Below are 72,089 nucleotides of genomic sequence, written 5' to 3' on the forward strand. Positions count from 1 at the left end.
TCAAAGAGGAAAGTCTTAAGTCTAGTCTTAAATGTGGAGACGGTGTCTGCCTCCCGGACCGTAACAGGAAGATGATTCCACAGGAGAGGAGCCTGATAGCTAAAGGCTCTGGCTCCTGATCTACTTTTGGAGACTTTAGGGACCACGAGTAACCCTGCGTTCTCAGAGCGCAGTGTTCTGGTGGGATAATATGGCACTATGATCTCTCTAAGATATGACAGAGCTTGACCATTTAGAGCTTTATAAGTTAACAGTAGGATTTTAAATTCAATTCTGGATTTTACAGGGAGCCAGTGCAGAGAAGCTAAAACAGGAGAAATATGATCTTGTTTCTTAGTTCCTGTTAGTACACGTGCTGCTGCATTCTGAATTAGCTGGAGAGTTTTTAAGGACTTACTAGAGCTACCTGATAATAGAGAGTTACAGTAATCCAGCCTTGAGGGAACAAAACCCTACGTATCTCAGCAAGTGTGTTTTTTCGTGTACTCACCAAGATGGATCATGTGCTGCAAGTCAACCCATCCGGGTCCGACTCTGATGACTTGTACGACTCCCTGTTCGAGCCAGGTGATCCTCTGACTCTGTCTCAGCAGTCTGCCGGTAGCCGACACTCCCAGGGGAGCTGGCTGCGCTCTGTAGTCCACATCCCTCTGTCTCGCCCTGGTTCTCCGTTGGGCTCCATCAACAAGATCGCCCCAACTCCTAGTGGATCTCAGGCCTCTTCTCCTCCATTCTCGCAGGTGGGAAATCGAGACCGCGTCCACAACCATGGGAGCCAGCGGCGGTCTTCTCCTCCTCCTTCCCGAAGCGGTGCAGCGTCCAGTCGACCTCGCCGCTCCCGCGGCGCTCCGTCACGCTCCACTTGGCCATCTCCACCATCTCCACATCCACAACAAGAGCCCGACACCAGGGATTGGATCATCGCCCGGCTCCAGCGGTTCCTGAGGGCAAAAAACATCCCCTTCCACTGCAGCGATCGTATCACCCGTGGTGCCTGCTCCCTCTGATGCAGATATGTCACGAGCAATATCTGCCTTCTTCTCCTCCCTGTCTCGCAGGCCTCCACTCTCACCCCGTGCACACACATCCTCCATCCCCACATCCCTTTCCTCTACCCTCCCTTCCACCTATCCTGTCTCGGCTGGCATCGCAGCCCAGAAACCCCGTCCTGCAGCACAAGGAGCTCCTCCAGCGGGTGTTTCACTGCCTTCCACTCTCTTTCCGACGTGTCTCTCCTTACCCCTTCCCTACCCCCACCCTACCCCCTCCCTTCCCCAACACCCTAATGTTTTTTCCTCTGCTGCCGTCTACACTTTTGTCACAGCCACACCACCAGCTCCGCCAGCCTCTGCCATTCACCGCCCCTCACCCATCTCGCACTCACTGCGCCAGCAAATATTGTCCGGTTATTATGTAGACCTAGCCCAGCTCATTTAGCCATCCTTTCTCGACAATAGTCAACCCAGGGAACTGCAGACTGTCCTCGGTCCAGCTCCATTAAAGCAGTCACTGCCAGCCAGGTCTAAAGACTTGACTCCTGTCGAGTTTGCTCTTGCTTTCTCCCTCTTTCGCGACGTCATCTGCTCTGCTTTTCCTTACCGTCGATCAGAGCTGGACGACTATCTGTCCATCGTGTTGGACATGGCTTTGCGTTTTGGAGGGGCGGGATTTTACACCTACCACGTCCACTTCACTGCACAAGCAGCCAGCCAGTTGCAGCAGCAAAATCAGGGGACGTACTTGGGGGTCCTCGATTCTGAAATATACTGCTGCATTTTCGCAGCTCGTTCCTCCCTCTCCTGCGACTTATGCGGCGCCCCCTCTCACCCTGCCTCTGCATGCACTATCATGGCTCCTCCACCGCACTCCCGCCCCACCACTCCACGCAATGCCCCGATCTTCGACTGTCTGTCTTCCTCTGCACCTCTTCCTCCTGTCATCCCCAGAGCCAAGGACACACGTCCCACTGTCAACGTGCCGGTGTCAAAGGGCGTCGACAAGCGAGGATGGCCGATCCTCTATCAGGGCGGCAGGATGGTGTGCAATAATTTCAATCAGTGGGGTTGTAACTCGTCCAGCTGCTGCCTCCTGCACGTCTGCTCCTTCTGTGGGGGCGCTCACACCAGGACCACCTGCCCCCACAGTCCCACCAACACAGCAGCATGACTAGAATGTCACCTCGGCACGCCCATTAAGGTACATGCACTCGCTGCTGCTCTCAGTGATCACCCTGATAAGCAGTTTGTCGATTTTCTCATCTCTGGCTTCACTCACGGTTTTCACCCTGGCATGGAGGTGCTTCCCGTTTCTTCCCACACGTGTCACAATCTTCAATCCGCTCTCACTGAGCCCGACACTGTCGACACGTTACTGGCAAAAGAGGTCACTGAGGGATTTATGATAGGCCCTTTCGACCATCCTCCTTTCTCTGTATTAGTCCCATCGGTGTCACTACACGCAAATACTCGGGGAAAAAGAGGCTGATCATAGACCTGTCTTCTCCACACGGCTCTGACATCCCGAGCATCAACAGCCTTATTCCCAGCCCGGATTTCTCTATGCAGTACGCCACCATTGACCATGGCACTGATCCGTCTGGTGGGACATGGGGCATGGCTGTCTAAGGCCGATATAACCAGCGCATTCAAGGTCTTGCCCATTCACCCTGACTTCTGGTGCTACTTTGGTGTCTGCTGGAAGGGGGCTTACTACTTCTCCGTGCGTCTCACTTTCGGCTGCACGAGCAGTCCCAAAATCTTTGACTCTTTATCCGAGGCTCTATGCTGGATCCTCTCCAACAATTCCAGGCTCCCCTACGCGCTTCATCTCCTTGACGATTTTGTTGTCATGACTCCTCCGTCCTCACCTCCTCGCCACAGTCTTACTACACTTACATCCACATTTTCCGACCTCGGCGTCCCTCTGTCTGAAGAAAAAACTTCAGGACCTGGCACGTCCATCGAGTTTCTGGGCATCACTCTGGACTCACTGTCATTCCAGGCTTCACTGCCCTTGGAGAAAGTGCAACGCATCTCGCTGCTCTTGTCTAATTATCTCCTGACAGACAGGTGCACCAAACGCCAGCTGCGCACTCTCCTTGGGCACCTCAATTATGCCATCCGCATAATTCCACAGGCAAAGTCTTTTCTTTCTCAACTGCTGACCAAAGCTGCATCCATTCCCTCTCTCCACGACCGCATGGTTCTGGACGACACTTGTAAAAGTCTGGTCTTCATAAGCATATCAAACCTACATCCACAATAACCTCTATGATCTCCGTCTAGCACACGACAGACTAAGCCTCACTTAATCAGACTCTTTTGGGGGCTTCCTAACAGCACAGGCTCATCAGAACATGAGACGGAACCCCCACACTGAGTCTCTCCGCCCCCATCTACACCTCACCCAGTCCGACCCTCCGATGACGTCATCTCCATCCCGTTCATTCACCTGCAAATCTGCACTCCCCCATTCATTACCACCCCATTCATAACCATTTCTCTGACGATCACATCTTTATTAAATCTTTAAACTGCATATCGTTGTGGCGTGGTCCTCGCTAGTGAAAATATAATATTAATGTTTTTATTAGTTTATGATTACCTCAAAATAAGAATCATGGTGGTTCAGTTACCTTAAAATGAACTGTTTATATCCACATACAGAGTGGGTCCTCTTCCACAGAGTCCGCTTTGTTGTTTCTACAGTAGCCTAGAACAGACAAATCAAACATGCTAAACAGGGTCATTTGTGTATTAGTGTGGTCATCATAGTTTTCCTACATGCTTGGCACATGGAAGAAATTCCACTTGATTGCAAACTGTAACCTCACCGCTGGATGTCATTAAATCCTACACCCATTCATGAAATGTTCGTAAATCTGTGAGTAGATTTGCACATAAAAAATGTTGCTACTAAAAACCTACACAACATTCAGGAATGCTGCAGAAAACTTGGATTTGATCGAAGGCAGGTGTGTATGTTCGTGAATGCCAATCAATCATAAATTGACAGCATGCTCCCACTAGTCAGCCATTAGCATACATCCCCTCCCATGAATAGCCACTGACCACCGTATACAGAGGTGATAATTACTATGGACAGGTGCATCCTGTTGAGCTGTGAACATGGAGAAAACAAAGAGAGACAGAGCAAGAAAAACGTTTCCAGCGCTTAGATTGAAGTTATTTTTGGTGAAGTGGGCTGAAGACAATCATTTTATTTTCTTCTGTTAGTTGTGGTATGACAGGGGCAGGTAAATCAAAGGCCTGGAAGGAGGTAACGGGTACCATTGTTAACTCCAAGTCCTCTGTTGTGAGAAAACGAGACGTTAAACAAAAATGGTTCAATATGAAACTTGATGCAAAAAATGTATAAGTACACACAAAAAACACAACAGTCCCCCTAGTCACAGCTGCAGATGAGCGCATTGCTTGCAACATCAGAGAGACCTCTTTGTTAGGAGAGACAACAACATGCGTCCACTGGCATAGTCAACAGCAAACTCAGAAGGCACGATGATTGATATATTAAGTGTTAAAAAAAAAAAACAACTACATTCTAACAGCCATCAATGATAGCTCAGTGTTTGGGTAGTGACTTGGGTCTCACAGTCTCGCCACTCAAACAGAAGATACTTGTGGTGGATACTTGTGTTTTCTCTCCTGATTGGATCAGATGGAAACAGGATGGCAGAAATGTAGAAATGCGTCAAGTCAATTTAGATAACTCATTCACAATTTTAAGAAACCTAATCCGAAGCTTAAATCTACTAACTGCCAATTTAGTCAGCTAAATGTGTTATATTGCTAATCTCTTGTCATCTTTTTACTTACATGATTCAAAGGCATCTGCATATTGGGAAGACAGAGCACAATACAGATTATAATTGTAGTTTCTAATACTGACAAACATTATTTATGTGCATTCCTTATTTACACAAGCACTATGAGCAGTCAGAAGCAGGTGTAGACCTTGATAGAGCCTAAAAAAAGATGGGAGCTACTAACACACTGATGAATGCCAAAATACATGTAAATTTCCTGCTGCCAACTGTTTACACCCAAATTCATCCTGCTCACATTTCATGAATGAGACCATAGACCTTTAAAGGGAAACTTAAGTATTATTTTAATCTTTGACCCACTGATGGAAACAACAATTTTTGAAACTGGTCCAGTACTGAGAGAGCGCTGTAGCTGGCAGCCAGGAAAGGGCTGCAATGTAGACGTCTGAGCAATATAGCACCATCAGTGTATGTCTACTAAACGTGCTTATTTTGTTGTTTTTGTTATTATAGGCAACATTATGAAAATGACACTACTTAGGATTTTTTTTTCTGTCCCTTTCACTTGAGCCAGTTTATAGTGTGTGGAACCAAGTCTCACTCAATGAAACTCATTCTGAAATCAAACTTTTTCACATTATTGAAGTCAGGTAAATATTCAGCCATGACATTGAAAATAATTTAGATAACACTAAGCTATGCTTTCTGTACTCAAAAACAACAAATTCCTCCTGACTCTCACTAATGTTTCCGCCATTATCTTCCTACAACAAGTCACATCTCTCAAGATTTCAGAACGAGACAGCGAGAGAGCAAGTTTTACATACGTTTTGTGACTGCTGATGCATGCACTAAAACGTGCATTGAAAGAAATGCAATCCAGTCAGCACAGCGTTCCTCACAAAATGTATTTGCTGCTGCAAATTAGTAGCAAACAAACATGATTTCTTGGAGAGAAGGATTTCTTTGTCTTATGTAATAGTAACCTGAATATATTTTGGTCTTGGTTGTCTGACAATTTATGGACCAGTCAGCAGATTGAAGATCCAGTGTGTAGGATTTAGTGGCAAATAGCAGCAAAGTTGCAGAACTGAAACCGTGTGCAGGAGGAGAACTAGGAAGGCAGACATAAAAACACGAAAACATAAAAGCAACATGGCGGACTCCATGGAAGAGGACCTGCTCTGTGTGTTTATATAAATGGTTATGGAAACATGATGATTATTTATATTTAAGGGATTATAAACAGATGAATAGAATATTAAGGAATATATAATTTCTGCCAATAGATGCTCTTAAATCCTACACAATCCTTAAAGTGATAAAGAAAATTATTGTTAGCTGCAGCCCTAATGCTGTGTATGTATGTACATATATGTATGTATGTGAGTATTGAATCATTGCTATGATTATAAGTGAAATACCTTCTGTTCTTTAGTGGAGAACACAAATGGGTGCACCCACCTTGACATCAGCATGCATGAATGCTGGTCAGTGAGCCACTTAGCAGACAGAAAACAATCACAGCAGCCATCTCCAGACCAGATGAGTTGGGGAAAGTGTTGTTTCCCAGTAACTACCCGACAGTTGTAGAGCCATATGAGCCTGATTTACTGCTGTAAAGACTTGCTGGTCTTAAACAGGAAGATATCCACAACATAGAAATATACATGGAATTTAACAGATGTATAAATATGGTCACTTTTCTTCTTATGATTAGCAGATGAGGTTAAATACAGATGGAGAGGCTGTGTCTCTCTTTTCACCATCTACAGTGTTTCAGCTGTTTAAACTTAGAACTATGGATATGTCTGACATTTTCAAGCAGTCAAGTCATTAGTTAACACAACTACATGTATAATCAAATCTATTACATAGTTCTATTACTATTCTATTACATAGTTCAGCTATGTAATAGCTGAACTATGTAATAGATTATGTAATCAAATCTATTACATAATAGATTTGATTACATAGTTCAGCTATACCAGGCAGGTAAAGCATCAAAACAGCAAACAACAGCCTGTATTCTACAGGCAGAGATGTCAGTGAGAAACAAGGCAGCAGTGTGCATGTGTTCATACATTTGTGTATAGGTTGCATTTGGGATTACTATTTGCTCTGATAACTGTGCGAGTTGACAAAAAATAATTATTTGAATAACGAATGTGTATAAAATAATAGAAAATGTTAAAATATTAGTGTGTCAAGGTGTCACTTTGCTGCTCTAATTATGTCATTGAAACATGTTGAAACAGCAGTGGATCAACAAGATGGAATAAGTTGATTATTTTGGGAGATGTGTTTATGAAGTTACAATAACATTGATACAAATCTCATTCTTTGCATCAACTTAAATGAGACTGAAAATCCCTCTCTGTTTCATAGAAGCCTTATTCCAGCAATGTAATGGTGGGGGAAATTATGTTGTATTATGTGTCATTATAAGTTATAATTATGAGAAACTTCCTCTAAATAATGACTTAGTATCTCAAAATAATGTCTGAGTATTACATATCCTCCTCTCTCCTCTGCTCACTTTATTTTCCAATAATTTCCTTTGTTCCCATCTTCTCACTTTGTTCTTCTTCTCTCCTCATTCTCTTCTCCTCCTTTCTGTCTGAAATATTCATGCTTATTCTTCTTCTAAATAAGCTTTGAATATTGTTTAAGAACCCCAGAGAACAGAAATGTGCTGACTCACACTTCTCCTCTTCTCCTCTGTGCTATTTACGAAGCCCAGCCCCAAACTGCTGTCATTCTGCTTAAATTAATTATCAGAGACGCAATGTGGGAGACATAACATTTATTCAAGACTGAGTTTTGGTTTAAAAAGACGCAAGAGTTGGAGGGTGATGGTGTGGTTTTACGCCAGACTTGTTTTCAATGGTGGGTTATTGCCTAAATTGGACTGGCTGTATTGAGATGTTTTAATAGAGGTTTAATTTCACAACAGTGATTAACAGTGCTGAGGCTTTGGGCAAACACTGTCGTTACCTGGCTGTCCATGACAGCAGATGAGGGAGACTGCATGTGGCTGACACAAGAGAAGCTGGGGAAGGGGCAGAGGCTTGGATTCAAATGCAGTTGTCAAGCATACAACACATTTTTCACTAAGAATTGATGCCATAGGCCAGATTTGAAAACTCAAATATAAAATTATTTTTTTCAAAAAAATAGAAGAAATTATGCCTTGCACTTATCAAGGTGTTTGAGCATTACCTGACCCTTGTCTGTCTGTGCATGTGCCTGGCTAGCGCTGTGTGTTCAGACACCAACATTATCAGCTCCTCCATCTTGTTGTGTTTCTGGTTGAGTTTTAATAAAATGTAAACAGGTGAGTTCAATAGAAATGTATTCCTTGTACAGTTGTCATGAACAGGGAAGCTATGGAGACCAAAACTGTTTTTTGTACCAGACTGTAAACATGTTTTCTTCTGCTGTAAAGTTGACCATTTTAACATGGGGGTCTACGGGGGCTGACTTGCTTGGAGCCAGCCTCCAGTGGCCATTAGAGGAACTGCAGTTTTCGGCATTATGCATTGGCTTCAGCCCTGGATGTTGCCGCTTGGTTACAGCATGTCATATAATTGGCTGTTGGCTCATCTGGGGTAATGACTTGAAGTGTGCCAAATACCATGTGTGTAATCCTAACAGAGATCAACTGTCTTGTCCCTTCTCCAGTGTAAACATACTTGCTCTGGGTTTGCTGACTACCAAAACACAGTGGAGCCAGACATTAGCACGTCCTGAGCACACTGCCGGCCTCGCCTCCTCGCCTCGTAAAGATGCAGCCCACAGTCCAGGAGGGGCTTTTCATCCTCCTTCTGCCTTTAGCCTGGCTTTGATGAGGGGAATCAGAGATAAAGCTGTCTTTGCCTGGCAAAAACAGAGACACACATGCAGCCGGGAGGAGGAGAAGGGAAGGTGTTCTGTTTCAGGATTCACAGGAATTAGTGGTGAAAGGTTGTGAAAATAACACCGAGGCACAAGCTGTGCGTGAAATTGTGAACAGAGGGATTAATGGGACTGTAAAAAGAGCATTAAAGTCCACCCCCACCCTCAAACCACTTCACAAAGGTTTGTCTGAGTGCGAGACAACACGCTGCTCTACAAGGTCTCTGCTGTGTGTGTGTGTGTGTGTGTGTGTGTGTGTGTGTGTGTGTGTGTGTGTGTGTGTGTGTGAATAAGATGGATAAAAACCATCTCCTCTTTCTCCATGATGGTGTTAATGAGAAAAAAAATCAAAGGGTATGGTAACCCTTTTTTTAAGCACTGACAGATAAAAAGTGATACAACCTTTAACCACTTCATAAAAGCTTTTACAGTTGGTGTTTTATTTAGTGTCTACTAGAAAAGATCTTCTGGTAGATGTTTTGGAATTCTATGTGTTTCAAGGTTTTGAGACACCAAAAAATTATGAAATGTGCGACAGGATGAAACCACAGGTGTGGCTGTGTAAATCTATTCAAGTGTACATAGTTAAACTTAATTATCTCATGACAATGTAGTTGTGATTCAACTTCTTAAGATTTGAGAGCGAACTGCTGCTGTTTAAGAACTATATCCAAGAGCAGGGCCGTCAATAGGGGGGGAAAGGGGAAAGCTTTCTGGGGCCCAGCTGCTGGGGGATTATGGAGGCTAAAATGTTAATTTCAAACACAGATAAAAAATAGTCACAATTACTTATTCTAAGAAAAAAAAGAATAAAGAAAACATTGCATTTAGTGTATCTTTAGTAAAATATAGCCTGTTTCATAATGAAATCATTGTCTCCTGAAAACAGAATGACATTTTTTTTGGTACACAACTGTTATGAGAAAAAAACCTGAGAAATTAACCAAACAAGGAGAGAGAGAGAGAGAGAGAGAGAGAGAGAGAGAGAAAGAGCACATGCATGCGTTGATATGAGTACAACAGATTTGGGGAGGCCACATTCATTTTCAGGGGTCTGGTCATTTCTGTAGCCCACCCTGTCTAAGAAACACACAATAAGTAAACAAGGATTTTGTGAAAGTTACCATGTCATTTGGGTTAAAATGTTGCTTCTCAGTGGCTGAATCTGAAATTAAACGTGTTGCAACGGTCCTCGAAAACACCAGTAAGTTGACTTAAAAAAGAGAGTCACTGTTCCCAGCCTCATAACGAATTATTACCACAGCTCCATTATGTTTTGTTCAGTGTTGGGCTAGTTACCCTAAAAATGTAATATATTACTCATTACTCTTTTCAAAAGTAATAATATTACTTAACTTATTACTCCCTGTCAACAGTTATTCATTACACTACTCATTATATTACTTTTCCAATACATAACATAAAATCGGTAATTGCATATCTCATATCCCAAAATTCAGATGTGTGCCTTCCATTGCCTGTGACTGTTTTTTCCGAAGGCTCTGCCCGAAATACAGAGAATCACTCGTGGGCAACATTTCATCCACAACATATCCAGCTACAAACTTCATTACTTCTTTGTATCCCGCAGCTGTCTACGAGTAAAAATCCAGTTTTGGTTGTTTAGCCAGTGTAGGGCTACACCCGATGTCCACGGCCGAGGAGGGCTCACATTTGGTGGGGTGTATTTCCTGGAACTTCACATTTTTATGCTGGGGTTGTAGTTGGTGTTTCAGACCGGAGGTTTTGGGATGTGTTTTTCACAGTGGAAAGTTTTAGTGCCACTTCCTTTAGCAGCAATGTTCTTATCATCTTTGCTCCTGACAAAATCAAAGTAATGGGAATATTTCCAGCTGCTAACGTAAGCATTTCTATCCTCCAAATTAGCTTGCTGCTTTGTAACATGCCTGTGCAGTACGATGATTATGAAAATGAATCTGCTGATGTGGTTGTTGTAGGCTATTTGAAGTCAGCAGTGACGTGATAACAAAGGTAAAGTTGTAACAAGTTGTTTGGTTTGAAGGTAACTATAATATTATTAGTGAAATTTTATTAGTAATTAGTTGCACTACTCATCACTGGAAAAAGTAATATTATTACTGTAACACGTTACTAGAAACGTGATACTGCCTTACACTGGTTTTGTTGTGCTTTATGTACAAGAGAAACCACATGTCCTCATAACAAAACAAAGGTTTCTCAATGAAAAGCACCAGAATGAAGGAAAACTGTGATCTGGGACAGTAGCCACAAGATAATGATGGTTCATCCCTTGTTACCGTCCACCTATGACTCAAAAAAAAGTAGCAAACTAACAAAGCAACGATAAACCCCGTAGGAATGTCATGCTATTCACAACAGAGATGGCAAGTTATTGTTTTGCAAGTCACAAGTAAGTCTCAGGTCCCAAGTCCTGAACTTTGAGTTTCAAGTCCTAAACAAGCCATAATGCATTCTTCACCAAACGCAATACCATTTTAAACATGCAGTAATAATAGATTAACTCTATGGGCAGTAGGCGTTTTTGGGGTATTTTTACTGCCTTTATTTTTAAGCTCATATCACAGTCATTATAAAGGCTACATACACATGCTATATCTTGGGGTTTTTTTCAGGACAATCTGGGCTAACCAGATTTGCCATCATTTCATGTCCTTCAATGTGCCTGTATTTTATATTAATTTTTATATCAATGAAAAAAACAAATCCTTGTTACTAAATTCTTACATTTTTACATGTATCTCACCATAGCAAGTTGGAACTTGACATATTCTGCCATATATGAAGAGGGGAGACTCTCTAGAATCTGGCAATATAAGAACCATGATGGTGGGACATTCTGTCACTTCACAGCTGTCCAAAACATGTGGTTTGTGCCAGGCGGACATGATTGCCAGTATTTTTTCATTATTGCAAGAAATTCCATTGACTCATTCACAAGTCAAAAACGTGTTTTATCTGAAAGAAACATGCAATATTTACATCTAAGATCATAGAAAAATAGTCAACCCAGTGCAATGATGTCCTCCAAGATAATATTTGCCACTTTGTTTGCAGTAAACAAAGTTTGTTGTTGTTTTTCAGTTTCCGTGTATATGGTGACTATGGCCCTGTCAGGCATGCATAATTAGGCCTCAGTTGTTTGGGTGCACAAAGGTGAAGTGGCTGGTCTTGTCATACAAAGTTTGATGGAGTGTCAACTGGACAATATGGAGATATTTGCATCTTGAAAGCTGGACTACAAATGTGGATAGACAGGGAGAAACACGCAAGCCTAAGATGTGATAAGATACGATATTCCTCACTATATGAAGTGACTGATAACAAGATCTGTATAATGGGTTGTAAAGAAATTCGTCAGGTTTTTATTTTGTAGACAATTGATCTGTATTTATTGCATGATGGGATGACAGTACAATGATGTGTGAGGTATCATTGGAAAGCTCTGCTCCTGCGCTTTCATGTGATATGCGTGGCATTTCTGTGCGAGCCTGCGTTCGCGAGTAAACCATCCAAGAGTAATGTGTGTGCAAAGCTGTATGAAAGCTCTGTTATACATCATTTTAGTGTAACTTTATCATTTTTTTCGCTATGAAAACATTGGACTATCGACAAGTGCTTGGTCTTGACGGAAAGCTACAATTTCGCTGTTTCACGTGATATGCGTGGCTTCTCTATGACACACGGTCGCGGAGAAAATCCACAGAGAAGAACAGGTGTGAATTGGACGCACTATGCGTTGTTTGGGCCCATAGGGTTCAATCAAATCTACAAAAATAATCAACTTTTTTCAATAGTTCCTATTTATTGTTATGGTGCATCTGAACTTTACATTAGCTTGCTAAAAATTAGCCTTTTCTTACCATTCTTTGTCCAACTTCAAATAATAAACGAAGTTTAATTATAATTTTCGACCCACGCATTTTGCACACTTCAATTTATTTTTTGTTGACCATAGTTTTTGTACATCAACAAAATAATTTTTTGTAACATTTTTTCCAACTGGCTCTCAGTATCGTACCGTTCCTCATGCATAATTCTCTCCTGCAACTTAATTGGATGCTGTTGGATTGGTTCAGACAAAATGGATATTGGGAATTAAAGGTCCAGTGTGTAGGATGTAGTGTAATGAAACTTCTCCCGTGTACCAAGCGTATAGGATAACTATGAACTATGAACTATGAATACATGAATGTTTTGTTTGCCCGTACTGGGCAAGTAGTAGCCTCCAAAGCTGGAAAATGAAGCCACTGCATAAATACCAAAAACTGCAGTTCCTCTAATGGCCACTTGATGCTGGCTCCAAAAGCAAGTCAATCCCCACAGACCTCCAGGTTAAAATGCCCAACTTTACAGCAGAAATGAACATGTTTACAGTCTGGTACAGCATTCTTATTTCAGCATTCTTGAAAACTGTAGGATGGTATGACAAGTTACCATATTAAATGGTGAGGTCACTTGAGCAACAGGCTCTCTGCAAAATCCACCCCTCACTCATCCACAGCTCCACCTTCTTGTCCAAATATGGTCACTTCTGGCTACAAAACTCCAAGATGGTGATGGCCAAAATGTTGAACTTGAGGGTTGAAGATGGGAGTCCATAAACCAATGGGTGATGTAACCGTAGCTGCTTCCATTATTTCACACAGTCTGTGGTTCTTGGCGACTGTAGAACAACATGGAGGTTTCTGTGGATATAGATATGAACAGCTCACTTCAAGGTAACGAAAACACAACAGTTCTTAGTTTCAGTCAGTAGATGCCCCTAAATCCTATACACTGGACCTTTAAGTGTCAACTTGCTGTGAATGAATAGCGTTGAAGTTAGTTGATTGAGGAAATAAGGAAAGGAAATAAATTGATTCGAGGCACTCTTTTTAAATAACATATTTTTGGCTTGGGAGAAGTATTTTCATGTCAAAGGGCTCAAGTCCAAGTGGAGTCATAAGTCATTGGTGTTAAGGTCAAAGTCAAGTCTTTTTTATTTTGGCAAGTTCAGTGTAAAGTAATCAAATTTGTGACTGGAGTCTAAATCAAATCCAAGTCATGTGACTTGAGTCCACACTTCTGAATCACAAGAACCCCAAAGATCGTTTGCAAAAACAATACGTCTTCAGCTTTTGGTGTTGTTTGAAATACGTCCACAAGGCAGAAGTAATAATAATAATAATAATAATAAAAAAGAAAAAGTTCTGAAGGATAAATGGGGAATATTTAAGCTTTAGAAAAATATTTGCTAAAGGATTGAAGGCTGAACACTGAAAAACATGATCAACACAATACGCTTGTATTCCCTGCGCGTAACTCTCACACAGTACCTGCAGATACAGTATGTGTTCTGCATCCTCGGAGGCACCGCAGTCTGGTCAACAATGCACTGTTTGTGTTGTTTAACCTTTTTTCTTTTCAGCAGGCGCATGAAGCGCTTCTGTGTTGATTGCAGTGACATTTTCTGACATTTGAACATATGGACACACATCTCAAATGGGATGGGAATACCTAGCGTGGAACGAGAATTGAGATAATCCCAAAAACTAACACTGAAGTCTGTTGTCTGCTTTTCGGGGATCAATACCACAGACACGCTGCTCTTTCCACAGCTGAGCTCCAGGTATACGCACACAAAGAAGGTTTTAATGTCGACGGAACAGAAATGCAGAAATCTAACTCAGAGTCAGGCTGCTCAGACATGTTTTTCTCCCCCTGCGTTGTGTAGTTCGGCTGTGGTCAACGCTTCGCAAAAAGTCATTTGTTCTGTGTATTTATCAAATCAAATCTGTTTCATAAATTGCTGCTATATTAATATCATATGTGTGTCTATTTTTCTGTCTATTTAGATGGAATAGTGTGTATGTTGTTACATTAAACTAGGAACAGGGCATTGTACAAATTCCTGTAATATCCTACATTAATTAAGCAGAGCCTTTTACTTTTAAGGATTAGCTTCTTTTTTCTTCTTTTCTTATACTGGTAAGTGTTTTTAGTTTATAGAAATGAAAGTGGCATGCAAAAGTTTGGGCACCCCTGGTCATTATTTTGTTTACTGTGAATATTTATGAACTAGTCTCCAAAAAGCATGAAGTTAAAAGATGACACATGCTTTTTCAACACTTGAAGCAAGATTAGCATATTATTTTTGTTTTCTACAAATTTAGAGTGAAAAAATGAAAGGAGCACCATGCAAAAGTTTGAGCACCCCAAGACATCTGAGCTCTCAGACAACTTTCACAGGGTCTCTAGTCTGAGTGGGTGGAAGTTCGCTGCAAAGATCAGCCTCTCATTGGGCGGAACGAGCCACCTGCTGAAAGTCCCGCCCTACCACCTCCGGTTGCAGTTTTCAACACATCCTTTACTAACTTTTGCGGTGTTTGATCTTGCGGGGATGTAGCCATTTTTCTGCCATGGTTCGCGTCCTGTAGGCGATATTTTTGTGAGTGTGTTACACCAAAACCTGTTTCCCCCCGGCAATATTTTTGCAAGTGCACTGTTGCTGTGGCAACGCCAAGAACGATTGTGATTGGTTGAAAGAAATACAAGCAGCCGGGGCGTTTTTTTTCTCCAATCTTAGAGTGAGAGTCGGCCCAGCCAGACCTTTCTTTTCTTGAGAAAGGTCTGGTGATCGAGACTACAGGGTCTCAGACCTTTATTAGCTTGTTAGGGCTATGCCTTGTTCACAGTCATTATTTGTAAAGGCCAGGTAATGCAAATTTCAAAGCTTTAAAAATAGTCTGACTCCTGAAACCTTGTCCCAACAATTAGCACCCATGGGCTCCTCTAAACAGCTGCCTAGCACTCCGAAAACTAAAATAACTGATGCCCACAAAGCAGGAGAAGACTATAAGAAGATAGCAAAGTATTTTCAGGGAGCTGTTTCCTCAGTTTGTAATGTAATTAAGAAATGGCATCTAACAGGAACTGTGGAGGTCAAGTTGAGGTCTGGAAGACCAAGAACATTTTCAGAGAGAGCTGCTTGTATGATTGATAAAAAGGCAAATCAAAACCCACCTTTGACTGCAAAAGACCTGCAGGAAGATTTATCAGATCTGAAGTGGTGATGCACTGTTCTACTGTGCAGTGACACTTGTACAAATACGACCTTCATGGAAGAGTCATCACCACAAAATGCAGCATCAGAAGTTTGCAAAGGAACATCTAAACAAGCCTGATGCCTTCTGGAAACAAGTCCTGTGGACTGATAAAGTTTAAATAGAAGTTTTTGGATGCAATGAGCAAAGGTATGTTTGGAGAAAAAAAGAGCGCAGCATTTCATGAAAACAACACCTGTCCATCTGTTAAACACGGGGGTGGATTGATCATGTTTTGGGCTTGTGTTGCAGCCAGTGGTACAGGGAACATTTCACAGGTAGAGGGAAGAATGGATTCAGTTAAACTCCAGCAAATTCTTGAAGCAAAGATCACAGCATCTGTAAAACAGCTGAAGATGAAGACAGGATGACTTCTACAACCAGACAATGATCCTAAACACACCTCAGAATCCACAATGGACTACCTCAAGAGGCGCAAGCTGAAGGTTTTGTCATAGTCCTCACAGTCCCCCGACCTAAACATCATTAAAAATCTGTGGATAGACCTCAAAAGAGCAGGAAAGAATCTCACAGAGCAAGAAGGGTTTTGCAGGAAGAATGGGTGTGATACTGTGATATTTGCCAAAGGGGGGTGCTACTACAGACTGACCATGCGGGGTGCCCAAACTTCTGATTCAGGCCCTTTTCCTTTTTTGTTATTTTGAAACCTTAAAAGATTTAAATTAAAAATTAATATTGCTTAAGATATTGAAGAAATCTTTTACTTACTTAACTACTCACAGTAAAATTTGACCATGGGTTCCCAAACTTTTGCATGCGACTGCATGGGGTAAATATAGTTTTATGTAATATTTGCACAATTCTTTATAAAATTGAATGTTTTGTTTTATCAGGAAGTATAGCAATTGTTTTATTTAACAAACTGTGTTCTCTGTCAGATGTCTTCCCGTCCTAGACTTTCTAGACCTTTCCTCTGTAAGGTGTGTGTTCTTCACTCTGTCTACTTTCAGCACTTTAACTTAATCAAATAAATATGTTATTATCATCAGGTTTTGCAGTTGAAGAACAGCAGACATTGTATTTGTCCAACAATGATGTAACCAGTAACAATCGGCAGTTATCAGCTGGAGCCATCATTGTTGTTATTAGTTCCACTGATGATTTTTCTTCTGTGACAAGTCAAATTGTCTGCTGTGTAATAGGTCTGTTATTTATGTGGAAAAATAAAGAAACAAAAGTGTACTGATGCTGCCAGGCTGTTAAATCCAGGGTAGCACAATTGTTTTACAGAGTGAAACAGCATGTGCATTGGCTCATCAAGCAAACAAACTCAAAATATCTTCCTCTTCAGGTTTCTATGAAACAGCAGTGTCTTTCTGAGTAAAAGCATTGGAAGGTTGGGCAGAGTTTAAATTCCTTACTTGCAAAAGAGGGACACATGAAAATAAACATACAGGTCATGTTTCTGATGATGGGAATCTGAAAAAAAATTCAACTTGGCTCCCTTTGATCAATGTATCCTCATACAACAGTTTGCACAATATTCTATAAAAAGGCACACACAACAGTTCATTTGATATTCGACAGATTAATACCCCAAAATGACATTACGTCCTCAATGTAAAGTTGCTTTTGTTAGGTTTAGAAAAAGAAACTTAAGGGGCGTATTTAGGTCTAGGCAAGTAGAGTTACTGTGGTTAGGTTTAGGCAATGGGAACATGGTGAGAACGTATCTTAAAATGACTCAAAGTTCACACAGTTTTAAACCCATATCTCCTGGGGAAAGTTCCGCGGGGAAAGTCCTGTGTTTTGTGACATATCCACCAACCCAATCTGCCTCCTTACAAGACCGCTTGGGAGCACTTCCTTGTTTAATCTCTTCAGCCTTCCAAAATACATGGGTTTATGCCAACACATTCTCACTCCGACCTCGTCACATATTGACGTTTGGTCATGGACTTTCCACATCAAGATATGACGTGAAAGGTTCCCTGGGTGCATTTGTTGATGATATTCTGGGACGACGTATCACCTTCAGTTTGCTATATGCTGGTCTGTTTTCAAAACACTCTTCCGTTTTCACAGGAAATGTACAGTTTGCATACAGTCTCTTTAAAAATAAACGCACTATGCTGCTACAACATCGTGAATTTTTTCCTTCAACAGCAAACACACATGGTTACGTTTTGCCAACACATGCAGGTGGTTGGGTTTAGGAAAAAAAGAACTGGGTTTGGCTTTGAAATCTTTCGGGAAGCAAACACTGGCCTCCTGGGTGAAAGTCGGTGGTTGTTGGTTCTTGTTGTCCTGCTGCATTACCCCCTGATGCTGCCAGGCACTGTTAAACAAAAACAGCTACTGGCCACATTACATGCCTATGTGAAAGGACAGCTTTTTCCATCAGTGTCTGAAGCCAGAAGTCACTGACCAAGCGCTGGTTTTCGAAGACTTCGGAGTGAGACCATGTTGATTTTACACAAATTACTGGCTCATGATTACATGGGAAGTATACAAATTTGGGTGCATTACTTTTTGTAGGATAACATATGAACAGTTTATGAGAACAGCCTGCTTTGGTTTGAGTCTGCAGTATTGTTGATAAAGATACAATCAATTATTCACTTTTTACGCATGCCACTTACTGTCAGTGTAAATAAGAAGTCTCTTTCACATCCTCAGCAGGAGCAAGGCAGATGAATTTTGTGTTTAGTGCAGTGATTTTAGAAAGCCAGGCGTCTTTCAGTTTGTGTTGTGAAGTCCAGACTAACAGCCACAATTATTACCTTCTTTATTTGATGAGGCCATTTTCATATATGGCACCATCAATTAATGAACAAAGTTTTTGAAGAGACTGGCTGTAGATACTGATTTTATAAAAATGCACTTTGTGTATGCATCAAGGATACAGAGGGAGACTGTGTAAGATTACGCATGTGTTTGTGTTCGTGTGTGTACATCCTACCAGAACATTCTTACAACCAACAGCAGGCTGCTCACCTGTCTGGGCTCGGCTACAATGACGGGCTCAGGTTTCCTCAGTGGGCGTGCTCCAAAGCTCAGTCGTTAACAGTACAAGATTAGCCAATCTGCATTTGTGCTTCCTGTTGTTCCTGCACGAGGGGACACCACCAAAATGTCCAACTTCAGTTTGCTGTTCCTGTTGCTTTCAGCAGCTGTACAATCTAAAGCTGACAATATTTCAGGCAGAATGTATTAGAATTAGCAGGAGAACAATTAATACAGGGATTCAGGGTGGAAGTTTCTTTTATTTCACTTTAAATGCAGATATGTAAAGTGGTACACTTGTGTTTGAGTTTAGGTTTAAACTTCAGTTGAATGTTTTGGTCATGCTTAAATGGAAAAAATGTTTTCTGAAAACGATTACTCAAAGTCTCTGCCTTCAGTTGGGGGTTGAACTCTGGTCACCAGAGTTCAAGGCAGAAGTTTCTGTCCATCACTCCTCCAGACTTCCACACTCTCACTTTCCACCGTGTTATTTGGAAGTCAAACTACTGGCTGACTCTGTCTAATCCAGTCCTGCTGGGGAAACCTATTTCACAGAGTGTTTGCATTTGAAGACATCATGCTCATTTCACCAAGTTTCCTGAGCCCAGGCTGCTGTTACATGCTTGTTAGGTGGGTGTGCTGAGCTGAAAAGCATCTGTAAATGATTTGTCAGTGAGATGTCCTGGATGTACGGACATGAATAAGGAGCCACGGAGGAAGGCTTGCAAAACAAATGAGTGCAGAAGTTAACCTCATGGAGCGTCCATTAGACATGCACTGCTACTTCCAACTGCAGAGAAGCTGGAGGGAGGGGGCGGGGCAGGGGGGGTGGACTTCTATCAGGAAACCACTCAGACGAGGTAATCCAATTAGAACAACCAATCGTTGTTACCAAACATTGTTATAAATGCAGACTAAAAGTGAGCAACAGCCCTCAGGCTCAAGAGTTTCTGTTCTTTAACAGAGTCAGAGATCTTCTGTTTATTGTGTTACTGCAGGCCTTACAAGACATAAACACCTGTTTTAAAGCATCAGCCCTGCAAATACTTTTTATTTGTTTTTTAATGTCTTTAAAGGTATGCCATGCAGGATTTTCCTAAAACACAGTGTATAGACTTATAAAAAAAAAAAAAAACGATCACTTTTCGTGGCAGTGTCGTCTTGGTAAGAAAACAATCACTTTTCATTTCACTTTCCTTGCTGGAAAAGCACCAATGTCTTGGTAAAATACAATCCCCTTTACTGGGACTATCCCTGCTGGAAAAGCAGTGATGTCATAGTAAAAAATATTCACATTTCGTGGCACTATCCCTGCTGAAAAAACAGTGGTCTCAGTAAAAAGCAATTGCTTTTCATGTCACACTTTGCTAAAAAAAACACCCTTGTCTGGGGGCTAGACAGCCGCAGAAAACACAGTGACACGTCTCTAAAAAGCACCTACATGTGGAGGCTGAAAAGCTGCTGGAAAAAGAGCCACAGGTTGCTAAGAAAACCCATATTTGGTGCCCAAAAAGCCTCTGGAAACACAGCAATGACACATTAAACAACTGTTTTTGTTGTTTGTTGGTCTAGATCAGTGGTCTGCAGCTTGGCAGGCATCTAGCTGAGGTATCACGCCATCCACATCACCTCCACTTCCCAGTGACAACATCAGCTTAAATACAATGTCACTTCAGAAATGTTGATATGATACATATAAAACAAGCAAATGTATACTGTATGTGGTTTGCAGATTCATACAACATATTCTGCGTCAGACTGGGCTGCAGAGGCTCTACCCTCTGTCTGTATTGTGTTAATATTTTTCTTTTTTTGCTGTGGTTGGGGCATTCCTGGCCACAGCATCCACATCCAGCAGACCATAGGCAGGACGCATCCAAGAGGAAGCTTACAATACTGTATAATCAATCAGTTGAATGGCTGTTGCCCTTGCTCAGTGCAGCGCTGAGGGGGCGTCGCGGTTAGCTGTTAGCTCTGCCAGGTGAGCACAAGCTAACACAGCACACCGTGCTCTCGTTCCTACTCATCATATTTTGTTGCTTGAGCAGGAGCACAGTAGCAGTGATTAACAGCCAACACAGATGGAGAATGCTGACATTTTAAAATAGCACTACACTTTTTGAAGAATATATTTTGGCTTGTTTAAGAATTAAGAGATGAAGATGAATAGGCTTCTATTCGTTCTAGGATACCATACCATCCCATCCTGAATTAAACACACTTCTTAACAATCCACGACTGTACATTTAGTGCATACATTTAATTCACAAACCTTATTGATATGCAGTGACCTGGGACATTTGGGGCCCCTGGGGGTCTGAGGCCCTGGGCAGTTGCCTGCTTCACTGAGCTAGTTATCCAGCCTTGGTTGAAGGGCAATTAAATTAAATGTGGAAATTGTATGTCTGTATTGTCTCTGTGCTGTCCTCTGTTCATCTGTATTTTAGGTTTCTTTGTTTTTTAGATTGTGGTCTGTGTATATTGTAAATTATATGATGGGACTACAGATGGAAATTAGCAGTTATTGCTAAATCTGGTGCAACCATTTCCTCATCTCTTGTAAATGATTAATGCTATTGCACACCGTCCCTTGATAAACTAAATAAACTAAACTAAACTTCAGCAGCTCCTGATAGTATAGCATACAGATGGGACTTGCATACTGTTGGACTCATGGATAGTCTGCATCTGAAACTTTACTTTAAAATATGTGACTGTATTTATAGCTAAACATACATGTATATTTGTGTCATATGTGTGTTCATAAGAGTGCAGCAAGCCAGCTACACAAGTGTTTCACAGTGAGGACATTCATGCACTGTGACAAGTGCTGATCTTAGCTGAAGAGCAGAACAAGAACCTGCCCTCAGAAAATAAAGCCCTGAAGCTGAGGTCTGAGAGATTCAACAACAGCATGAGGATCAGTTGGGATAGTGTGAAGAGGAAACTGATCTATTAGAATACAAGAGGCCACTGGGTTGAAAGCAGGAAGTCAACAGGTTGGAGAGAGCTTTGAAGAATTCAGACAGAAGGAGGTTGACGTCCAGCTCAGGAAGTACAAGGAGATTATATTATGGATATTGATAAGAGTGAACTGCCTTCATGAAAGTCTCCTTTTGCAGGGGGAAGAGACAGAGACAGTCTGAGCTTGGTGGTGGGAAGAAAACAAAAGGGCAGAAGCTGCCTTGCTGTTGACAATACATCTTACCTTCTTGCTGATTTCTTTTTGCAAGGTGTCTGTACCTAATGGGCAGAGTTATATGATGTGACGTGAGTGAATTGGAGAGGACAGAAGCTGCTTTAAGAGAGGTGTAAGTGAGGAATAACTACCAGGATAAGAGGCTTTTAGTGTGAAGGTAATAGGCAAGGCAGAGGCCTGGGAGAGTCCAGCAGCAGAGCAGACTGAGCTGACTAAAGCAAACAGTAAATGTCCATCAGGCCTGAGAGAAGGCTGGCCCTCATCTCTGACCTCCACACACCCACAAATCTACAGGCTTAATTGGAGATTCTGCCGTATCGCTTTCCATCAGTGTTCTTTATTTGCCAGTGCAGCCACACGTAACCTGTGCAAATTTTAGTGTGCTTACAACAGAAAAATAAAAAGATATCTAAAATTCAACAAATTGAATCGCAACCAGGCTGCTGAAATGGAAATTCATACAGATACCCTGTCCCAAAAAAATCTTTGGATTTCATGGTGATGAATGTGATATGTTTTTTATAAGGTAAGTTAATATCTATTACAAAATGCACATGTGAAATACCAACGTGATGTGTGTAACAGTGTATTTTGCTTATTAATCTCTTGACAACCAAATGTTGCTCTGAAATTTGACTCCTCATCATGTGTAAAATGTCCAAAAACCACATCTGTATGCTTTCTCCACGTGCCTATTAGGGATGTACCCTGTATTCTGTAAGGCATGGATGTGGCTCAGGAGGTAGAGCGGGCTGTCCACTAATCGGAAGATCGGCAGTTCGATCTCTGGCTCCTCCAGTCCGCATGTCGAAGTATCCTTGGGCAAGATACTGAGCCCCATATTGCTCCTGATGGCTGTTCCGTCGGAGTGTGAGTGTGTGTGAATGGTTACTGAGTAGGAGGTGGCACCTTGTATGGTAGCCTCGGCCACCAGTGTGTCAATGTGACGTGTAAAAAACCCTTTGAGTGGTAAAAAGACTAGGAAAGACCTATACAAGCGCAGGTCCATTTACAAATAATGCAGTGAAAACAAACATGTATTCTACCCTAAGTTGCTCGTTAATCTTCAGGGGAAAAAGCCATTATTGTGCATGTTTTTTTTTTCAGTTTGATTAATATCATTGTGACTGACCACAAGATAAAGATTCACATTCTGTTTGTCACATAGGACTTTGATTTCACTAACTCATCATTTCATTTACTGCACATTATTAAAAAGTCACATTCTGTAGTCGCCCCCAAGGAGCAGTGGGCTGAGAGCTGACCCGTGTCATTTTGAAACGCTGCCGAATAACAACGTAATTTAAGGAGGTGGAAAGTCCCTATAGAGCGGGCAGGAGAGGTAGTGGATGGGCGCAACAAATTGTACTTTCACCCAAGAGCCTGGTGTTCTCTTCCCCTATGAATGATAAACCAACCCATAATGGGTTTTTTTCTAAATCTAACAATGTGCTTTTGTTCCGTAAAGTGGACTGCCTGTTTTTGTTGCCTAAAAATTTACTACATGTTTTTGTTGAATAAGAAAATAAACGTAAATATGATATTCTAAGTGTATTGTGAAAAAGACTGTTTTCTGTGAAAATGGAAGTGTATTTTGAAAAGACACAGTGCATGTAACAAGTGTAAACTGATTCATCGTCCCAGAATGCCAACAACAGACACACCAGGATACCTAGCTCCTCATACATAGATGTGAAAGTCCGCTGACCAAATGCCGATATTTGACGAAGTGGGAGTGAGAACATGTGGGCATAACTATATGTGGATTTACCACACTAGAAACAATGATTTTGTATATTTTTTCCCACATTCCTCATGTGAAATGTGTTTTTCATACTATATATGGTCTTTGTAAGGAATTCTTGGACTTCCTGTTCAGTAAAAATGTGATTTTGTCATGTGTGTGTGTACAGCCATGTTTGAATGCTCTACACTGAATGTTTAAAACACACATTACCCATCTCTGCAAAATGACTTTATTTTGTCCTCTTTTAGAATTTGCTTCAGTCAAAAACACACCCAATATACAAGCAGTTAGACTGGATTCGATTGCAGCTATATTTCAAAATCATAAAGAAACATTTACTCAATAAATACAGTTTTTGCCTATGTGCTTAGATGTGGTGGGAGTTCTTTTCTGAGCATATTTACAGTACACCATAAATAACTTTAAGAGATGGAGCACATTTCAGGCTTTAACAAAATGAAAAAAATCCAAACTTGTATAAATATAGGTTCATCTAAGGTCTGAGGAGGACATGAAGGAAAAATAATCCAAGAGAAAGCTTGAACCCTGTTGTACAAACATGCCCACATAACAATAATTGACACTTGCTTCAGGGATCTGTCATAATGAATGCAATTAAGCTGCCTTGCCTGGCATTTTCAATGGGTCAAATTGCATATTATGGTCTGTCGGTCTTCCTACAGTCACCCAGAAATGTTACCACACATATCAGGATGGAAATCAATACAATGTGTCCCATATCTTGTGTCAATTTTCTTCATGACATGAAAGTTTCTGGTAAAGAAAAAAAAAGAAAGCTGCAGAATATATATCAGATCATTTTATTGTCTTGCCAATCAAATACTATATCAAAGATCCACGCAGCAGACGTGTCACCCATAAAAATATGTCCAAAAATCCACATGGATCTCACTGTACAATCATATTCATCATGTACCCATGAGAGTGATCAATGTATCTGCCTTTCTTTACTCCATTTACTTCCCTGCAAGATACCGCAACTGAGAGAAAAGAAACATGTAGAGAATGGCTTTGCATATTAGTCTGTGAGCTTTCAAATGACATGTGTATTATTTCAGGGCCAACCTGTTCTGTAAGTTTCATCTGTATCAGTGCAAAGTGCACCATACCCAACCCTGTCACTTCTCCTCATCCAAATGCATTGAAGAACAAGGAGACCCTTTTTACACAAACTCCATCTTTTCTAGTGCAAAAGGTTACACACACTGGGATGAATGTTGAAGTACAACTCCAGCCATTATCTACCCAGCCCTGTTTTCCATCATACTGATTGATTTTTATCAAAGTATTGTTTGTTTATTAACACACTGTAATGAGACACTGGCAGGAAAAGAATGTACTGTGGGGTAGAGTTTTGCTGTGCTATCCATTCTCTGTTTGTCTGACAGCTGTGACAGCAGTCTGGTCAAATAAACAGCTGTCTCATTAAAGATGTGGCATTATTGAGTCTTCTTCCATTCATAGGTTTTTATGTATATTTTGGAGTCCTCTGAGGAGCAGCAGCATCAGTTGTTTCAGAAAGTGTCCCAAAACAACTTATGTTTACGTTCAAGTGACAAAGCTCTGTAGCAGCTGTAATAATGTTTAACAACAATTATGACGGAAACAAAGAAGGAAGTCATGTTAAATTACATGGTGGCAACACAGTTGGGTTTGGGCATCAAAACTACTTGGTTAAGGTCAGAGAAAGATTGTGCTTACTGTAAAAGTAACTACATTTGCTATGTAAAGGACATAAATACATTGTAAAGTCATGAACATCAAGGACATAAGTATCTTCAGTTAAAAGAAGTCATTGCTTTGGGTTTTACATGGGATGTGAACAACAGTATCCTGGGTGAAAGTCCTGTGTTTGTTTAACCAATCAACCACTCAAACCTTCCTCCCTACACAGACTTTCTTGCTCTGTACATATACAGTCGTAACATTAACCACTGCCCATTGCTTGACATCACTGAACCAGGGAATTCTGGAGCCAGTGTGTGATTTTAACACATTACATGCAACTACCACTTAATGCGGTGTTATCAGGTCATGGTCATTTCACATACACTGTTAAAAGAAACTATTTATTTTAACTTAAAAAAAAATTATGTCTGGGCTGCCTTAAAATTTTCAAGTTGACTCAATTTGAGAGGACAAGTTGAGGTAACTGGGCGGCACGGTGGTGTGGTGGTTAGCACTCTCGCCTCACAGCAAGAGGGCACGGTGGTGTGGTGGTTAGCACTCTCGCCTCACAGCAAGAGGGTTGCCGGTTCGATCCTGGGCGTGGGAGCCCTTCTGTGCGGAGTTTGCATGTTCTAGGTTAATAGACTACACTAGGTTAATTGGTAACTCTAAATTGTCCGTAGGTGTGAATGTGAGCGTGAATGGTTGTCTGTCTCTATGTGTCAGCCCTGCGATAGTCTGGCGACCTGTCCAGGGTGTACCCTGCCTCTCACCCGATGTAGCTGGGATAGGCTCCAGCCCCCCCGCAACCCTCAAGAGGATGAAGATGAAGTTGAGGTAACTGTGTAATTATTCAATATGTCTTCTCAGATATAGTGAACTAAAAAAAAATTATGGCAACATGGTCACAAATTGAAACAGCTTCTTTTTACAGTGTATATCTGTGAGACCAGGTTTACCAGGATTGTTCTCTAATCTTAACCACCTTCTTATTAGCCTACTGTATTGTAACCATGACGATGAAGGTCCCTAACCCTAATCAATAAGTTATTTGAACCCTAACCAGGAAGGTCACCTAACTTTAATGAAGTATTTATTGTAATCCAAACAATGATCTTTCCCAAACTCGATTTGGTTGGCACAGACAAATAATAATGACTGCCCTGTTGACTGGGGCATCAGGTTAGAAAATTCTTCCTTGTGTTGTTACTCTAGAGGACATGAACAAACAACACATTTTGTCCTTTAATGAGGAAGACTTGTTGATATTTTGAGTTTGTACATAAAAACATTAATATTGTGTTAAAAATGTTAATGATTAAACATTGATTGTTTTGTATCTTGACATCTTGGTGGATGGGGTCTTGATTCTTGTTGGGATTGAGGGGTAGGGTTAAGTGTTAGGGAATCATGGTCCTCCAAATGGGGGTTTTCAGAGGCAGACTCCAAACTGAGTATTATCAGAAATTATCTTAGTTTAATGCTGTTTCAATGTATTATGGTCCTTTACTTTATAACAAGCAAAACAAAATAAAAGTATGCTAATATCTTGGTAGCTAACTAGCTAATGTTATATTGTTATTGCTGATTTATGCATGACACACATTTTGACATATTTCCATGTTGCTCCCCCCCCCGTTGGCATATGACACCTGTAATTTAACTCAAGTCAAGCAGCGATGTTGCTACACCTGTTATCGCTCCTCTAATATTAGTGCAGAATGGTGCCAGTTGTGGCTGATCGTCAGTGTTCTTTTTTATTTGATGATTTGTTTGATTGATTGTTAGCATGAAACTTAAGTTGTGAACAAATCGTGAGCATCCTGACAACCACAAAGGCAGCCTGTGGCCCATGCAGAAGAAATCACCACTGCAGAATAAGGGCATATTAGCAATGTCTGGCAACACTCACATGCAAACAAACTCACTATTAGAAAACCCTTTACCCTATATGTGACACTGGCTGCTCATTTACTGGTGAAGCATTTTGCTGCTGTTAGTGTTGGTGTTCTCTCTTTATTTGGGTCTGTTTGGGTAAACTAAGCAACAGGTCTAACTCTCTTTGGGTCACTTCAGGTCCAGGTCTGTTTTGGACTGGGTCTCACTTCTTTGAAAATTAACCTATGCATACATTCATTCATTCAGTCATTCATTCATTCATTTCCGTAAACCGCTTAAATTCTCTCAAGGGTCGCAGGGGGGCTGGAGCCTATCCCGGCTGACATTGGGCAGGCAGGGTACACCCTGGACAGGACGCTAGACTATCGGAGGGCTAACACATAGAGACAGACAACCATTCACACCTATGGACAATTTAGAGTTACCAATTAACCTGTCCCCAACCTGCATGTCTTTAGACTGTGGGAGGAAGCCGCAGTACCAAGAGAAAACCCACGCTGACACGGGGAGAACATGCAAACTCCGCACAGAGGGGCTCCCTCCTGGGTTCGTACTAGGAACCTGTGAGGCAGCAGTGTTAACCACTACATCACCATGCCGCCCCCTATGCATGCAGAGAGGCCAAAATCTTGTCTGGTCTATGGGCCAAGGGAAGCAAACAAATGACTCAAAGTAACAATCTTAGATGAAAAGCTGCAATAAAAAAAGCATGATTTACCAGAATTATAGGCACTGATATAATGATGTTATCTTGTTGTTCCCTCTTGAAGCAACCATTTGAAGAAACTGATCAGTATGATGGAAAAACAGGTTAACAGGATTAAGAATATCGATGGCTTAATGTTGTACCAATGTTGTAACCAGCTCAGGCTGTGTGACCGCAGTTCCACTGCGTGTGATCGATGACTGTTAGCTGCCATTGCTGATAATGACAGAGGTGCCTTTATGTCCGGGGGTCTGTTCTGCCTGTATGCGGAGGTGAGGGGTCATATCGTAGTGGGTGGGGCCCGTGCTGGCTGAGGTGCAGTAGCCCCGAAGGCTCTCTGGGTCATACAGGTGCTCCAGAGTGTAGCCTGTCAGGGAGTAGGCTTTATGCTTGTCCGAGTAGGGCCGTGGGTGAGTGTGGGAGGGGTAAAGGGCTGGCGCTGAGGTGGGGGAAGCCGAGCATGGACCCGGCCGACCAAATGGATGGTGCAATGGCAAAGAAAGGGGGGACAGGTCTGTTTGGAGGTAGTCTTTGGCCTTGTGAAGGCGTTCAGAACCTGGACTGCTGAGCCTGGACAGGGGGGCAGGACTAGGTGCAGGGCTGATAACATGACTCAAACCTCGACACACCACAGTCTGTATCGGCAGGGGCCCTTGAGGATACTCAGAAGTAAAGCAAGGACCAGCACCCTTTGGCAGCCCATTGGCGGGCCCCAGTGGGGCATCTGGAGGGCCTTTACGCAGCTGAAGTCGACTTTCTTCTTCTTTGATCATCTGCTGTGTGGCTCGGATCAGTGTCTCAATCTTGCTGGGTTCCTGTGGGCTGCAGCGGTAGTGGTCAGCCTGGTATCGATCCCCTGAGTCACTGGCTGAGCCCCCATCTGGGGAGCTAACCACACTGTCCTCTTCCCACTGGCCCCGGCCTGCAAAAGGATACAATGAAAACAGTCAGGGCAGAGGACACAAGACTCAATACTTTATTACCATTACAACATAGTTGATAGGGATCTGGTTTAGTGGGCACACAATAAAGTAGAAAAGCCACCTCATGGTTATATGCCAGTGTGAACCAGTCTCGGTACAGTTGCAGTTTACATCTCTTCTTTTCCAGACTCATATGTAGCAATGACACTTGGCAATGCTGCAAATATGAATTTTGCTTCAAAGAAGCTACAAATTCTAAAACATGGATGCTTCGCACTTATCTTCAACCCAGCAGCACAGACGACCTATGTAATCAGCACAGTTTTAAGATGGACACAGGATTAGAGTCACCAATTCAGTATCTGACCAAATGTCTCCCCTTCTGATCCTGAGATATGATGTTGAGTAAAAAAGAGCGTTTTTACAGAGCATTATGATGTCACAGTGAAATTCAGCTTTGACCTTTTACATATAAAATGTCATCATTTCATACTTTTATTCTATTAGACATTTGTGTAAAATAATATACTGTATATCATATTAATTCTTGAGTTATGGCCAAAAACATGTTTTGCAAAGGCTCTTGGCTTCGACAGGTTCCCCTGACTGTAATTCTGCATAGTGCTCTTGCATGAACAAATGAGAACATGCTAGTTACATGGCACAACAGCAGCACATAATGCATTAAGAGACTTAGTGTTTACAGTATTGACTGCCATGGATTGAGACAACACAACACTCAACAGCTTGTCTCTAATCTATCTATCAGGGGCTCTGGATACTGTGTAGGTGGCTGTTGGCTGGTTTAGTCTAAAACTACCAAGGCTTAACAGCTCATATTTTTCAGTCTTTACAGTGGACATGGCTCATGTTTGAGTCCCCACTCACCATGGTAGCTGTGGATGGCTGTGATGTGTGGCATGCTGCTGTCACATCCCTCACGGTTCTCCAAGGAGCTCTTGCTCAACGGTAGGACAGACCGGGTGGTGCTCCACCACGTGTCTCTGCCAGGCGGAGGTGCTCCTAGAAAATAACGCCCCGCCTCACATCGACCTCGCTCACAACTTTGACCTTGACCATGTGCGTGGAGGTGTGTGTAACCGTCGCTGGTGGGGTGATGGTGCTCTTCAGACAAGCTGTAGCAGAGCGTGCGGGGATCAGTGGTGAACTGCCTGTACACGCAGGAGGCATCCAGGCCTTCACCGTGCTCCAGCAGCTGAGGGGAGGCTGAGTCAGTGAGAGGGCTGCTGCCCCAGGGACTGTCCTGGTCAGACTCTGAGCGCTCTGTCTGGAAACTAGGATACTGCAGTGAGACATTTGAGGAGAGCGACAAGAAGAGAGATTATGGAAAGCTTTCAGATGAGGTTGCATACCACTGAGAAGACACATGAATGCTCAGCTTAACAGTGACTGTGAATGGTCACGAAGGAGGTGTGCTTGGACGGAAATGGGACACAGATGTGCCATGGGAATTTCAAAATAAAGGTATAACAATATGTAATGATGTTTCCACTTTGCACTGATTATATTAGATCGCTGATCACTAAACTGATATATCAATCCAGATTGATGTATTCCTACACCACTAATTACTACAATACAATACTTGTTTTAATATTAGCACTGTTGCTTCTTTTATTGGCTCCCCAGGCACAGTTAGTCATCCTATAAAAAAATAATTTGGGTCCAAGTATACTGGTTAGCTCTATTAAAGCTCTCAGGAACAATGCCAAGCTGAGTGGCAATCATGTCATTGTGTCCACAGTTGAAACTGCAGGTCACATGATACACTTGGGCTCAGAGATACCTTTTCCCATACATGACCATTACAAAAGAAACAGCTGTACAACAACTGAGCATCCCAAGCACCCTGAAACTAATTTGTTCAAGGTTCAAGGTTTCTTTACTGCAGAAACTGCAGAGAACAGTGCTCCTATCAACAGTTCCATCTGGGTGTCTTATAAATGTAAATGTTCCATTCACAGGGTCAAGCATTGTCATCCTGTCTGCCTCCATCATGTGAAAAAGCCACTGTGACCTTCAATAATGCACTGGGTCAGAGGGCACCACAGAACACAATTAATCACCATTAATTTTTTTTATCACTTTTTTTTCTGTGATTAATTAATTGAAAGTAACGCATTATTTTGACAGCTCTAGTTTTACATTAACCACATGTTATAATGTGTATCAGTTGTGTGTCACTTAAAGAAGCTACAGAATGCCCTGTCTGTTGCTATGAGATACCAGGGGCTTGACAAAGTATTTGATGATGAGAACAGGTTAGAATTGTCCTTTAAATAATCCATGACGGTGCCTCACCAAAGGAAACTCTGTATGCTCCCTTCAAATTAGCCAATACAAAAGTGTCATACCTCAATAGTAAGTGCTACAATACAAAGTTTTTAACCTTCTACCAGAAAATGCCACCTAAATATGAAGTCTGAGTACACTGTTCATGTCAGTATCACATCATGTGCGTGGTTTGAAGCTAAATGACCATGCAGTAAGACATTAAATCCTCACCTGTGTGTATGGCGAGAGTCTAGCTTTGGTCTTGGGCCGTGATACTCTGCTCTTCGGAGTTCTGCAGTTCTCCGTAAGGCTGCTGGCGGTGCTGCTGCTGTAGGGGAAAGAGGCCTTGGACGTGGCCTGGTCCAGAGAAAGCTGAAGGCCTTTATACTCTGTCTCCCTAAAGACAAAAACATAAATTCCATAAGCATTCACAGTAATATTGTTTATATTTTGCATTTGCATGTCATAGATTTAATACGGTCTATAATTACACAAGCAGAGATCCCAGTCCCATGGAAAGGCTGTTTATTAAAGAACACAAACAGCCTGTGTGTACCTGCATGTTTGGTTTTTCTCTAGGTGCAAAAACCCATTAACATCTGTTTAGCAATTAGAGCCTCATCATGGTGCTGAGAGGGCCACGCATGCGGAGAGCTGTGTGTTTGTGTTTCTGCGTGTGAGTGAGTGTATGTGTATGGGTGTGTGTGTGTGTGTGTGTGTGTAAGAGGTGGGGGTGTGCTAAGAGGGCTGGAACGGCTGTTGGGATGCTTGTTTTACCAGAAGGATTGCAGCAAGGCCTTCAACAAACACTCTACAGAGGGAAAGCTGTCCAATCAAATACACTGGGAGATTAAAGGCTATGTCTGGCTAAATCAGGCCCATAGGAGAAGCTTGGATGTCTCACTACTGGGAAATGGGAATTGATTTCTCGCTAAAGTGTTCTACAGATCTCGCCATGGATGATGAATCGAGTTTGGGAACAGAAAACCTGGACAGGGTTTACTTGAGACAAACAGTGATCCATCATCCACGCACATCTCCCCTCTGTCTCAATCTCTCTCCACACAAACACAAATTCATACACACATGCAGACACACTTCATAGGATTTGCATCAGTTTCATTCGGAGAGTCAAAAAAATACCACATTCATTAAGTACTGTCACTCTAACTATGATGCCCTTAAATTGCAGTGGTTATCTCTGTAAGAATTTTGTTGCTTTTAGGAAAATCACTTTGTGCAGTTTTAAGAGGAATACATGAGTGTAGACGCAAACAAATCAAAAAGTTTCCATACAACAGCAGGATTCATTGTAAGGTTTGATGAGTAAGAAAATGATGTGAATTATATGCTTATGTTCTTCACAGTCACAAGATCTCAACCCAAATAAACGCAGATGAAGAAATTTGGAGTGATGTATTAAACAGTGCTCTCCCCCACCACCATCATAATCATCAAAACACCACATGAGGGAATATGTTCTGGAAAAACACTCAGTATGTTTACATGACATTAGAGGAAATGGATTTATTATGTTAGTCCAACTGAAACCAGACTTTTAAAATGTATGTAAACATCTTTGGCCACACTGCCCGCGGAAGCGCAGCGCACCGAAATTCTCGCGCGCGCCGGAGCACCTCCGTTCACATCAGACGCGCATTTCTCCACGCCCTCGACAAGCGATTCTGCTCCCAGCTCTTGTTTTTCACTGCCTGGCTTGTCAGATTCGCTCGCGGCTTGCGCAGAAAACAGACCAGACGCCGAACTGATCGCTGCAAATCGTGAGCCTGCCGCGGAGCTTCCCGGCGCGGCGCGGCCAGTGTGGACGACACAGTCGGTTAACATGGGCGCCGAAAGGAAACTGCCTTCCCTTCTCGGCGCTTCGAGGCTATTCGCGGCGCTTCCGCGGGCGGTGTGGCCCGACTTCTCAAAGTCAGACTAACACACCAAGATAATGTGACTGGAAGCTGTGAGGGTCCAAAGGACAGAGGGATGTCGTATGCTGTAAAGCCCTGTGGCAAATTGTGATTTGTGATATTGGGCTTTATAAATAAAACTGATTGATTGATTGACTGATTGATTGATTGATTGAAATACTCCTGCATGTATACAGTCAATCGGACCCAAACTGGCAAAGGTGCTGGGCACATGCTCCACAGTTTCCACCCTGGGCTTTGACCCAGAAGTTAAATAGTATTAAATGTGTAATAGAAGAAGAAGCTGGTAACAACATGGCAAAATCTACATCCAGAGCAGTACATTTTGGGATGGACAAGAAGACACAGTTCGTGCGTTTTTCAGCTGAAATAATTAGATATTTTAAAATACATAAGTTGCAGTAAAACACAAAATGGTGATTGTCTGGTCTGTGACGTAAGAGGTCAACCAGAAAACATCCGATACTAATAAACTGAAATGGGGCATATTGCCATCTATTGTAGCGGAGTTGGACATACCTTAGTCAATAAATTAATTTGTCTCCTGTGATTGTGTGCTGGGACAAGGACAATAATCCAACTAAATGGCCTAGGTGAGCTATAACCGTTGCCCCACTTAACTGTGCATGTAAATGTACTGACTGCTCATCCCTCTCGTAGAGTTCCACACACTTGGAGAAACTATCATAATGCTGTTCTACACCTTACTCTTAGTCTTAATAAAGCAATTTAGTAGCCTCTTAAATTCACACTCAAAAAAGAGGACAAGGTTATGGTAATTGTTTTAGCTGCTAAAACCCAAAAATTTTAGCAGCCTGAGGAGGTAAAATTAACAAGTTTGTCACAAGAAAAGGGACAGGAGAAAAATCAAATCATGCTCTTCTTTCTAATCCTGTTAATTATCTCCGGATCCTTCAGATTTATTCTGTGATACCTTGAGGCCCCCCAACTCCCAGGTTTGGAGCCAGTGCTCTAAATGACTGTTAATATAAAGGCAACAAGTAGAGCCTTGTCCTTTTCTTTATCTTGCTCATGTATACATACAGTGTTAAACTATGTAACAAAATGTAGATATTTCAATTAAAGTGTTAGTATTTGGTACTGATGTTGTGTTCATTTAGACAAAGAGGGATGGAGTGCGTGCATAAGACAGCAGAGTGACAAGTTTGTGCCGAACCAGAATAGAAGGAGAAAGCACTGATAAAACAGACAGCGTAACTGTTGTGAGAGTCAGACAAGTAAAAAGTGGTTACGTGCTTTTGCTGCAGACATGCCTTTATTCAAACGATTGCTAAATCACTGTCAGGTTGTGGTAGCAGGGGCAGGTCCACAGACCCGGGACGGGGGTGTAGAGGTTATCAGAACTGAACACACAGTGGGAGTTCACATGCAGGTGAAGTGGCCTTATCAGCTGTGTTATCTGCGGCTGTATACACTAAAGCTACTGGGCAAACAAACTCTGCTCCTGACGACAACGCTCTACAAAAGCATACCTCCTACCCACATCCAGCTGTCTGGCTTTAGCCCTGTGTATTACAGAAAAAAAGGAAGCACACTGCCTCATTTCCAACATCACTGTGCCTCAATCCTTACAGTACCTCAGAAAGATTTACAAAAGCAGAACAAGGAGGGAAATAAGGCTTCATTCCCTTCACAGCAAGCTGGAGCCCATAAACGCTCATCAACTTTACAGCCTATCAATTAAAAGGCCATAAACACAAAGCTGTTATAGATTTGATGTAGGAGGTAGAGGAAATGTGTGTCAAGCTGTTCTCTGCCTCTGAAGGCAGCCGGCCGAGCTGCTTAATGGAGGCTTTTATGGGCCTTATTCATTTACGCGCTCACTTGTACATCTGTGAAAAACGCACATCAGGGGTCATAAAATAATGGGATAATAGGCAAGTAAACGGTATCCCTCACTTACTAATAAGAGTGTAGCTCATGATCTGCCATGATTACAGTTTGATTCTGTTGGACAGAAATGAAAGCAGCAGTTTGTAAAGAAGGTTTTAGTGGCAACACAGTGCTGTTGGTCTGTTTGTGCAGGATAAAGGCCCAGCATACACAACCCCAGCCCAGTCAGATATGCTTCAGCGCCTGCCTCTGTTTATATACTCAGCCTGTCAGCCTTAGATTAACTCTACCAGGTGACTGACGCCACCGCAGGGAGGCCGCCACAGGTAACAGCCAACACATGAGCACATTTAGCAAACTTAGAAACTAAGGACTGAGACGTTCTGACATAACTGTCGCACAAGCGAGCAGACACACTGATAGAGCACGAATCTCGACAACCATCAAAGGTAGAAAGAGCTGGAAAGTTCTGCTTTTCCTCAAAGAAATCCTCATCACATTTCCTTTGTTTCTAAGTCAGCCCACAACAATAAAGACTAAAAAAACAGAATATGGCTTGACAAACTTAATTCATCCGCAAACCAGGCTTCAACAAACACATGTCATATTTCCAATTAACCTCCAGTTAATTGCTTCACAGCAACTGTTTGCGTAAATCTCCAGTACCAACACTCATTATCTTATCAAAGCAGAGGATGACAGTACAACAGAGATCCAATCCTCTCTGCCCTGGAGCTGCCACGCATTTCTGTCATTTCACAAAAAAAATCCAGCTGAGTAAAAGGGTCAGGTGTCCTCCCCTTCATTTATACCACTACATCTTGATAACATTTTCATATAAAGAAATGTTCTGTATCTGTTTTCTGTATCAATAAGTAAAATACAATAAAGATTCAACCTATAGAGAGTTTGTGTCAGAGGGCTTTACTTGTGTTTTCAGAGAGAACGCTCTAGAAATGTGTCTACAAGTTGCTGCTGGGTCAGAATGGCTGGATGATCAGTAGTGGGCGTTAGTAGTAAACATCCATCCATCCATCCATCAATTCTCTGAACCACTCAGGGTACATCAGTCATCTTTAATTATATTAAATTTGGAGTCACACCCTGGACACGTTTCAGACATGTTTTTCCATCTGATGGAACAGATATGCTGCCTTCGCTGTACTACTAAACAAGAGGCTAGCACTACGCAGAGGTTTTATTTGTAAAACTTTGATCGAGCTGAGAACAGCAATTTAAAAAATCTGTGATGTCATCACAATGCACTGCACAATGCACACTCCACTTAATTTTTTTTTTTTTGGAAACAGCTTGCACTTAAATCTTTTAGTTTAGTACAATACAGTAACATAAACATTTTGAGTACACCAGACCCAAAATAAATGTGTCACATGACCCTCGTTTCAGATTCAGATAAACATTACTTTTTTTGTTGTTTGAGCATTTAATTCTATGTCATACAAACATAAATACATCGAGTACTCATTGTACAATATGTATTTAAATTTCATTGAATTATAAATATATTGTTCTAAGCTTAGGTTTACTCAATTGCCAGTTGTATTATTTATCTCATGATAGACATGATAGACACTCAAATATCCACACAGGTGGAAGGTCACTGACTCTGCATACGATTTAACTCATGGTGCGAAATGTCTTTTACCACAACATTAACTGTTACCCATTAGAACCATTGTGAAATACATTAACATGAGTGATTTAGAACAGATTTAAACAGTTTTCTTTGGCTCATGGCCTTAAACACATTGTCTCAAGGCATGCTGGGAGACTCCACCGATTTTGCCCCAACTAATTAGGTGAAATTGGCTTTATAAATTTTAATCAAATTAACTGAAAACAACAAAAAATGTTGACTTAACACAAAAAAAGTTATGTCAAGCTCAGTTTTGTGTCAAGTGAGCATAAAGTTTTTATGTCATTTTGACAATCTGAGGCCTTTGTTTAAACTTTAATATTTCGTGTCATGGATGGATTCTGGTTTACAGTATGTAAAGTCTATGAGCTGAGTGGGAACTCATGGGTGGAGCCAACAGGGGTAACACTACTACACATACTCAGTGAGCTGCATACTGCAGAAATTCTTATTTGACTAGAAAGGCATCATCTTTGGGTCTAGTATCCAGTTCTTATGACACATCCATGGTCATATTCAAACAAATGACAGAACCACTTGAGTGATACACAGCTAGTATGAGCAGCAGTATTTAGCATGGCGGACAGATGAAGCAACCTACAGTAACACCACAGTGATATGACATGAACATGACATCACTGTCTCAAGTAAACCTTGTGGATCTCTATTTGGCAATCACATCAGCATAATGATCTTATGAAGATATTTAGGAACAGAGACAGATACTTACGTGAGAACATAGTTGACACTAACAATGCAGTGCGGTCGGGATGAGCGGCTGTTGTGTACGATGGTTGCATAACTCTGAACCCAGACCCAGCCACCATGCTTGGCCAAGAAACGGTAGTACTTAGTGGTGACCTGACCTTTCACCAGCACTGCAAGACCAGGAAATGGGAAAGAAATTACAGCAAATGATTACTGGGAGAAAAATACGAATTATAGCATATAATTAACAACATTAAAAAAGTATTTCACTGTTGGAAAGATGGCCTTTTCACAAAACTGGGCTGTCTATGCAGCAGAGACATGCAAATACTTTGAAACTGCTGCTACATGACCAATCAAAACAGAAAACGGCTGTGGCATTTAATTTTGCTCTATAGTAGAAAACCTACAACTACAAGAATACAAGACAATAAACGCTCCTGCTGGTGGGTGACATAACGCGAGTTGGTTTTGAGCAACTCATCTGAAAAAGTTATCGTGGCTCAGCTGGTATCAAACAATCTTGTTTTAAGGAACATTACAGAAGGCTAAAATAACTTAAAATAACTTCTGAAGGCATTTGAGGCGAGATATAAGCAATGCAGTAACAGAATTTTGGTTTATATTTCATCAGCACTACTTAGTTTTACCGTTTGATCTCAGCTTTCATTTTCACGTTACAGGAAACAGTATGGCACCCACTTCCTGTTCACAAATTCTTGTATTACAGCCAAACAGTGCACTAAAATATGTTTCTGAAGACATTTTAGGTTAGAAATCTGCAACACAGTAACATAATCTTGGTTTATTTTGATAAGTACTGCATTGTTTTACCATTTGATCAGAGTTTGGTCTAAATCTGCTTCTATACCCTTTGTGTTCACGATGGCAGTCATACGAAAATGCAGAGGTACAATTTGTCGTTTGAGCAACAGCCCCAGAGCCAGCATAGATAACTGGCAAATGAGTAGGGAGATCTGGGCGCTGGTTAGATGGAGGGAAGTTTATCACAGTTCATTGACACGTACTACCCATGTTGCTATGATACAAAACTGCTTAAACTATTGGCAAAGTATTCCTTTGACAAATCAAAATATAGCGGCAAATTGCAGCAAGAGGTGATAAATTCTTAAAATCAGATAATACTGAAATTAGAAAACTGTGGTAAGCATTTTTTTTAAATTTTGTTTTATCTTACGGCATTGTGAATAGTATAATATACATGAGCTGTTTTATATCAATGTATGGAATAACTATTGCCTAATTATTAAAAAATACCACAAGGTAATGTAACATAACACCAACGTGATATGACACAACACAACATCACGTCACATATTATAGCAGCATAACATATGAAAACATAATACACTATAACACTGCATAGCCAGGTGTAGTGTGTCTGCTCTGGAACAGTGTGTGTGTGTGTGTGTGTGTGTGTGTGTGTGTGTGTGTGTATAAAGAGAGATTTTGTAGAAAGGTTAAACAAACCTAACTCACACAAGTGATGAGCACATCGCAGGTGGAAGGAGTCACAGCTGTGGACATGATGATACAGAGTCTTCTCGATTAGATCCTGAGGCTCGTAGCCTGTCAACTCTGCAACCCTAAGCAACACACACACACACATTCACAGGATTCATTGTCCCTTCCCATATTTACAAACACTCACGTACAAACTGCACGCACAAAATATGTATCATACAAATATGAGAAAGAGAGTCCCAACCCCACTGTTACATACTCATGCGCACAAACACGTACGCACAGAGTGCAGGCTGATACAGAACAGTGTGACACAGAACGTACCGCGAGTCGAGGAAGATGAGCTTCATGTCCAGGCTGGCTCTGAACATGAACATGTTGCTGTGCAGTTTGATCTCAGTGACAGCACTAGGTGGCAACGAGTGACCGACGGCCACCAGCCCCACGTTCTGATAGCAGCCGTCAAATGGAGACATGTCCAGGCTGTACTGACGGATCTTCAGGTAGCCGCTACAGTGGATCACCTAGGACAAGAGTTCACACATGGATAGTGAAAGAATAAAAAATCAGTCCATACATGCTCCAGTTAATCTTTAGTCCTGTACTCTGTACTCTACTTGAGCACTAGTAAGGCTGTAAACTAACTTTACAGCTCTGTGAATGAACTCAGCCTTCTTCTCTAGTTGCAGCTGTGATAACTTTCCAAAGTTATAATAATCCAGTCTCTCAGTATTTTAGTTCTCATATATAGATTTATTACACAACTGCACAACCTGTTCACATTACATGTTATTCATTTTACTAATATTAGTAAAATGAAACTCATGGAAAAGACATAGAGACAGAGGTCACACCTGTACCAAACACACAATGCTACAGCGTCGTGCATGCAGATAATAACCTGCACCTTGTTTCGTGTTTGCTGAAATGTTAAAGGTCCAGTGTGTATGATTTAGAAGGACATATTGGCAAAAATGAAATATAATATTCATAACTATGTTTTTTTCATTAGCTCATAACCACCTAACCCTAAATAAAAGTCACTGTGTTTCTATTACCTTAGAATCAGCTGTTATATCTACATATGGAGCGGGTTGCAATATTTTATTTTTTTTTCTTAGATGGCAAAGGCACGACCTGCCCTTCTCTGCCTCTGATTGGTTTAGGCATGACCCTGCCAGCCCTTGCTATTTTGCTCATCATTAAACTGTTATAATTTCTTTTCAATTCTTCATATATAGGGTCAGAAATTATTACAGCTTTACGATTTCAAGCTAATGACGGCAGAACAGCAAGGGCTATGTGAGAAATGTCATCGTATGGCAGTGGTACGCCAAAGTCAATCAGAAGCAGACTACAGCCGGTCATGCCTTTGCCATAGTAGGAAAAAAAATATATTGCAACCCGCTCCATATGTAGATATAGCAGCTGAATCTAAGGTAATAGAAACACAGTGACTTTTATTTAGGGTTAGGTGGTAAGGTGGGTCCTTTCCCACAGAGTGGACCAAGTTTTTTCTACAGAAGCCCAGAAAGAACAAATCAAATAACAAACAAATCAAACAAAACAAAATCAAATGAAAACAAATCAAACACTGGCTCTAGATAGGGCCTCTCACATTTTTACATCAGCCACCATAGTCTTCACACACGCTTGGCACACAGGAGAAGTTTCAATTCTGCAACCTCACTGCAAGATGCCAATAAATCCTACACACGAGACCTTTAACTTTCTTCCCACTTTCTTTCCAATGCACACTCTTTATGCATCAAGGTGAAAATTGTCATTGGAGAGGACGATCTGTGTATGAAAAACAGTGGTCCATATTGAAAAAAAAAGGAATTGGGAATGAGATAGGTGTGCAAGTGTTTTGTCATCTTTTTGAAAGTGGGAAATTTGGAAAATGGAACATGTATTCAGATTATGTATCTGCTATAGTTAACAAAAAATTTCAACTCATGGACCACTTACTTGCTTGTTACTGACCTAACAACTATATTCCACAATTGTTATCAGCAGTTAAACTTTTGAGCCAACGTGGAAGAGATTTCCTAAAAATGCTCAAATAAATGTAAAGTTTGAAGATCTACTGTTCCATGACAAGTGAGCAAATTCCATCTGTTACTGAAGATCAAGAAAAAAATCAAGCAAATAAGTGGACCTTGAGTTGAGACTGTTTGGGATCCTTTGTTTCCAAGAAGAACAGGGATCATATTGATCTCCTATAGTGTCCATAAACCTTGACAACCTTATCCATCCAACACTTTTATCCAGAGCAGCATGCTATGGATATTATGGTCTCCGTCTCCCTTAATGACTTTGGTGACCCCTGACCTTTCATGTAGTGCTGCCATTAGGGCAAAATTTCCAGTCTTATAGACCAATTCACCGGTAACTTCATAGTAGAAAACCCTGTATCATGTGCATACAATGAAACGATGCTGAGTGAGTGCTCCCTCATTCAGTTAGTTTTTAGGCACCTAAAAAAATTAGTTGAAGTGTATGCCATGTTTAGAATATTTTCACTGCTTCCCCTTGCCTTCAGACAGTCCTTTCCAATGGGGAACTGAAGCCATTTTCACAAAGCTGCCAGACTCCATTGACAGTCACACAGACACAGAGTCAACTGTTGCCTTGATTGGTTAGTGTGTAAGGTAAAGAGGAGAAAATATTCCAAATATAGTATATACTTGAACTGATATTGATTTTTTTAGGTGGCTAAAATATGTTTTGCAACATGACAAAATTTAAACTTTGCACACAAGCTAGCATGTTATCCAATAAGCAAATGGGCATTAAATTTGCTTTGTTTTGAAGTGATTAATATGATTTTTTTTCTTCTTCTTCTTATTATTATTTTTTGGGCTTTATGCCTTTAATATACAGGACAGTGTGAAATGGGGAGACAGAAAGAGAGTGAGGGATGACATGCAGCAAAGGGTTGCAAGCCGGAGTCAAACTTACGACCGGTGCAGCGAGGCATCACATCTATACATGGCACCAGCACTATCCACTAAGCTACCGACGCCCCGAAGTGATTAATATGATTTGACATTTACCAGAACATGTCATTTGTCATTTGTCAATTTGTCAGGCAAGAGTAACAACAAAATAAAGACAGTTGTGTTCACACCAGTTTAGCAGCACAGTCTTACCTTGTAGCCTCCACAGGTAAGCCCAGCATTTCTTTTAGCGAGGACACATTTCATTCTCAGAAAGAAGGAGCGTTCCATTTCATATTCTGCAGTGAATTAAAAAATATGCAAAAAAACCAACAACAAGTTATTTATGCTGTATGATGAGTCCATGTCATATATAGCTCAGCATGCCTAGGTTGTCAATTACCATGAACAAAGTGTGAATGGTAAGGCTGGTGTGCTGTTAGGACGGCTGTCATTTCATCATGGTCTGCTGGATGAATGTATTCATAAATGCTGTTTCCCGTCAACTCTACCTGTTGAAACGAACATTCATCTCAGACACATAACACATCAGGACCAACATACCAGAGGAGGTCAAGGATAGTTTGTCAAACCAACCTGTGACAGGCCCAAGTGCACTGATGCTGTTTCTGATATGTACATTATTTTCCCATCTGGAGCAACCACAAAAATGAAGCCGTCTAATGTCTGAAAGAAACGATAAAAAGAGAGCTGTTATATTAGATATCAGCAAAAGGCCAAAACTTATTTGCCTTTTAATGAAATCAGTATTATAGTTTTGAATCCATTTCCTAGACAACATGTTTACAACATAGTGTCTTATTATTATTATCATTCAACTGTACTGTAATAACTCTGCAGAGCTGCTATCACAGCAGACAGGCGGACTGCTGTAACACCATGACAAAATAATCATCTGAGGAAAGGCATGAAAAAACAGAGATAACACTGACATTTAAAGGAACATTTGAATTAAACACCATCACCAGTTCATACTAATACAGTCTAACACAACAGCCCTGCGATAAATCCTACCCGTTAACTTTTTTTTACTAGGTATTAGACTGAATTTGTTTTAGCTAGCTGTACTTCCCCAAAAACCAGCAAGTGAGAGGCAGCAGGGTCATAAATATATATATATATATAATAATAATAATATATATATAACAGTACAGGCAGTGCAATTGCACCGGGGCCCATAGGACAGGAGGCAGTAGAGCGGGCAGGCCCTCCAGCAGTGTGTTGGCTGGAGAACAGGATCTTATAACTCATTCAGATTGCCACCTCAGTAATAGCTACGCCAATGTTCAAAGAAGAGCTCATGTTAAATTAAAAAAGTAGTGCTAACTGCTATATATGCCACCATAAATGCAAAACCCATCTCCATCATGGTTTCTTTTTTTTCTCAGTAGCCATCTATTCTACAATAATTTACTTTACATAAACTATGAAACCGCAAATAAAACTGTACAAAATATTTAATTGGATAAATACTTTATACATTATTTAATATTATTTTATTTGGTATTTTTGTCATATTTGCACTGGGTAATATGTAGGTTGATGTTGTCCAATATCAAGTTGTAGCTAGATTAGATGCAACATTTTGCACTACGGCCCATCATACGTAATTACATGCACTGGGGCCCTTCCTCACTACCATACGCCACTGAGTGGAAGGCTATATCATTATAAGCATTTGTGATATTAACTGATAACAATAATAATAATATTGATTATTTAACAAGCAGCACATTTCCATTGCTGCTAGCTTGTAGCTGTAGCCCCCTCTGGCTAGTTTGTAGCTACTTGTCGTTAAAATAGGCGTCAGTTACACTGGGGACACTGGGGACATGTCCCCATCACTTTTTGAAATGGACGATTTTATGCCAATCACTTTTTAAAAGCATAATTCGTTGAAAATAATCTGAAAAAATATCTTGTCAAGACAGAAATTTCTTGACGAGAAATGCTAACTAACAAATTGGAATGCTTTCAAAAAAGGTTAATTTGCACAATAAGAAAACATACAATGAAATGTGAGGTCAATATAAAAGAAACAAAGGTGCATTGTTAAAAAGATTAATGTAAGCTTAGCAAAAATACCTCCCAGCCTACTAATTCTAAAATGACTCAAAAAAAAATGCATGCGCCAATGATCTGTAACTTCAACTGTTTCTTGACACAGCTTTTTTGTCCAAGTTTTCCATTTCCTCACTCTGCGAACATGTCAACACATATGAGCTAAAGTCCAGGATGTGAATATCAATCAATCAATCAATTTTATTTATAAAGCCCAATATCACAAATCACAATTTGCCTCACAGGGCTTTACAGCATACGACATCCCTCTGTCCTTATGACCCTCACAGCGGATAAGGAAAAACTCCCCAAAAAAACCCCTTTAACGGGGGAAAAAAAACGGTAGAAACCTCAGGAAGAGCAACTGAGGAGGGATCCCTCTTCCAGGACGGACAGACGTGCAATAGATGTCGTACAGAACAGATCAACATGATAAATTAACAGTAATCCATATGACACAATAGCTGCCACATGCACATTTTAAGAAGTTACCTCCCCAAATAAAAGAGTACTGATGGGTAGATCTGCTCAGATTTGTGCTGACTCATGAGGTATGACATGAAATGAGAAAAGCTGATCTACATGAAAACAAAAGCAATACAGAATCCTGAGAGCCTTACTGCATTATATTGCAATATATTTCTAATTGTCACCTGCTGCCTGAATTTTGGGTTCTCCTCTCCATAAATACAGATATTTCACCATAAATTGGTGCATAAGAAATCACCAAATGCAAGACATGAAATGTTTGATGCTCCAAAATTTCCTGGGGGATGACCCCTTGACCCTCCACTTCGAATGTGTCCTCCCAAAACAAGACCTACGCCTTAGCCTAGGCTATGCCCTTTTGATGTGCTGTTTTTCCTGCCCCGCTGTAATCATCTACTCAGACCTCATACTGATCCCTCCCTTAAATTGCCTAAAATCGCATTACAGACCATTTAAAAAAGTATTTTCATGTGAGCCCTCATGTCCACAACAATTTTCAACACAAAGTGATGCCCTTGATCTTTACGCTGTAGACCTCTCTGGCCAGCACATAGATCTGTTTGTCAAACCAGTAGACCTACATTTTAAGCCAGCCTGTTGCCCCATATGACAAATCTGTAGACCTGTTTGAAAGCTTGTAGCCCCGTGGTCTGTAACTCTGACAATCCTGTAGACCAGAGCTAGCCAGCCTGTGGTTCTCTGTGGCCAGCCTGTAGCCCTGCAGCCCTGCTCCATTGTGTTGCTGCTGATGTGAGAGGGGCTGCAGGACAGACTGAGGCTCTGTGCGTGACCATGAATGCGTTCAGCTCATTTCACTCTTAAAGCACAAGAATGAAGGCAGCAGGAGGCAGACGGCACTAAACCACACACACACACACACACACACACACACACACACACACACACATTCTGCCTATGGCTGAACAATAATAATAAAAATAATAATAACAATGGGAGAATTTTGTACAGAGCTAAGCTTTACTTTTTTATTCCTTCATCATAATGAACATTTTAATGGCCTTTTAAGAGACCCTGTGACATCTCCGTCACTTGAAAACCCCAAAGCCCTCCATTTTTTTCAGCTACTCTTAGAATGTAAGAACTCTTTACCACTGTAGTACAATAAGTACCTGTAAGAGATGCGAGCCTAGCTCCTGGCTGACTCCATCCAGAGAAGTGCTGCGGCTCACATGACCCCAGGACTCCCCCAGGCCTGGTAAACAAATCACACACACACAAATGAAAAATATAATTACAAGAATCAAAATGTCATATTTTACAATGAAAGCAGAGAGGGGATAATACTGGCAACTTGGTAAACCTGGTAACCCTAACTGATGAGGCTTTCATTCCAGCAAATGTGAAAACAAATAATAATGTCTATAAACTGATTTTACAGACTAACAGAGTAAAGGCAATTTAATTCCTTTAATGTTCAGTACACAATTACTAAATATGCTTTCAATGTATAGCCTGTCAACACATTTAACTACATCATATTATCGAAACACAATGACAACACCAGGAATATAGAGATTGATATGAGTTTTTACTGGTATGATTACAACTTAAAGAGAAACTCGATTTGTATTTTTTTTTTTTTTTTGTCGTTGCGTGCTTTACATGTATATTTAACACATATATATTTTTTCACATCTTGTCTAGTCCCTGCCTTTATTTGTCCAGCTTCCTTGTCCTTGTTCTAAGCTGTTGTATTTGTTTCTGTGTAGCTACACTGAGAGCAATGCAAAGAACAAAAGATAAAACAAACAGAACAACGGAGTCATATTCGTTGTGTGTGTACATAATTGGCCAATAAAGCTGATTTTGATTCTAAATAAACGGCTACTGTTCACAATGTGGGTGAAACTGTGTCTGCAGGGGGAAATGCGGCTAAATTAAAGGGCCCGTTGGTTTACAAATACTAGTAAGGCTCGTTTAACTGCAGCAATGACCATTACAAGTCTAAAATCAACCTAGTGCAAATCAGTGTGTTGCGTTTACGGTCTGCAGCCTGCAGCCCTACAAAACACCAACCCTAAAATAAGACTCGTATGTTTATCGAATCAGCGCAAATGCTGCAGCGTGGAAATATATTGATAAAGCCTTCACAACTGTCGGAAAGAGAGCATGTCAGATGGTGTGAGGCGCAGAGCCACGGCGGTCAGAGCAAACAGGAGTCCGTGCAGGAGCGATCTCCATTCACATGCAAATCCCGCTCTGCAGAATAAACAGGCGGCGTGTGAGGATCACAGCGACCCGCCGCCTCCCCGCTTCATATGGAGCTAATATGGACTGCAAGATCGCATCAAAAGACACTATCAAATTAACCCCCAAACACCCACAAGTGGCAAGAAATCACTGGCTTCCACTTCAAAAAGAGAAAAGAAGTATAAAGACCGAGTCTGTAACGCCGCTGTAAGAACACAATTTAGTAATTTAATTTAGACTCCTTTAGTTAGAGATGTGATTTTATCTTCTGGCTCTAAATGTTGTTGCTCCCATACACGACTCAGTTAGCTAGTCTTCACACAAGTCCTGTAGGCCCTCATTAATAATAATAGGCTAATTATACTACTACTAATACTAATAATAATAGTGATCATAATTATAATTATAATCATAATAGTAACTATAATTGTTGTTATAGCCTATAAAACTGTAGGAGGGCTGTGCTTTTGTTGGAACGAGAAAAAACGAGTCAAACCTTCTCATCACCATTAAAAAACTGATAGAATAATGAGTAATAATCACTGACGAGTTGTTGTCCAGCTATTTGACCGGTTAAAAACATCCTAAACTTCAAGAAAATGAAAAGAATGATGTTAGGGCTGCAGGAAGCTGCAAATAAGGCAGTTCGTAAAAAAAGCGAGCAGCAGTAGATTATATAGGATGATGGAAATGCACATTTGGAGCCCACAGAGGGAAACTCTACTTCACAGTAGCACGGTGTTTATAAAGATCTACTGGGGCATGAGCTTTACAACTGTGCGGTGATATTATGTCCACAGACACTAACTATTGTAGAGGCTCATCAAAAAAAGATAGGGTTTAGAGTTTGGCCGAGGGCAGCAGGCCTGGTGTGGAGAATTCAGATCAAACAAGTGTGGCTACTGGGCTCATCTGTGTGGTAGACTGTTGCAGGACTGCTGCACTTGACCCGCTGCAGGTAACGAACGGAGCACTTGTGAACCTGAACTGAACACAGTGCTCGTCTGCTCATGCAGGAAGGGTAGGAGTTTCATTTTGAACTTGGTTTAAAGACACAGAGTTAATGAAAAGGTCTGAAGTCAGTAGCCTTCCATTCTATATTTAATTTTCATCCAACTTATTGCATCATTATTAAAAACACAAAAACAAACAAAAAACCCAGAAGATGTTATGCGCTTATTATTTTCTATTACTAGCTATATTTCAGTCCAGACGTGGGACTTAGGCTAATTTAACCACTTAATTACCAATGAGCCCAACTCTAATTTGATACAATAGTATTGTTATTATTATTATTATTATTATTATTATTATTATTATTATTACTATTGTTATTATTATTAGTAGTAGTAGTAGTATTAGAGCAGCGATTCCCAGACTTTTTGCTTGTTTGCCCTAAAAAGGTGACGTCTGGTCATAGGCGCGAGCTGTGAGCAGTTAGCCAATCTGAAGGACAGAGGCCTGAAAGTATCCAGTGTCTTACAAGAACAAAAAACAACTGCAAAAATAGGAGCAAACAAAAAAACAATCAAAAAAACAAAAACAAAAACAAAACAAAACACACAAACACAAACTTAATTTTGTGTAATTATTTCTCCCTCATTTTTCTTCATCATCTATTGTCATCTATCCCTCCGGTCCAGACTGGACCCTGGGGTGATTTTAGTCTGTAGACAAATTAATCTAAATCGAAAGAAATCCATTGGGAAGACACATTTTAAATAACTAACGAATAAATAAACTAACAACTACAACTACTAACAAAACTAACTAACAATTTCGTTGCCTAAACCAATCAGGCAGTGAGAGCATGATTTGTTGTTGCGCAGTTTATAATTCAGCACCATCACGCTGAAATCAGTCCGGTCAGATCAGCAGCAGTCTTATTACACTAATCTCAATGACTAAAACGTCACTGTGTTTCGTGAACACATTATGACACATATTCTATAATAATAATAATAATAATAATAATAATGTTTGGAGTCTTAAACATGTTACTGAGGGCACCAGCAGCTCATTCCTATATATTGAAACAAAGTCTTTTGCCAGTCACTGACTGTGGCGATTTTTAAGTGCTGAGAACACTCAGCCAATCAAAACTGAGCAAAAAAGCTCCGTGTGGCGTAATAAAGCAGCTCTGTTGCCCATGTCGATATCTCATTTACAACTGAGGCCACATAGCACATATTCCGAGAAAAAAACCCGCCGCACACAATAGTCCCAACTTTAAACCAACGGGACAAGAAGTCCATCTGCGGAGGAACACTGTGAGGAACAGTGTGAGGTGTGGTTAAAACACTGAGGTTTTTTATTTTATTTTTATATTTCTTAACAGTATTACACACTGTTATCCTGATCCTTATAACACTGCTTGTATTGTGTTGTGACTTTATGTTTATAATGTTTTCATCCACTGTAGCCTATAAATGAACAACATAAGACTGGAGCTGTATTAGTCGCAGTAAATGTGATGTCAGTGGTCTTTTGATTTAGCAAATAAACAGTACATATGATAAAGGGTGATTTTTATCTTCCCTCTCTGATTCCATCTCTTTCACGGCTCAAGATATTTGTGGTGTGGGGTGTCGAAATTTAACCCAGAGTGGACAACATAGTTGAGGTCAAAGGTCACTTAGTGACCAATCTGAGTGTCATAAATAATCCCCCCCACAAACACCCCACGGAAAACAAGTAGTCCTTTTGTACACTCCAAATTAAGACCACTCTTAGCTTTTCTTCTCCCCACTTATGTAAAACCCCTCCAGCCCTCTCAGATGGGCTTCTTCACGACCAAATCATCACATGTGGCTCCTGGTAAAGTGTGTGTGTGTGTGTGTGTGTGTGTGTGTGTGTGTGTGTGGTGGGGAGGGGGTTCTTGGAGTAAAAAGGTGTGAGAAGTCTGAGTGAAGAGATCTGGCCTTTAAAACAGCAGAGGTGATTTAATGGGGAAAACACAATACGGCCTGTTAAGGACAGAGGAGTACAAACCCTGCAGCCTGCATGAGCGAGACTGTCCCTTAAATTATTCAGAGAGCTTCTCTCGCATGCTTACGTTGCCACACATGTGAAACAGCACAGTATGACAGCCAGACATCTTCCAGTCATGCAGGCAATGCAGAACGGAGGCAACTGGTGTTACTGAGAGCTGAGCCACACAGCCCCTGAGAGGAGATATGACTGTTATTCATGCAAAACATGCTCTACGTTGCCTTACTGAGCTTTGGAATCTTTTTACAATATAATAGATTTTGGAGTGACAAAGATGCAACAGAGTCGTATGTCACAATATCCTGACTGAAAGAAATCTGACTCTGTGGCCTCCATCTTTTTCATCATTCCAATTAATCCTGATTCTACTCTAAATATGTCGAGCTAATGCTGCTGTTTTTTTTTGGAATCATGTGGTTCAATAATAAGACGTTTCTTTTAACAACCCTACATTTTGTTTTATTCAGTATATTTATAAGAATTTGCAGTATGTGTCACTTTAAGTTAAGCACAAATAATAACGGTTGATTTCAAGCTGACCCGTATCTACCTGCCTGAGTTCTTTATGCATAAAAGCACATGTAACATTTACATTAGGTTCAAGCACTCTTCTTATCTCATAGCTGATGTTTTACTTAATTAATTTTAGTCATTTAGCTGAAATTCACAGTGATAAGGCTAAACTATTTTGCAACCTGGATTGTTGGAATGAATTTCAGCTGGTGCACTAACATGAATAGATTACACCCAGATCATCTATCTCGCTTCTGTCCTCTGCTCTTTTACCTCTAATTTGACAGTGATTGCGCAGTATTAGAAAATAAATCCTGCAGATCTGTTAATGATGGGTCTTATTCAGTCCAAGTCTCCCGTCACAGCAGGATTTAGCTGCTTGGCACTCTGAGTGTAAAAACACAGATCTTAGCAGCGTCCTTGTTTCCTTTGTGTTTTCTTTGTCACTCCACCTTCCCTCCACCACAGCTTGCTTTACTGTTACAAGGAGCTCCATATGTTGGGGGATCACACGTGCAGATCATACTAATATCCGCGGCTCTGCAGCAGTCACGCAGGATGGAGCCTCATCACAACTAATCTGCTGGCAGGGGCCGCCAGGGGCCCCGGAGAGAAACCACAGCCCTGCCGGCTGGGGACACGGACAGACGGACTGAGGGACACAGGAGACTTCAGCTGCTCACTCAATACACTCATTTACTCAGGGAGGATAAACTGCGGAGAATAGCCTATCAGGATACTTTATTCTGTTTCAGTATCACCGCGATAAGACGGGTCTCACTGATACTGCAGGGAAAGATGGTCTAATAATGCGCGATCAGGATAATTAAAATAGGCTACACCAAAGTAATGTGCTGAAGCTTTAAAAAAAAAATCTATTCTAAATCTATTATGAAAAATGTGCACACGAGTCTATATTTTCTCCACTTATAATCGCCTATAGGCTACACATTTCCTTGGGAGTAACGCTCAAACATTTGACAATGTATGAAGTGGACGATGAGAACAAAATAAAAAAACAGCTTATTGGCATGTCATGTTTGCATGGAGAATTTATACAACGAATTTATATATTTATTTTATTGACTTACTATTATTATTTTCTAAGTGTGTCAGTCAGATATCTGAAACGAGGACAATATAACTTTTCATTCCGGAAAAATGAGAGAGAAAGCTGTTGAGTTACAAATTAACACACAGTAAATTACATTTACTTAGCAAAAAGGACGACCAAAAAATAAACACTTATGCAAAAGTAATACGAAAATAATTAATAATAGCTTAATAAAAAAATACGCGCAGCCTATGCCACAGCACCAATCAAGTAAAATATACTACTGGTACTATAGCCTATCCCACTAACAGGGTAACAGTAATGGTAATAATAAAAATACCAACCGAAATAAAAAGAAGATGAATGCCATAGGAGCTTATTTTCTTATATATAACGATCATTATTATTTTAATATTATAATCATTACTAATTGTAATAATTATTATTATTATTTTCTTATGTGTAATTATATGTATAATTATAGCTACAATATAATTGTTTAACTTTAGTTGTTATACTGTTAAATTACTATAATTGTTGCTACATATCAATTTTTTTTATTTATTTATTTTTGTATTATTTCATCCACACTATTTAAACACAGCCCTCTTACCTTCAGGAAAGACTATTCTCATTTTCAGGTAGCTTGTTGTGAGCCGGATGATTGAGGCTTTATCCAGCTGGGAGGTGATGGCGGAGGGCAGTGGCAAGAGTTTAGCTAGTTCATAAAATTCACTATTTTCCTTTTCCCGTCGAGTCCGGGCGGCATTTTTAGATTTCTCCTTCATGTTGTCGTCTCTGTTTCACCGACTACTCTTCCGCTCTCAGTCCCGCTGCGGTCACTCGGTGTCCAGGTGTCTCATAGCACAGGAATGGAGCTGCGACGTCTCCGCACATCAAAGTCAGATCTCTCCCTCCGCTCGGCCTAAAATCCACAGCTGCTGGTGAGTCAACACATTCCCATATTTCCAGGTGTTCCAACGTTGGCGACGAGCGGGAAGCGGCTAATTCCTGGATTTCTGAGGTTTGTAGTTTTGCTTTGGTCAGCCCATTGGAGGGCTCACCGTACACTTAGACCCATCGTAACCTTACCTGATGTTCAAATGCACTGTGACACCGGTGGGGACATGCGGCCCTGTGGGATGAAACATGTGGAGGGTAGACTTTATTGGTACCGACATTTGAGGTGACGCATCATTTGTGTCTGTCTATAAACAGCACGCTGAAACTAAAATGACACTTGTTTGAATCTTTCTACAGAAATGCAGTGGCTGTATTTTTAAATTCACTTTTAACTACACATCTATAGGTGCTTGTTCGCTCACCTCGGCGCAGATACGGAGTACAGTTGGCTAAATGGACGCCTGTTGGGCTTGAAAGTGTCCCGGCAGAATCTCCAAAAAACCCAGCATTCGCATATCTTCCATCCTATGTGATGTTATGGATAGCGGCGCATCCAGAGCCTCCTCAGTGCTGCAGGCTCGAAGACCCACCCACTGCAGGCAACTCTGCTCCCATTGGACGATTGGATACCCTGTTGGCTTAGCTATTGGCTACACCTTGTGATGATGCGCTCCAAGGGGAACGGGAATTGGCTGGTGAAAATGTTCACCTCTGCCACAAACTGGATTGAAAAATCCCCCAGAGTTCGTTCACTCTCTTCTGGGAGACAAAAGTATGCAGATCTTCTTTTAAAATAATGTTATTTTAAATGTTTATTGGCTATCAACAAAAATACATATTTAGCAAAGATTGTTTTACAGCCATTTAGCAATCTGAGGGATTCTTTCATTCGGCAGCACACATAGACTGACATAACATGATGTGGCGATGGTAAGCCTACTGCTGCAGAGCTTCCTCATATTTTAGTGAGAGTTTGGCACATTAAGTGTAAATTGCAGGCTATTCATGTGGAAGCAGAGGCACCTTTAACCTGTGCAAAAAATAGAAAATGCCGAGCATAGTTAAACATGGTGTGTTTAGTAGTGTCGCTGGTGTTACTGTTTTATTTAGTAGGCTATGTAGCATATTTATGGCCCATATGACACATAGGCTACACTTAGCTGTACGTCCTCTGCATCTGAAATAAAGCACAAATTGTTTTCAAACGTGTTGTTAATGAAAAGTCTGATGGATTTATCCTATGTAACTAATCATTTGTTCGTTGTAGGGACTGTTCGTTACTTATGGGGGGCGGGGGGTGTGGTTTTTTTTTGCTTAGAGGCATATAAATTTAAATGGTTGAATTTTGTATTTATTTTACCACAGATTTTTAAAGATAACATGCCTTCCAAACCTGTGCATGTTTTCTGCAAAAAAATGCCAAAATACACCATTTATCACAGCCAGGAACTATAAAAACAGAAACTATTGTTTGATTTCCAAATTTCTGATAATCTTTGGACACATCATGTGTGAGGAACGCTTCCCTCAGGGAAGAAAAAAAAAAAGAAAAAAAAAAAGAAAAAAAAAGAAATATATATATATATATTTATATATATAAATTGAGCATAGGCCTATAGGCTAATAGTATCATTTCATTTCAATCACTTTATCCTATATCTCATTTAAAATTTTGCCAAAAATAAAACATTGCGTGAACTAACCAGTGTGAGCGCAAGAATGAAAAAAAAAAACAAGGCTTTGTTTAAACTCCAGAATTTCATCCTCAACTTTTAACTTTAAAATTGGAACATCAAAGGGTGAGTTTTAAAAATCCAATAACTAATTTATGATGGAGGGAGGGTCATACATTTTCCGCCAATCTCTCAGGAGGCTCAAGGGAAAATATTTGCTGCTTTGGGTAGGGTAAAAATCACACCCCAGCCACCCCCCTCCTCTGATAAGTAAAGAACAGTCCCTCATTAGACTGGAAAATAAAAATGTAAGACTAAAGCACAAGGCACGAATTTTTCATGATGTTCTGCACAGAGAAGTAAGCAAAGATTCATTTTCAATTCTTTGTAATAATTTTTGAATCATATATTAGGCCTAATAAAACATAGAATATGGCCCATAATGTCTTGTGTCCACAATGGAAACAAATGCAGATCTAATTCTCAGCCCTTCTGATGAACTAGGCTGTATACCAGCACAATATTAAACAATACAGGCCAACAAGTTGACTACTTCATATTAGCAGAAATGCCATAAGGCTTCACATGGTGTTTAGAGAAGCCCTGTCTGACTCCGTCTGCATCTGCAACCTCAGCTTATCACTAACACCGAGATGTTTCTGTGTAGGTATGGGTGATTTAACACACGTGTTGGTGGCTTCATACAATGCTTTCTCCAACTCGACTTTTATACAGCAACCTATCTGTATTAATGTGATCATAAGGAATTATGAATGCATTATAATTCCCAGTGTCATCATTATTCACCATATCATCGGTAGTGTTAAATAGTTTTCATGCTGTTTGGAAAGCTGACATTCTGGGCTGTTGTCCTTTTCCAACCCATGAACATGAGGATGATGATGGTGGTGGAGCGGGCACACGCCGTCATGGCTCTCTCTCCCTGTCTGACTGCGGCCGCTGGGTAATGGGATCCAGCCTGCGGTGAGGAAATCATCCGGGGTGCCGGAGGCGCACGAAATGGTTGACGCTGGTTTAACCTTCGCTTCAACTCCAAATGTACTGGTAATTAGACTGCGACTGTGGAAAATATGACGATCCAAAATACTCCATGTGATTAAGTCTCCGTGCAGTCAGGAAGGACTTCAGCCCAGATATCACAACAGGATGATAATATAGCCTATTGTTAGAAGACCAAGGCTTCACTGCTATTTATTAATATTATAGAAAAAGACATAATCTAACACATGTTCCGGTACAGAATGGTATATTAGTAGCCTACATATTACTGATATGCAAAAGTTACACTGTGTGGAGCTTAAATACTTTCTAATTAATTCTTGATAACACCCAGAAAGTTCCGTTTGGGCCGCTGATTTAACATAACAGCTGACATGCTTGAATTTTCTTGAACAGATAATGCAACAGAACATATAAGTATTGTTATACATCGTTATGCTATGATTATTCCAGGTTCTTAAATGTGTGAATTTCCTTCTCTGGATCTTGCATTAGAGTAAATATTTTTGGCTTTTGACTGGACGAAAGACATTTAATTTTATTGCAAAATAATTAGCAGATTAATCCTAAATGAAAATAATCATCAGCTGCAGCCCTAGACACAGCCCAACACATTTGTTTAAGAATATACATCACGTAGGTAAGTATAATATAAATCATAAAAGGTCCTAATTTTGACACAGGGCCTCTTTACAGAACATGGCATTGGAATAAGGTAAAAACACACAGCAGGACTGGTGAGGATTTATTGTGTTTTAAATGCTGTTTAAATACATTAACTAAATTTGCAGTCGGTGAAACTGCCACAGAGGTATTGCCTCTGGGCCTCTAAGGCTCAGAAGGGCAGCTGTCTGCTTAGTGAACCAGCTTTGGGCCCCAAAATCAAGAGGCCCCTAAAGCTTTAGTCTTCTTATGTGTAACAGGTTTGTTGCTCACTGAACATTTATTTGGAAATATGCACCACTAAGACACGTCATCTGACATGAAGTGGGTCTTGCTGTACTACCTCGCCTTAAAGTCTCATCCCGCAGAGGATCCCTGCAGCATGTTCCAGTCTGAAGATCTTCATTATTTTAGTTTTGTGTTAATACGTTACATATTCCTGAGTTGATTTGTCTTTAATCATATTGCGACGCAGCAAACCTGGAGTCATGTAGGCTATTTCAGCCTGGAAAACTGAACACACTGCACAGAGAGTGAGAGGGATTGGCGGTTTACGCTGGCGACTGTATTTTGGTCAGATGTAGTTTCAACAACATGTAAGCAGGGTAAATCAGCAAGTGGAATTTGGGTTTTGGTACATTTTTTTTCAACCCAGCAACACAGAAGATCTATACAATCAGTAATATAGGCTACAATCAATAAAAATTCAGTATCCGACCTTCTGTTCAGATTTCTTTGGGTTACGTTCACACAAGGAAACCAATCAGGAATTACATTTCTGCTGCTGAGGGGCATAGCCTGGATTCTTCAAATACTACAAATTCAGATTCTCTCCAGTGCAACTCATCCCACACAGAAATCTCTGACTAACCATCTGTATATAGTGACTTGGTTTAGCAAAACAAAACAACAAAACGAATCCTATAAGCTACTATAAGGGGCTGCTGTACCGGCACTTCTGAGTTGACGCGTCTGTCTTCCGTGGCCTATCTAATGAATGAGACTGAGGAACGTCCATGCAATTATCAAAGATATATTCCTTATCTTCCATTTAAATTGCATGTGGCCCACACTTACATACATACCAATAACTTGTGTGCAGATCAAACAAATCACGCATTTAACACCAATACCATGACTATGATGACAGATATGACGTTCAAAAACTGTTGGCTTCTACCGGTTAGCAGCCACACACCTGTGCAATCACCTCTTCTTCTACTTATACTTTTCCTGCACCCAACAGTACAGAATGACACCAGAGCGCCCCCAACGGTGGCCACAGGTAAGTACATCAAATGAACATGAACAGCAAAATGGCTGTAACACCATCAAAAAACACGTTGTCTGGGAAAGAAAAAACAAAACAAAAAAACAACAAAAAACAATTAGACAATTAATTATCATCCTTTGTTTTGGGTAAATGCCATCTCCCACATGCTGTTTCAAACCCTTCAACACACTGCCTCATGTGACTGTGGTGAAAAAAACTACATCCCTTAATTGTGTCATAGTTTGGCTTACAACGGTAAAACATATTTGGTCCAAAAAAACAAAAAAAAACAAAAAACATAACAAAACAGATTATGTCTCAAAGATCCAACAATGTGTGAATAATCGTAGAATATAAACTCCTCAGGTCAACAAACCTCCAAAATTCCCACCAGTATTGCAGGGGACGTGACCTCTGTGTCCTTTTGTTGCTATCTGCTGCTAATCTGATTTGGAGGGATCTTTGGAATTTTCCGGTTACTCCAAGCCCTTATTCCAGCCCAAGCTCAGTTATCTTGTTTTTTTGGGGTTTTTTTTTGTTTGTTTGTTTTTACAGTTTGAACCTAGTGGAGACAGTGATTCAGCTTTTCTCTTAAGTTTATTAATGAGAGCCAACATGAGAACTGGATTAGGGCCCAGCTTTTTAAATGTAAACAGGCAAATCAAATGTGATACAGTCAAACACTCAGTCCTTGGTTAATTCCAATTTGGCTTCAGTCTGCCATAATCTGCATGCAGTTTAAAACATCAAATCAAATGCACAGACAGTCAACACAGGCAGCGACTACCTATTTCTGTTGGCTTCTGTTTGATTATCAGGACTTCTACATAATTTTTTTTTAAATTCAAATTTAGTGATGACTTTACTTGTGTCAATGCAGGTAATTCTTAAAGATACAGATCCTGTAGGCATAGCCGACTTCAGCCCAAAGGTGTAATAGAATTGATACTGTATCACAGATACTGTACCATGGTGGCTGAGCCATTACCATTTAATTATAATTTTCCTTACACCATTCCTGGATGTTTCTTGCACTATAATGTTAGCTTGTTAAAAACTACCCATCATCCTGTAGAGAGGGAAAGTTCCTCCCCTTCCGGTGAACCTCCATGGCAGTGGCAACCCAGAAATTTTTCATAGGGGTGGCCAGATTCTCTTATGGTGCTGAAGTGTATGGGCTAGTTGAAAAACAATGTCTATATGTAGAGTTACTACTTACTCTTTACTTTGTTTTCTTATTTTACAGTTAGTATTTCTAATTACTAATTATCTGATGTGCTGACTGACTGTACTGATGTACAGTTAACATTTTGAGTTCCACAACAGTCCTGTTTTAATTTGTTATGTATCTTTATGTATTAGGCGATTCATTGTTCTTCAAACAGGCTGGTTGTCCTTTTCCTTAAAAAGAAAAATATGCAGCTTTAATTTGAAGGAGTACATTGATTACAAGGAACAAGACATTTACTGGGAACAAGCCTTCTCAAGTTTAGGGGAGACTCATTGGTACCCACAGAACCCTTTTTCATTTAGATATATTGAAGTCAGAATTCAAGGGACCCCTGTGAAAATTGCAATGCAGGTTATTTCCACTGCAAAATTTAACCTAACATTGAAGCATTATTTATTCCCTTTCGAGTCAAAATGCCAACATGGTTGGCACCAATGAATGCCTTAGGTTATCTAGATAGTTTCACAAGATAACATCTTACCTATTGTCATGCTAGTTTGAAAGAGCGTGCCACAGCCTCTTACAGACAGTAGCATAAGCCTACAACTCATTTTCACCACAGGGTGGTGACTGATCTGAAAGAACTGCCAGTTTCTTGACTTGAAAAACTATGTTTTATGTAGTTCATGACACAATTCAACCAGGATCAAAAATGATTTTTCTTGATATTGACTACTATACATATTGTTTCCAAATGAAGGTCCTGTGGACAGTGGAAAAGGGACTTTGCCTTTTTATTAGTGCTTAGCCCAGTAATATTTTGTTCATATTGAAGACTCTGCTGCTACCACTGAACGTGCTGGTGACAACGTTCATTGCCAACAGGCCTTTTTCACACAAGACTTGTTGACATGACACAGTAGCAGAAGCACAGGTGTAAAATCTAATGAATGGTGGCTGAATTCCATTAAGCTGCTCCAGTTTCAGGCTCCTGGTTCTGTGCATGCTGGCTCACTGTCACACTCACTGTCATGGCTTACTGGGACACTTGAATAGAACAAAGCCATCCATAATGTTATTAGTAACACCTGTGCTTTTCCTGCTATGACCAGTCAAAATGTCTGCTCTGAAGAAAGGCCTTCACAGGAAGCAGTGTGGCCATTATGTATTGAGGCAGATGTAAGGGTGTGGTGACAGGGTGGTACTGTAGATGGGTGTGTAGGACATCTGACTTAAGTGCCAGAGACTGAAGTCTGGATTTTGTCTCAGGCCTAAAATAACTTGTTTTTCTTTTCAGCCATAACCATGATCTCTCCTTGATTCTAACCAAGTGTTGCAGTTGCCTAACTTTAACCACAGTTTATGAACGGTACACAGTATAACCAGTATTTTGTTGGAATCACAATGGTCAGTTTTAAACTAGTATCACTGCCTCACAGTTGTTTGCCTCTGCAAACCAGTCAAGTAAGTTTCCATGTCTGTCCAGACTCAAATGTAGCCAGGACAGTACACAATACTTAAAATATGGATGTTGCTGCAAAGAAGCTACATATTCTAAAACATGGGTGCTTCACACATTTTCAACCCAGCAGCACAGAAGGTCTATACAATCAGTAGTATACAATCAATAAAAAAATCTGTATCTGACCCTCTGTCCCTGAGTTATGGTGTTGAATGGTGGCCAGAAAAGTGTTTTTGCAGAGCATCATAATATCACAGTGAAGTTGACCTCTGACCATTTGGATATAAAATTTTATCACTTCATTCTTTTATCCTGTGAGACATTTGTGTGAAATTTTGTCATAATTAGCGTATACGTTATAGACTTATGGCAAAAATGTTTTTGAGAGGCTATAGCGACCTTCACATTTGATCTTTGACCATCAAAATCAGTTACCCTTAAGTCCAAGTGGATGTTTATGCCAAATGAAAGGAAATTCCCTAAAGGCATTCTTGAGATGTCATACTCACAAGTGTGAGACAGGCGCAAGGTTACAGTGACCTTAACCTTTGACCTCCAAAATTCACACAGTTCATGTTTGGTAACACGTGGATGTCAATGCCAAATTTGAAGAAATACCCACAAGGTGTTTTTGAGATATCATGTTTAAAAGAATGAGAAGAACAGGGTCACAGTGACCTTGATCTTGGACCTTTGACTACCCATATCTAACTGGTTCATCCTTGAGTCCAAATGGACATTTGTGCCGAATTTAAAGAAATGGCCTTAATGCGTTTTTGAGATATCACATTCATGAGAATGTTTCGCTATCGTCAGTGTGGAGTCATAAATAGAATCAAAAGTGACACAGCAGAGCAAGAGATTTTCTCTTTCTCATTCCACATTTCCCTCTTGAAACCTGGCGCCTACATGAACCACAATGCACCTTGACCGGTGATGGTTTGGTCAGTTTTTCAGGTGTGTTATGCTAGTAAAGCTACAGCCGATGCTGACTCAAGTGACATCACTTGAAGACATTCATCAGACTCTGCCCAGCTGGAGTCCAAGGCTTTATACAACACTTTTCTGTAACACACATCGATTAGGAACACTTGTGGAGTTTCCCTTTAACCATACTGATGTTGGCATGCATGAATATTGTAGAAATAAATACATTAAAAAACATGTTGTCACTAAACATAATCCAAGAGGTTACAGAATGGATGAACATAATCTGCCCCTGTGTTGACATGACTATGATCTGCATATTTATTAACAGTGTATGAAATGACACTTCTGAGAGGAGGAGATTTTTAACCTTACTTCTGATTCTAAATCAGTTAACACACCAAACCCATTCTTTTTTGTATATTGTGTCACGACAACTCCAGGCTTCTTGCAGCACTTGACCCTCACACTAAACCTTTTATTAGAACATGTTTTGCGCTGAGGTGGTGTTTCTGTTTGAATTATCTAATGCTGAGCCATTTACTGCTCACTGCCTCATCATACATTTACCCCTGGCTGTTTTCCCATAAGGTGATTGTTTTAAGTTGATTTAGCTTTATGCACAGGGCTGAAACACTGAATATGGTGAACATTTATTGATTATATTGGTGTATTTTCTGTCAGAAAAATATTTCTTATTGAGGGATGCTTTGTGGACCTTCTACTCAGTCAATGACAGAGTAACACGTGACTTGTTAACATGACTCTCTAGTAGCCAGCGTCACATATTGGATGTTGACTGGAATTGATTTTTTTTTTTGAGTCAATGCTGAAGAGCTCAGTTGTAGCCTTAAACTACAGTGACATACAGATGGTGAATATTCCACTGGCATAAACTCTGTTCCACTTCACGTCTGTAGCCTTCGATGGACGTGGTCTTTTAAGGTCTAAAAACTAGACAGCTGAAGCTGTAACCACTCCCCAAATTAGAAAAGGCTACACAAACTTCAACACAGCACTGTTTCTGACACTTCACAACCATAAGCTGTTGGGTCATCCAACAGTGTCTGGAACCTCATATCCAGTGGCAGAGTTAGAAGAAAGGGTAGAGTTGGTTTGGGTTATGCTCTTGCTGGTTCAGTTTGGTGTATGAGCTTAAACCAATTGGATTTTATGCAAAACCAACCCGGTCTCACATTGAAGTCATCAAATACCAGTGCTTAGGCAGTGACTTTCGGTATCAGACACCAACGAAAAAGAAGTTCTTTCACGTCGGCGTGACATGCAGCTGGTTGCTGTTATTGTGTAACGGCAACCAGCGGCATCAGGGGAATACGTGGCCAGACAACAGTGTAAGTTAAGGTGCCGAAAGTCCAAGTAGGGTGGGTGGGAAAGTTGCTGGATAGGTCCTACAACCACTGACTTTCACCCAGGAGGTGTTCGGTTCTTGTGTGATTGTAAGGCCAAACCCGGTTCAGTTTTTCTCAACCCAACCATGTGTGTGTTTGTGTTGGCTAAATGTAACCACGTGCATTTGTTGTTGAAGGAAGAAAAAAATGTCAATTCGCAGTGTTGTAGCAACACTGTACGTTTATTTTGAAAGACACTGTATACAAATTGTACATTTTCTGTGAAAACGTAAGTGTATTTTGAAAACTGACAATGCATGTAACAGGCTGAGGGTGACACAGCATCCCAGAACCTCATCAACCAATGTATCCAGGGAACTTTGCACGTCATATCTTGATGTGGAAATGTCGATATGTGAAGAGGTTGGAGTGAGAATGTGTTGGCAAACGGCTGAACTGGCATTTGTCATTATTACACGTTCTGGTAAATTAAAAAATAGCCTACATTAGAGACCTGCGCTGATGACATCATGGTGCAAAATCCAGCAATCTGAAAACATGATTATTAACATTATTATGTTTGTTTACAGAAGGACTAACAGAGCCACTAGTGTCTGACAGGCTCTGAGCCGAGCACCTGCAACATGGAGGAGATCAAATTCAGTAGAAGAGGGAAGGGAGACAAGCACCATGCTGCGTTTGTTTACAAGACTGGTAAAGTATTTCTTGGGGTGATAGTCTATCAAGAAAACTAAAACTGCACCAACGTGGCAACATTTTGGATTTGAAGCCGATGAAAGAGGTGTCTTAACTGGCTGCTGACTTTTGGTGGACACCATGTTTCTATTCATTGCTGATGCTCACTTTGAAAGTGCCGCAGTGTATGAGGAACAGCTGATTCATGAAGTTGAAATGAGGAATAATCTATGTGACACCTTCTTATTTCACTACAGACACCAAAATAAGGTGGCAGCTAGAACACCAGAAAGCGGAAAGTTTCTGGCAAATGACCATCACTAATAACAACCTACTTGCTGCTGGCTATATTGTATATCAATTCCAATAAATATCACAATAAAAAACTTGTGTTTTGTTTAAAAAATATAAACGTAGGAAGACAGTGAAGGACAGGAAGTGCTCACCCATCATTTAAGTGGTTAGGTCTACAGTCTGATCTTGAGCGCACAGCTGATAGCTACTTGGTTTGTTTACATGATGTGACAGAAGTGCATATTTAGTGGTTTTCACGTGGACAGAGTGCTCCAATGTTCCATGATGTAGCAGCTGAATCAAATGCGACTAAATCTTGTGATAAAATTCTGTCTACTGGTCCAACCCAGTGTCTGACTTAATATCAAACCCGTCTAAAAAATGTTTAGACCGGCCCAACCCTTCAAATGGAGGTTCAAGACATATACCCGGCCAATTGCCCGCTTTATACAACCATTGGCTGGGGGTGAACATACAGGAGTAAAAGTGGACAAGGTCTGAACTTCCGTTTTAAGCACTACTTCCGCCAGTTTTTGTGCATACAACCAAGTGAAACACCATCGGTGCCTGTGAGGAGAGGCTGTCTGAATGTGTGTGCTGTTATTTCCATCTGCACAATTCATCATGTTGAGACTGCAAAGACAAACACACACAGAGGTCTCAAAGAGAGATCTAGGAGGCACTGTGTGTACTGTAGCAGGGTATGAAGGTATTTTTTTTTTCTTTTGATGTGGTCAGATGACACATTGTGCGACCTAGTTCATCTAAAGCTTACTGAGGCCTTTAGTCACACTCAGTACGTTTACATGCACAGTGAAGTAGAGCTACAGTTATAGCTCGACTAGGCAATTTAATTGGACTTGTGTCCTTGTCCCAGTATACAAGCACAGGAGGGCAATCGATTTATTGACCGAAGTATGTCTGACTCTGATAGGTGGTGATATGCCCCCTTTCAGTTTGTGAGTATTGGACCTTTTTCCAGTTGACCTATTACGTCACAGACCAAACAATCAGCAAACAAGTTAGCTACGGTTAGCTAGCAGCATCCCATCTGTGTACTTTAAAATATTGAACTCTTTCAGCTGACACAACATGAGCTGTGTCTCCTCCTCGCCTAGGCCAGTTTGGGCCCAACTGACTGTATACATGCAGGAGTAATCCAACTCCCAATCATGTGGGTGTGTTGGTAAAATTTCAGTTGTGCCAACATGTTTACATGTATTTATAAAGTCTGGTTTTAATTGAACTAACACAATAAATCAATTTTCTATAAGGTCATGTAAGTGCACTGACTGAGACAAGTGACCAGCATTCAAGGAATTTTTAGACACCAAGAACCTTTGGCAAAGGAAAGATTTATTTCAGGGCCACATGTGGAATGGGACAGCCTTGATACCCAAGAACAATGTATTTGGTCGAGAAAAACGGACCATGAGGGAGACACCTTCTGAAATGGGACATAACTGTTGTCCATCAGTGATGGTGTTGTGCAGCATTGGTCAAAGGATAAACACCTGCTGTGACATCACTGATTAAGGTGTGGCCACAGCATAAAACACTTGAAAGTTCCTGATGAAAATCAGTGTTAAATTAGTAAACTAAAAGTTCTCTTTGAAAGAATCACAAGATATTTTTCTATACCCTCCATTTCACACTGAAAAAAAAAAGAAATTCATAGAATAGGCACAAATGTATTTTTTTCTGCGCCAACAGTAGCTTCATTTAACCAGAATGCAATGCATTCACAATACAAGTTTTAAGCAAGAGGTGAAGTTCACTTAGAAATTACAAACTGAAGCAGAAGTAGGTAAGTTGGGCTGATACAAAGTGTGTAAAGCAAAATAGTAAATTTGAACTTGTCACCATAAAACAATCAATGACATCACTGATCATCACAGATCAGTGACACAACAGAAAAAGCCTTTAACACAGTCAGATGTGTTTCAGATTCATCCCACTCATGTGTTGATGACTGAGTTTTTCTGTCAGTGCTCCTCAGGTGAGGGACAGCTCAGTCACTGAGTCGGACACCTCTGTGTTGACCTGAGCAGCGATGCTGGGAGGTGTTACATTCAGGTGGATCTCGTACTGCTGGTCCAGACCCAGGTAGCTGTCACTCATCAGGTACAGTGTGTAGATACATCTGGAACCAGAAGGTACATGGATCAGCAATAAGAACACAAACATGGACACACAGGGCTTGTTGTGTATGTTTTCTGATAGCAATGGTCGTTTTCTTGAAATGCAGTTCTCTGTAGTTTGTGTTTGTTCCATGCAAAACTTTGATATCACATTTTTTAGCTTCTCCAGAGCTTCTGCACAGCATAAAATATTTGTTCCTTCTGTTTGGTTCAAGGATAACTCTGGTGATAATCTGCATTTTTCTTATTGTCAATAAATCCTATTTGACTAAGTCTCACATACATCATTCTGCTGCCCCAAATACTCACGACAGCACAGAAGAAAAAGGTTTGCTAAAAGCTACAGTGGAAGCTTTTTTAGTAACGGGGCTGGATATTGGTACTTGATACCTTTAAGTTATCAGCTGAAATAACCCAGTAGCAAGTAGTGTCAAAACTTCTCTCGTCAAGCAATACCTGCATCTATTCCCTTTTGTATCCAGATCTAGAGACAAATTAGTATGGTTTTACATGCAGCCAATCACCTCAAACTTTCTTCAATTTTAATGCAACATGTAATTGGCCCACTACCGCAGCAGCTACAACCGGTACAGTCTGTAGTGTGGTGAAGTGCGGTCTGTTTGGCAGAACTGGCAGTTCAGATTGCTGAGATGCCACGAAACCTTCGAAAGTATGGTGATACTACATACCTGTGGCATCTGGTGGTATTTTACTCAACTGAATGATTCCATTCACACGTAGCCTAAACAGATATCTGTATCTGTATGCAGAATCATTTTGGCTTTCTTTTGTTGTCCGTTTGTATTGTATTGACCCATCATGATTGAGCAGCAGGTAAATAGTCCATGTGGAGAGCAGAAGAGGCTGACGCATTGGCTGAATCACAGTCTCAGAACTATTCCCTGTCGACGAGTTAGCTTTATATTAGCTTTTTTTAAAGTGTATCTGCGTTCATATACAGATATCTGCTTTTAGAGATTGGTCGAAATGAGTGGTGCATGGAAGTGATGTCTTGGCCTGGTTATCAGCTGGCTACACTGGATCTCCTTACATATTGGCCGTTGCCCTCAGAGGCTTATCATCATCAGACCGATAAGCAATGGATTGTGAGATCGCATCATAGGTATTGAATAAAGTAGAAAAAAAGTATTAAATAAAGTACTCTATTGGTATCAGTTTCACTTTAAGAGGACTGGTATTGTAATTTTTTAAACAATACCCAGCCCTATTTAGGAAATGATTAAACCTGTTTTTTTTTTTTTTTTAAAACATTGTCTTTATGAGCCATTTTTAAAGATTTAAATCTTCAGCAGGAACCAATGACATTAGAGCTGAGAGTAGAGTAGAGATGTCAGAAGACAGACTAATATGTTGTCTTGGTCTTTGGTCACTGTCCGCAGTCTAGTTTCCATAATAACAAGGCAAAGCATCTAAAGCTAGCTGAAGAAACAATCGTAATGTAATTCACAGTCCTTGCTCTCCCCTGAGAATTGATCAAAATGATTGATATTCCTGTTTGTAAAACCCATCGTATGTCATGAGTTCTTAGACCAGTAGGGACCATGTCACTACTTGCAATCTGGTCTTTAATTGTTAAATAAAAGTGTTTCTCAAGCTAATATTGCACTTCCTTTCAGTCACTGTATGAGGAGTGTATGGGGATGTTTATGTGCAGCTGCTTACTTTCCAGTCTTCTCTGGTGTGTAGAAGGCCACAGACACAGCTGTGCGGTGGCGCACATATCCGACCCGTTTGACAGCCAGCAGTTCCCTGCGATCCACCTCTCCAACAACCAGGAACCAGCCTTCGTCCTTCACCTTGGGGAACCTGGGAGCCTGGGCCTTACTGTCCTGCTTCCTCTGAAAGAACAGACGCACTGTACATCACCACTGTTCCACAGAAGCATATATAATTATCATATCAAGTTGATTTAATTATGAGATCTTAGCCGAGGTGCCTTTATATGGAGCATTTGTGCTTTTGGTCACACACCACTGTATCATAGCTCTACATTTAAACTAACAGTCCAAGGACCCAGAACGTTCTCTTCTTCTTAATTACTTTGTATATGAGATGATTTATGCAGTGGGATGTAGTTAAATGTCTTTTATATTAAAGTTGCACAGTATATCAATATTAGAATGGTATCATTATACCATGTCATTAAAACAGTATAATATCCCATGTTATTAGCATCAGTACTTAAAGAATGACTGTTTTAAAAAGAGCCTTATTTCCTATGAATTGTGTTAAGCGTTCTGCTTTTAATCACAGCAGGCACAGTGAGGGACCTTCTGTAACTTGTTGACTATTCTGACGCACAAAGTGAAATATGGCATTATTTGGATGACACAGAGAACAGTCAGGGCAAGTCCTAAGGACCACAAATCATGCCTGTAAAACATGCTTTAAACCTACGCAGACCAAGGGAGCTAACACATCCAACTTGTGTTAGCATCTTGCTGGCAAACATGCTGACCTGCTCAAAGAGCGAGAGGTTTATGCCCTCAGACATAAATCAAACAAGTGAGATTTACTTTGTAATAAGCAAGCTTTTTTCAACATCAGAGTTTGACAAGGCAATTAACATTTAGGGCAATGTCAGGGTAACTGTTGGGCTAATTTGGCTTTATCTTATTAGCTGACTTACCAATGTGGCAAACATCTCTATATGGAAACACAACTTTCACACCGCTAACATTAACTTCACAAAAACCTGCAAGCTGCTAAAATTTGTTGTTTACAGTTAGGCAGAATACCAGTCATAAATGATTAGAAACACTTGATCAGTGATAATCACGGCACGTACATTTTTGTCTACAGTTATTTCTATTACTAGAAAATTCACTCTAGAGCTAGAACAAGAGCTCAGACCTCTGCCAAGGAGGTATATTGAGTCTTATTAAATGCTGTTTAATAACTGATATCTGGTTGCAAATATAAAGTTACTATCAAAGAAATCACATAAACGTAGGGGAAATCAGATTATTGCATACCATGTGGAAGCTTTAACAACACTATAAACTTGATCTTGATTATTTACAGTCATCCATAATGTTATAAATGCATTAATTAATTGTCAAAGACATACCTACAAGCCTCCACAAAGCCATCACATTGCACATACAGTTTATATCCATGTCTGTGAAAACATGGATGCTTTACACACATCTTCCCCCTGACAGCACAGGAGATACTATACAATCAGCATAGCTTCAAGGTCGACACCAAGATTAGAGTCACCAATTCAGTATCTGACCAAATGTGTCCCCTTCTGTTCCTGAGTTATGATGTTGAATAATGGCCAGGAAAGCGTTTTTGCAGAATATTATGATGTCACAGTGAAGTTGACCTGTGAGGAAATTCCCTCATGGCCTCTTTGAGATATCATGAAATTCACAAAACGAAACTGATGCAAGGTCACAGTGACCTTTGACCACCAAAGTCTAATTAGTACATACTTAAGTCCAAGTAGGTGTTTGAGCCAAATTTGAAGAAATTTCCTTCAGGTGTTCATTAGATATCGCAATCACGAGAATACGACAGACGAGGTCCAAGTGATGAACTTTGACTTCTGATCACCAAATTTGAATCAGTTCATCCTTGAGTCCAAGTGAAAGTTTGTGCCAAATTTGAAAAACAGCATTCTTGAGATATCGTGTTTACGAGAATGAGACAGATGAGGTAACGATGACCTTGACCTTTAACCGTTGGGTCCAAGTGAATATTTGTGCCAAAGTTGAAGACATTTCCTCAAGGTGTTCTTTACATATCGCGTTCACAGTAATGGGACAGACATACATATGGACATACAACCCGAAAACATAACGCTTTCGGCCATGGCTGTTGCCGGTGCTGAGACATAAAAACAAACAAAAGTAAAAACACCTAACAGAACAGAAGTCTGGCACTTCCAGGATTATTAGCCTGTACACTATAGTAGTGCACTAAAGTAGACTGAACACAAATAATGAAATACACCCCCTTGGCGGAGGTCTGCGCTCTACTCAGCACATTTTTTTAGTTTTCCATTTAGTCAAATTATTTCCTGATGTTGTAGGTTGTTGCAATGGTATAATTTCAGTATTGGTACTGAGATATTTAGGCAGGTATTGTATCAAAATCCTAATTTTGGTATTATGACAACCCTATTTCATATACAGGTGTCCCTAGAGAGCTATATTTCAGTTTCTAAGATGCCATTACATTACCTACACAGCATCTTAGTGGGATGCTACAGAGTACATGAATACATTAATCAGAATGTACATTAGTATTAATTAAAAAAAAATTATGTCCCACTAATGAATGTATGTCTAATATTCACCCCCTTGTTAGATCTGTTTTGGTCTCCACCAACTATATATACATATAACCATGTTACATCTGTACAGGCCAGCAGGGAAGGAAAAATGGTTTGGCACCGAACTATGATGCACTGGGTCTAACATTAGAACATTAGTGCACACAACACTGACATATCATCCCCTCTTGAACTGACTGAACTTGTTAGTAAACAGTTGCTTATTTACACATCAAGCAGTTATGGGGCAACATTATCATTCATTTGGTATCCACCTTACACATGTAAAATCAATATTCACTCTCTTTTAGCTCTGTTTTTAGTCTCTGACAACTTCTGAGGGAGATAATCCTCTCTTTCACTGCTAAATGCTCCAGTATGTTCATTAGCTAATCTATAACTGTGTCTGCCTGCCTGCTGTTTGTTGCTGGGCAGGTAGAGTACAGTGGGTGTAACTGAGCTTTTCATTGAGAACAGTTGCCACAGTATAATATTCTACAGTATTACATTTTATGTTATTGTACTTTATTACTATATTATTCTAAATGTCTTGGATTCTCATTTTGACAGAGTTGAGTATTGGTATTGGGCATACTGACCCTCTGCTGGCCCAGGTTGATGCGCCTCAGTGACACCTGCAGGACGTACTCCTGGTCAGCGTGGACATCCAGCCAGCTGCTCGCCTCCTTCAAGTTACCTCCTGCAGCTGGCAGGGGACGCTCCGTCTGCTGCTGGCTATCCTCCCACCAGCCCTTCACACTCATCTCAACCTCCAGCACTGGGAGATGACTCAGGAAGGACCATGCCTGATGGAGGGAAAAGAAGATGGTGACTTAAAACTGACATTAATATCCCTATTGTGCTGCTCAACACCCACAAAAAAAACCTGTGGATCTTTGCCCTACTTGATCAGAGGTGATGGAGACTTGGCTTAGACACACTGAAGTATCAAACATACTGACATAGAGAAAGAACGGGACCCTACTCATGTCAGTTAAACTCAAAATAATTTGCATCAAGGGTGCATCAAGACTCTTAGGAACACATGCAGGCGTCTAGTATGAAACTACAGTGTGCAAGATATCAGAGTCCAAGACTCACACTCGGGACTTGTGTGTTACAGATATGATTTCTCCCACTCTGGAGTGTGTATATATCACCTACTTTAGATGGGCGTTTAGTTCTGGTCCATCTCATGTTCACACAGCTTTATTACAAATGAACCCAAAGGTGTAAAATAAAGTCATATTGACCGACAGGTAATTTATGCATTGGACAGGATTAGAGACTTCCATCATGCATCATCAATGATACATGGACCCTGATGGACTCGAATTCTGGTGACAGACAGTTAGTCATTCTGCACTTAATTGAACCATATGTGTTTATTTACTTTTTCAGTCACAGAGAACCAACAAAGACATTGATATGAGCACTATTAGACAAGACTACTACTGATAGATCAGGGAAAATCCCTACACTTACGCTGACACGCATACGTATTACCAAAGTAATGATCTTGCATAAATACACAGATTACCTAAGTGTTCCTTGACAGTTGCCATGATCAGCAGATGTATACTGTATACATAGTATGACAGAATTCTCTAATTGGTCTAATTTGCTTTCACACTACAAACAAACTGCCAGAGTCAGACCGGAGCTAAGTGGCAAACTGCAGGGCTGAAAAATAAAGCTAATGCAGAAGTGCCAAAAACTGCAGTTCCTCAAAGGTCTACTTGAGGCTGGCTCCAAGTGCGAGTCAATCTCCGCAGACCTTGATGTTAAAATGCCCAACTTTACAGCAGAAATAAACATGTTTACAGCCTGGTACAAAAAATGGTTTTCGACTCTATAGCTAATTTCTCTGTTTCTGACAACCGTACATGGGGTGAAGTTTTATGTAACTCACATGCTTAAATTTTTGCATAACTATGGAGTTGGCTGCTTTGAGTGACAGGTGTGCGCTGTAAGTTGACAAGCTACCATAGTAACAAGGCATATACATAACCATGGTGTTATCCTAGATTCATGAAGTATGGGCATAGCTGTAGATTAATTTAATTTCTTTTTTTGTCAATCCACACAAGGCAGTTGAAAACTGACTTGCATATCTCTCTTATTTAACACAACACACACACAATAGCAGCAGAGGGATAGTGCAGGGTCAACCGTAATATGGCATCCCTGGAGCAGTTTGGGGGTTGCTCAAGGGCACCTCAGCAGTGGCCAAAGGGTGAACTGGCACCTCTCCAGCTACCAGCCTGCATTCCATACTTGGTCTGTATGTGGCCTTGAACCAAGCCAAGTCCCCACAGACTGAGCTACTGCCACCGCTGTCGCTATTTCACTGTGTTTTCAGTTCATAAAAATTACTTTTAACTTTGTGGTTGTCCAAAAGAGTTGTGTTCAGCATATAGTTGTACTAAGCCCTCTGAGGCAAATTGTGATTTGTGATATTGAGCTTTATAAATAAAATCGATTGACTGATTAAAAGACCCTCTAATAAAAAAGATGTTCAGTTTTTATGGTTTTACAGGCGATTTTGTTTAAATGCTTTGAACGCTGTTTTTCACTTGCCAAAATTAGCACTGGCATTATCACAGTTAGACATAGCTGTAAATGCACCGTAATAACCGAGCTAGTGTTAAGGTTAACACTAGCTCAAATGGGAGTCCACAAACCAATGGGTGACAGCAAGGTAGGTACAAACTGGACTAGGACTTGTGCGGTCTTACCATGAAAAGTGACCACATGGTCGGTGTCTCTGTTCATCTTTTCTCTCCATGTCCTCATTCATGCATAATCTACCAGCTTCTTTCTCTATTGATTATCAAAAACTGAAAATAAATAAATGAATGAAAATGAAATGCTATCAAATATGTCTTGTTATTATTGAAAACTGAAAATGAAAATGACAGGTAATAATAGATAATGACGGACAACAAGAAAGTCATACACAACCTCTGTGTACCAACACAGTAAGAAGCATACAGTATTTTTGGGGATGAGCTATTATGTAGTAAATTTGAAATTATAAATCAAATGAGTAATGAATTGTTATGCATTATGCTTTTTCTCTTCATCTTATTTTGTTA

General features: G+C 40.6%; 2 protein-coding genes across 2 annotated transcripts in view; both read right to left on the minus strand.

The window, feature by feature from the left end:
- Positions 1-24,486: 24,486 nt before the first annotated feature.
- sim1a (SIM bHLH transcription factor 1a) lies at positions 24,487-52,613 on the minus strand. Its single transcript, XM_049584690.1, has 12 exons — positions 52,442-52,613; positions 51,730-52,251; positions 45,478-45,560; positions 42,374-42,463; positions 42,180-42,288; positions 41,990-42,075; positions 39,159-39,358; positions 38,850-38,956; positions 37,372-37,519; positions 31,425-31,590; positions 29,787-30,201; positions 24,487-28,897 (listed from the first exon to the last, which is right to left on the minus strand). The coding sequence occupies exons 2-12, from the start codon at positions 51,902-51,904 to the stop codon at positions 28,179-28,181; spliced, it is 2,298 nt and encodes a 765-aa protein (XP_049440647.1). The 5' UTR covers positions 51,905-52,251; positions 52,442-52,613; the 3' UTR covers positions 24,487-28,178.
- A 9,240-nt stretch (positions 52,614-61,853) lies between these two features.
- ascc3 (activating signal cointegrator 1 complex subunit 3) overlaps positions 61,854-72,089 on the minus strand; it is a 252,888-nt gene continuing 242,652 nt past the window's right edge. The window contains exons 40-42 of the mRNA XM_049583116.1: positions 69,591-69,797; positions 66,372-66,547; positions 61,854-64,690 (exon numbers count right to left, since the gene is read on the minus strand). Of these exons, the coding sequence (XP_049439073.1) occupies positions 64,543-64,690; positions 66,372-66,547; positions 69,591-69,797 (531 nt within the window). The 3' untranslated portion in view covers positions 61,854-64,542. The remainder of the gene's footprint in view (positions 64,691-66,371; positions 66,548-69,590; positions 69,798-72,089) is intronic.

The sequence above is a fragment of the Epinephelus fuscoguttatus genome, linkage group LG8 (genome assembly GCF_011397635.1).
Source record: "Epinephelus fuscoguttatus linkage group LG8, E.fuscoguttatus.final_Chr_v1".
Classification (NCBI taxonomy): domain Eukaryota; kingdom Metazoa; phylum Chordata; class Actinopteri; order Perciformes; family Serranidae; genus Epinephelus; species Epinephelus fuscoguttatus.

Excerpts from the sequence above, each read along its gene's own strand:
- sim1a (XM_049584690.1), bottom strand. The coding sequence starts at position 51,904 with ATGAAGGAGAAATCTAAAAATGCCGCCCGGACTCGACGGGAAAAGGAA. Across the intron at positions 39,359-41,989 it reads TTACCTGTGGAGGCTACAAG|GTGATCCACTGTAGCGGCTA; the intron begins GTAAGACTGTGC and ends CTCTTGTCCTAG. Across the intron at positions 37,520-38,849 it reads GCGATGTGCTCATCACTTGT|TGCTGGTGAAAGGTCAGGTC; the intron begins GTGAGTTAGGTT and ends CTGGTCTTGCAG.